The following is a 72,089-nucleotide window of genomic DNA, read 5'->3' as shown; positions in this document are numbered from 1 at the left end:
ATTATGAAAAATTCTTGTGTTGTTATCCCCTTCTGCTAACCATGTCTCTCATGATTTCTATCTCCAGAAAATCTCTTCTTTTGCCAATATTTCCTCTTGCTTTTTTAGTAGTTCTTTTTCTTTTAAATATTTTCTAGTATCCATTACTTTCTTTATAACATCATTATTTAATGTTTTTAGGTTTTCTTCATTATCTAATTTTTCTTTGAATATATTATTGAAATGTTTTTAAACCCACTTTAAGATATTTTATTTGATCATTTTCATCTTAGAGACAAAGCAATACATTTTTTATCCTTGGAAGTTTCCCTCTATCCACCATAGTTTTATGTTTTCCATGAAATTAGTATCTAAAAACCACATTTTTTCACATTTAAAGGGATTTCTAGATGGTCTAATATGCTCAAATAATTCAGTTCTTACCGGATAGTGATCTAACCCTACTATGGGCAAGATAGTTGACTAGAGTACCATATCTATGTCTCTTAATTATCCTTTGAATAAGAATCTATCTAGTATTTCTGCATTGTAGGTGAATTCTTTCCTTCTATTTCTCCAAGTAGAAGTTCCATTGCTGGTTGGAATATCTAAAAGCTTATTTTTTGCTATCCACCTTTTAAAGTCTATTGTTGTCTATGTAATGTGCTGCATTCCCCCACTTTTTTATCCAAATTTAAAATAACATTAAAATTCCTGCCTATAAATATTTTTTCCTTGTGATAGTCTCTCATGAATATACTAATTTCTTTCCATAAATGATTCTTATCTGTTTTCTGTGTTGGCCTATATGCATTGATTAGGATAATTTGGAGATCGTTCTTGATACTCTTTATTTTACAACCCATCCAATTGAGATTTGAGATTATCATATCTAAGATTATTCTCCTCAGATTCCATATCATTCCTATCCTTCCTAATGCTCCTCTTGATTCTTTTAAGACTATTTTCTAACTCGCAAGTTTCTTTCCTAATTTGATTCCTTCTTCTTTATTAAGTTTAGTTTCTTGTATTAGTATGATTTTAGATTCAAAAAGAGATATGTTTCACTTTAATAAAATTTTTTTGCTAGAGGCATTAAGGCCTCTAGAATTCCATGTTTTAATCCTTATATTGACATGGGTAGGCTCTTCCCCTTCCCAACTTTTAGAAATTGAAAATGTTTTTTCTATTCTTTAGCTTGACCATTTGCCTATCTTAGTTCTTTGAGTGATTTCCTCCATCATTTTGACTTTTTTTTTGCCACATTTGGTGTCTTGATGCCTTCTTGATTAACTACAATACCAAAATTTTGTAGATTCTTCTTAGCATTGTTGATGCTTACTGTATTACTTTCTTCTTCCACATTTTCCTTTTCTCCTTCTAGTTCCTTAATTATCTATTCTACTAAATCAATCTAATTCTCATATTTTTTTACATTTTCTTCAATCTATACTCCCCTTTCTGTGGATTCTTCTTTTTCAATGTTCTATTCTAGATCCATTAGAATTCTATATTCTTCCCAATTCTGCCAAATTCCTTTCTCACTATTCTTCTTCAACCTGACTAGTGTTTTTCTTTTAGATATAGAATTCTTCTCCTTCTGCTGGAGATGAACTTTCAAGTTCTTCATCCTTCCATGTTTCCTTGCTAGATCTTACTTCAAAAGGATCTATCCATTGGTAGGAGCTTCCCATAATTTTTAGCTTCATTTTTTGGTTATTTTTTTGATAGTAATATTACTCCATTGAGTTGTTGATGCTGGTGGAATTGTGTCTACTATTTTATTTTCTACTTTCTCTGTGCATGGAGAGTTCATTTTTGTAAAAATCCATTCATTTTAAATATCTTCAATAGCTTTTACACTTTCCTCATTCTCAAGAGGAAACTCTACATGCTTGTTCTAAAAAACTACAATATCCTTCTCCATGTCCTGATTCTTTTCCCACTATTGTTTTTCTTCTTCTTTGTTTTTCTTTTGAGGTTCTTTGATTTTTTATTTTTACTTTCCATTGATTTTATCTACCCATTCCTTTTATTTGTGAAGAATCTCTACTTAATCTATGTTGTCATTAATTTTGAGTGTGATCTCTTCATTGAATTGTTTAATAATTTGAATAGTTTCCTCAATTTCCATCATTTCTATTTCTGAGTTTACTATTTCTTCTTTTAAGCTCACTTTTATACTCAATGAATTTAGTAGATTGAATCCTTCCTCTAATTTTCTAGATTTCTTTTCTATACTTCTAAGTACACTTTAAAGGACCTTAGGTTCTATTATATCACCTTCTTCTATCTCACTATTTGTGGGTATAAGAAGACTATCTATTATTTTGTTTTTTCTGATCTCTCCTCCTTTTTGTAATTTTTCTATTTGTTTGTATCTAAATCTAGGTGTTGTTCCTCTATATTGTTATCCAAACTGATTTCCTCAAAATTTGAATTGCATGTTGCCACCCTTTTCCTATCTTTGAGATATTTCATGTGTTTGATCTTTCCTTGATAGATAAAGAAGTTAATCTTATACATTGATCTATGTGTGATAATTTTGATGAATTCTTGGTCATAGAGTTTTTGTTTTAGAGTAACTAAGAGTTTTTTTGATGTAGATTTGATATGGTGAGGTTCATACCCCTTAATCCCTCCTAATAATTCTCTAATTTGAATGAAAATCTTGATGTTGCATAATTCAACTAGGATGTTATTTAATGTTATCCAAACTGGAAGATTTAGGGAGCTTACCGAGATATCATTAAAATTGGGTTTCCATTTTAGAAATTTTAGACTATATCCACTAATGAAATTGAGAGAATTTTTAAGCAAAGATGTCTTGATACTTAAATCTATGCAATGCAAAAAGACTAAAGATTTTGAGAGAAAAGTTATACTTACCTGTTTGGGGTCTAATGAATTGAACCAATTAATCATTTTTTACCAATTTTTCATTTTTCCTTATCCATAGTACATATAGACCCCTTTTTTCATAGTCAAATCATCTATCTTCACTAATCTTATTGTCAATGATGAAGGTAGAGACTACCTTTGCATCTATTTTCTAGCATATTTGTAGGTGTATATTTACTATGCTAGGATTATGAGAGGGGAATTGACTAAATTAGAAAAGGGTTTATTAATGGAGTCTTAGAATTTATAATAGATGGATTACGGTAAATATTTCAAAGTTTCCTAGGTCTAGGGTGAACTGGAATGTTGTTTGCATTTGAAATTTTATAGGGTTTAGGAATGATCTGTGGGACTAATATTTTGAGTCAGTTAGGGCTTGCCCTTCCTTAGAACTACTATCAAAGTTTTCATTGTTTGAAATCTCCTTGGATTATTTCACATTCCTTGCCTACTTTTATTTCTCATATGAAATTTGCTTTTTTTTTGTGTCTTCCTTCATCTCTTTCATCTTGTTCTGTTCCACTTTGCTCTAGAGATCACTCAGCCTTTTGTATTTCAGATTTTGATTTTAGATCTTTTTGGAATGAATTTTTTCCCATACTTCTTCCTCATTGTGCCTTTTATTATTAGTTATTTTATGCATTTGTGGATTTGAGAACTGAGGAGGGTTCCAGAATTGCTTACATTTTTGTTTAGCAATTTCCTTGTTTCACTCCTCACGTCATTCTATGAGTGCTTTGAACTAGTTTTTGAGTGGGATTTGTTCCTTCTTGGAATTTTCTAGTGATGAGAGATTTGTCAATTTTATAGGAATACTTAGATTTCTTGAGCAATTCTTCCATTGAGAGTTAGGGTTTCCTTTTTTCAAGTTTTCTTAGTAGGTACTACTTTTCATAAATTTGTCTTTTCCTACCATTTTTTTTATTACAATTCAAAATTGATTTAGGCTTTTAATGTCATGGGCATTGTTATTATTTTAGCTTACTTAAAATAATTATACTCAACTTATGTTGAAATTTAACATAAAATACAATAATTGCTAAAGTATTCATTTCCATATACTGTGATCGATTGATCAGTAGAATCTTGTGCACTCATTTCAGCTCGTAACCTTTGAGCCATGGCTCCATAGCCATGTTTGTATGCTAATTTCTTTTCCTTTTCTAAGAGTTTTCTTTTGAAGTTCATGCCCCATATTTTTTTTTGGTATCATGTAATTTTGTTACATTGTTTCATTAAAACTAAATTGATTATAATTTATATATATTTGCATATTATTTTTTATTTACTAATACTTACTACTCATGCAACAAGTTTTGGATAACCACTAGAGCCAAGCTTTTTTTTTTCGTGATTTTTTTTTCTTGTAGCTATTGCCTTTGATGTGTTAGGCAATCTATGAAAAAATTGAAGTATGTTAGATCATATAAATATAGAGTAATTAGTATACATATTATCACATTCTTAATAACTTATCACATACCTTCTTGTATTAGCTAGTAGGTCACATCTATGGTGGTGTCTATCATATCTCTTTGCCCTATCCAACTTAAGATTCTCCCACTCTAAAACAAGAATATAGGGTGTGCACTCGTAGTTAGGGCTATTTTCTAATGAAGACCTGTAGTGGTCTCTAATATACCTCAAGTTGTGTCCTACTTTATTAAGTAGGCTAATTTTCTAAAAGACATGAGCGCAAAAATAGTTTATCATATTCTCAATGAGATCCTCCTTCAACTATGGAGTTTTGGCTTGCCACCTTTTAAGAAAAAATAATAATTAGATTCATGTCTAAATGGATAAAAAGAAAACTATTATAGTAATGATGTGAAATTAAAAAAATGGATTGAGGAATGTTAGATTAGATAGAATATTCCACCCTTTACGTATGTTGGGCCCAAATATACACAACAAAGCTTCATTAAAATTTTCATAGAAAACATTACTCCTTTTAAAATAATCATAAGATCAATAGTTACTACCATGATTTCTCAATTAGCCTGGACCAAAATAATGATTGTAAGAAAGGAACAATATTTAAACTACCGAGAAGCTAGGAAACTCTTAAGGGAAGTCCATCATCATCACTCATGAGAAAGACACAATTCTCCACCATTCTCATATATTCAATATAGGTAGCTCCAAGAAATTGATCCTCATTTTGTGTGGCATCTCTTATTGCATAAAATAAATCTAATATTAGAAAATGCCCCCAATAAAGAATAGTTCAAGTGAAATAGACACACACAAAATGTGAGAGAAAAAGAGGGATCTACGTACTCATAGGTGGTATAGTACTGTCTATGGCCAAGCTCCATGTTGCTGAAATTGTTGTCATCAATACATTTGTCATTCTATTTCTCATTACAGGTGGCATCAACATAGGATCATTAACAAGTGCTGAAAAATAAGATTTTTGTAGCATAAATAACACAGACAAGATTTTTGGAGCGTAAAAAGCATATATTTCCAGGAAAACACAAGTGAAGAATATAACATGTCATTTACTTGAACCACCTAAAGCACCTTCATTAGGGAAATGAGGTACATCACCATTTAGAAAAACTTATAAAAACAACACATCCACATTTTAGTTAATGAAATAAATATAGGACTATAATATATAAATCATTATTAATAATTTGTTATAATTAAAAATTATATTAATACTTATTTGATGACTTTTAGCTAGCTGTATCAATTTAATCCCTTTCCTCACTGATTGAGGAGTTTGAGGCTGTTAAGATTCCAATTGCTGCAATTCTGATAACATTTTATGGAGGGCTTTTCAAACTGAATTGATAGGATTAGGGTTTGACACAAAATAAATAAATAATGGGTCCTCCTCTATGAAATCCTCATGAGGGACTGCATTCTCATTTCCCTTACTCTGATCAATACTCATTTGTAAGAACAAGATTATTAGAAGTTTATTTAAAATTACTGCGAAATAGTAGTGAAGAAAAAAATAACATAATAAAAATTAACAATGAGGTTTACCTATCAAGAAGAAGTTCCATGAGTATCATCATCATCATGCCTATGTGGTAGCTGATCTATAATTTAGCCAATCTATATTTCAACAAAGATTCACTAAGACATGTTAAAGAAAACCCAATTAGTAAAAAAATAGATTTTTTATATTAATTTAATGGTTTGTTGGATTCAACAATGAATGATTTAAATGGTTCATAGTGTGTACCACCCTAGCCATGATAGTGGCTTTTTTTGTAAATGTGTGATTCAAATTATAATCAATAACTAGCTCTTTCCCTACACATATTGATCTTATTGCACACACAAACATATGATTTCTGTCATGCACCTCAAATATGCTATTGGGTTGCTTAATAGTTGAGATAAGTCATGGTTAATAAAACTTACAACATTTCTTGATAATTTTGGCCTTTCGTCAATGTATGTAGCTACTCTTTTTCTTTGTGCATTCTCTTTCTATTGTATATAATTTGCTGAGAGTGTATACCTACACATAATTCTTTTTTTATCTAACAATTAACATCCAACTACTGTAATTGTAACAAGATTTGATATACTCTACTAGTTTAACAACTTTTTTGTAAAAGATCTTGATGCCTTCCATGGAAAATAGGCCCAAAACATGTAATGACGATGGTGCTATGTGACATATCCTCTCTTCAATACAAAATTAATATTTATTGGAGGAAGTTTCTTGGGGACCCACTGTCTCTATAAATGTTGGTACCTAAATGGCTCCTTGAAGTCTCCTTTTCTTTCATCATGATAAGAACATGAGCCCCTTGAGTAAGGAAATGTTTCATGCATTTATTGAATTTATTTTTTATCTTTTGGCCTCTATTTGATCTCCTTAACTTATACATACTACATGTCTCACTTTCTTGTTCTTTTTTAGTACTTCCCTTGCTCAAGGAAGATACGTCTAACAAATATCTATTTTCTAGTACCTGTACTCAATCAAATGAGAGAGATTAGTAGTGATGAGATAAATATTTTGCAAATGATAAATGAGATTAATCTGATATATATGGTGTATTAAGTTATACTTGATGATCCACAAGACTGTGTGGGATGTTGGTGAAAGTGGTTTGGGTTCCTACACATGCAATTTAATTATGCCATGTTAGTTAAAATGTTCATGATAATGTAATATTGTACAATTTGTGCACATCATAATCATTAATTTTTTTTTTAATTCCTTACCTTTTCCTTATGTTGTCTAAGAAGAACTCTAAAGAGAAGCTAGGATAATGATTTCAGTAGTCTATTACTTGTTAATTTGACCAAGGGTGGCAGTATCACACAAGACATAAACATGAAATCAACACCAATAACAAGTCCAAATGTATCACATCCACCATAAGAATCACACATGAATCAAAAAAATTAAAATTTACATTACAAATTAATCAGATTAAGCATAGATCACATAACTATACATTTCTATCAAAATATCAAAATTAAATAGCATAAGCATTGATTGCATAATTGTACATTTCATTCATCTCATTGATCATCTTCACCTATCTCATCATCATCAAATGCAATGTAATGCTCTACTAATCAAAACCCAAGAAATATGAAAACAAAGAACAAGCACAAAGAACGTAATATTTTTTTAATATTAAATTCAACTTATTACAAGTACAAGTACAAAGATTGAACCACACTCAATCTAAAAACCTCCAAATACAAGAAGATATCATCCAAATAAATATCCATTATGACGCGAATACAAATTGATTTTAATACAATAATGTAGTACAACATGACGCGAATACAAATTGATTTTAATACAATAATGTAGTACAACATCAATCTTATTTGCTAATGTCCAACATATGGACCCTACAAGTAATTAAATACTATTTCAAGAAAAAACTTCAATAGTCATCCTTAGCTACTTGCTAATCAACCTGAAGAACCTAAAAACACATAGAAATGCAACACAACACAACACAAAAGGGCTCAGTACACACTGAGTTGAAAAGCGTAATCCACCTGCATACATGTTAAAATAAACATATACATAACTATATTACAAATATCTGATTCACTTAACAAAGTGCATTACCAAAATAAATATGCAAGAAGTAAACATTTACTTATCAATGCAAAATTAAACTTGCACTAAGAATAACCCATAAATGAATCATATATATACTCAGGTGTCATCGTTATGGCACTAAGATTATGCATCCATGTATGGTATGCTCATAGTCAACACATAACGAAATTCTCTATTATACTTGTCAATGACAGAATAGAGATTTGCCTTATTCTCCGTACTTAACCTTATAGGTTTAAGTCATAGGTAAGGCCAATTATCTTTTTATATGTAATTAACCCACCCAATTCATTTTAATGTTATCACTGTATTAATTAACTGAATAGGATAAACCAAATTCAGCCACCCCAATATATGTTCATCACAACTATTCTTAAAATACACATCAAACAGATATACTAAGAATGTACATGCAATAGATATAAAATCAGTATACAACATGATACTATATTCTTTAATCTATTTGTAACACATCTTATTCTGCCAATTTCAAAAGTAATTTGGGTTAATATAACAACAGGAACAAAACTAATATATTAAGATCACATAAATATAATTAACTGACATATCACATTAATGATATTTACCAAATCTTAATACTACACAATTTAACCCTGCTATCGTAATACACTAAGTTAATCTTTTAAAATGACTAATATAATAGATTTAAAGTAAATATGATATTCCTATTTTAAAAGACTTTCATCAAAAAAAATCATAAATCTATTTGTATTTGAAAACAATTTCCAAATTCCAAATTGTAAGTTCTACTTACATAAAAGCATAAGATAACTAAAATCTCAACAGCATACAAAACTCAAAACATAATCAAATCAAAATACCCGTTCACATAGAATCTTGGCTATTCCACTGGTACATTTAAGTTTGTCATTAACTATAATAGACTAAGTTGACAAAAAGGAAATTTAACTATGTTTTAAGGTTGTAAACAAACTGTTCAACTGAATGTCCATTTTTCCATTGAAGTAATCATCAGCTGTCTAATTTTTAAACTATCATATAGTTTTGAATGAAACCAAATCATGTGCTCAGTTCATTTAAACATTAGCTAACATAAGAGGAACCCTTTTACCAATTTCCATAAGATACAAGTAACCTATGCTGTCACAGAGCTAATTCTACTTGTTTCAAGTTTCCACATAACTATTTGACAAAATGTCATGACTGATGTTAATAACAACAATTTACTAAATTTCCAATTATCATATGCTCTCTTAATACCAATGATAAGTAATTCAAACACAATATATTTCCACGGTATTGTCTATTGGCAACATATCAAACACACAATAACACTACGTTGAGAACTGCTAATAGAACTTAATTTGAGTTTCATGCTAACCGTTTGACCAAATGTTTGTCCTTGATTTAATGTAGTTGTTTGACAGTTTATCTACATTTTAGGTTTCATATAACTCAATTGCCATAAAAACCACAAAATTTCATTCTCATTGGGTTCAGATTTTACTGAAGCTGACACCCACAATGTAATCTCATTTCCACAATACAGAATATAACCAGGCACAACACACTATACCATATATTCCAACATCCTCACACCCAGTTCTAAGTACATACTAAACTTAGCAACGAAACCTCAAGTTTTGCATACACTTAGAGTTTGATGTCGATGTTTAACCGTATATCAATTAATACATACACCAAAAGCTTAAGCACTTAGAACTCAGCTCTATGGAAGTTGAAAACTTCATAACATTATACATTTCCATAACATGAAACCAAAACTCTACTACAAGCTATGTTTTCAAGGTATTTACACCATACCCACATCCGAGTATGGGAATATGCACAACTCGACAACTTCATTGTCAAACTCTGCATACACCCACACTTGGGTGTCGATATTTGTCTTCATACAAAACCAATTTTAACATTCATAATTTAAAATTTTAAAGAGTAACATTCACAATAGAAATAGGATAGGGTTTAAGAGAGGCCCCCTACCTCAAAATCTCAGTAGATGGAAAAATGCTCAACTCGATGCTCTAAACTATAGCTCAACTCCAAAGCCCCAAATGCCAAATCAATACTACACTTCCCACTATGCCAATATCAATAAACTTGAGAGAAAGCTTGAAAAAAATAATAACAAAAGCTGTGTGCAACACAAACATACTCAACCTCATAAGATAGGGCTTCTTCCCAACCATGGTGCCTATTCTTCAGCAACACCTCATAGGTGTTTCGCTTCACAAGGTAAAGTGGCCCAATTCTCAGCCAAAACCCAACAACACTAAACCAAAATGAAATGGCCGACTAGGTGATAAATGTCATATTAATGCCTACATTAACTTGCATTCAAAACACTGTCACTCATCACCAAGCCATGTATATCGCAGTCTCAATGCCACCGCCATATTTTGTCTTTTCAAAACAATGAACAATTTACCTTATTTAAGGCATTTGACACCCACTTAGGGTTACTTGATAATAAGAGGTAATTAAAAAATTTTAAAATAAGAAAATTGAAAAATGTTTTTGCCAATCTCAATTTAGGGTATTTAAACCCTTTCAAAAAAAAGTATATCTATATGCAATGCCAATTGTAGTTAGTAATGACAAGTCAATATAAGTCAAATAATCAAAACCAAAGCGATAATTCAACTCCCTCTCAGTCACACATATGAAAATATAGTGAAAAATTCAAACACATAGAGCATATGAACACACAATTGTATTTGCAATAACAAGTTGAACATACAACTAAAACTTTCTTTCTAATATCTATTCAACTCAGAATGTAGTTTACATCAAGTTTGAAACATAATAAACATAATTGATACACAAATAGTATGCAATTATAGTTTCATATCGTAACATCCTAAGTAACCTTCAAAACTAAACAATTTAGTTCTGAACAGAAAACACATTCATCATAAGTCTCAGGTTCCAAAGGACTCAAAATATAACCAAGTTCTAAAATGAAAGATAACATATCTACAGAAAAGAACTCCAAATAGTAAAGTCTCAAAATACTGTTGAACAAAAGTAGTAGTCAAGCATGACACCCTCCTCCACTAGGATTCAACTTTCTCCTGGAAGTCAGCAAACAAGTGCGGATGAGCTGCTCTCATCATTTTAGTGTCCTCCTAGGTAGCAGATGTTTCATCATTGGGGTCCCAAAGGACCTTCACCTACTTTATTTCTCTTCCTCTTAAACTCATAGTTCTGCTTTGCATGATCTGTACTGGTTCCAGCATGATTTGACCATCCAAAATTTGCAAATTTTTCCAATCAAGTACATGAAAAATATCAAGTATATATCTTGAGTAGTAATAAGGTGCCCTCTAATCCTCTTAACATGCTACTCCAAATCTTGCAACATATGAGGTCCTAAAAGAGTCCTGTCCTCCAAATTATCCCAACTGAGAGGTGTCCTACAAGGTCTACCATACAATGCTTGAAAGGGTGCCATACCTATGGAGTTGTGATATCCATTATTATAAGAAAATTCTACCAAGTGTAGATACTCCTCCCATTTATTCTGTCTATCCATTATGTACATCCTAAGCATGTCTTCCAAAATCTGGTTGACACGTTCACTTTGTCCATCAGTCTTTGGGTGATAAGCTGAACTGAAATTTCGCTGAGTACCTAACTCACGCTGCATGGATTTCCAAAGAGAAGAAGTAAACACTGGATCCCTATCAAAAATAATATTTTTAGTAATTCCATGTAACTTAACAATCTGTTCCATGTATACTTTGGCAACTATTGCTGCATTATAGGATGATCTAACAGGAATGAAATGAGCAACCTTTTAAAATTGATCCACTACCACCATAATAGCATCATGCCTACGAGCTGTAATAGGAAATCTAGTAATAAAATCTATAGAAATGGTATCCCATTTCCATTCTGGAATACTATGTGGCTGCAATAATCCCGTAGGGTGCTGATGTTTAGCCTTTACTTGCTGACATTCCAAACAATGAGCCACAAAATTTTCTATGTCTCTCTTCATTCTAGGCCAATAGTAATGCTGCTTAAGGTTAGCATGTATTTTCTTGACACTCGGATGAGCCGAATATGGTGCTTTTTGGGCCTCAAACATAACCAAATTTCTCAAATCACCCAACACAGGAACGAACACACTCCCTCTATATAGCAGTAAACCTTCAAGATTCATTGAATACCCCTCAAAATGCCCTTCCAAGATGCTGCCACTATCCATAATAGCCTTAACATCCTGAAACCAAAGATCTACAGAAAGGTTCTGTAAAATCTTATCCTTAAGATCCACTGTTAGGATCAAAGAAGATAATTTATGTCGCCTTCTGCTAAGTGCATCAGCAACCATGTTCTCCTTCCCTTGCACATATCTAATATTGAAATTGTATTCACACAAGAACTCCATCCATCTTCGCTACCTAGCATTGAGGTCTAGTTGTGTGAAAAGATACTAAAGGCTTCGATGGTCAGAATGTAACTCAAATTGTTGACCCAGAAGAAAATGCCACCACTTGGTCAAAGCATGCATAATCCCAACAAGTTTGAGATCATGAGTAGGGTAATTCACCTCATGATTCTTAAGCTTTCTAGACTCATAAGCCATAACACATCCATCTTGCATCAACATTTCCCCTATGCCATCCAAAGATGCATCAGTGCAACCCATGAACTCCTTAGCAGAATCAAAAACTGCTAGAATTGGTGCACTGGTCAAACATTCCTTAAGTTTCTAAAATGCTACCTTGCACTCATCAGTCCACACAAATTTCTTCCCTTTTCTCTGAAAAGATGTGATAGAATGCACTATTCTGGAGAAGTTTGATACAAATCTACGGTAATAGCTTGCTAAGCCCATGAAACTTCGAACCTCAAACACATTCGTAGGTGCTAGCCAATCAACAATAGCCCAAATTTTAGATGGATCTACAAAAATTCCATCCCCTGAAATGATATGTCCTAAGTAACAAATCTTCAATTTGAAGAATTCACACTTCTCAGGATTAACATACAGTCTATTCTTATGAAGGTATTCAAAAACTTGCTCTAAATGCTACTCGTGCTCCTTAGAAGAGTTAGAATACACCAAAATATCATCCAGAAAAACCACTACAAACTTGTCTAGGTAAGTCCTAAACACATCGTTCATTAGGCTCATGAACATCAAAGGTGCATTTGTTAACCCAAAAGGTACTACTATGAATTCCTAGTGCCCATACTTGCTGCAAAAAGTTGTCTTATAAATATCAGCTTCCTAGATTCTAAGTTGATGAAACTCGAATTTTAGATCAATCTTCAAAAAGACTCGAGCACCCTTGACTTGGTCAAACAAGTCATCAATTCTAGGAAAAGGATACCTATTCTTAATAGTGACCTTGTTTAATTGTCTATAATCTATGCAAAGTCTTAAGGAGCCATCTTTCTTCTTGAAAAAGATTACAGGAGCACCCCATGGCAAAACACTAGGATGAATCAAACCTTTCTCCAAAAGCTCCTCCAACTGAAATTTAAGTTCAACTAGCTCTTGAGCTATAATTCTGTATGGAGTCTTGGAAATTGGTTCCATTCTTGGCACTAAATCAATTTGAAAATCAATTTGTCTTCTCGGAGGTATTCCAAGAATCTCCTCAAAAAAACATTTGAAAAACTCTGCAAGACTGGATGATTGAGAGAAGAACCTTTAATAATAGAATCTTCTAAGTTGCTTACCAAAATGGCAAACAAATTGCAGCCTTTTCGAACACACCTTGCCAATTGCTTGGCAAAAATTGTCTGCAAAGAGATGGGTCTCTTGATTCTAGCAATAACCCTAGCTGACCCAAAATCATCAATACAATTGATTGACTTATCCTTGTAATCCAAAATAGCTTGATGTTGTTCTAACCAATCCACTCCCAAAACTATGTCATACGATCATAAAGGTATAACCATAAGCTTTGCTGAAGTAGTAAAAGATTTCATACAAATCTTATAGTCAGGAGCAAAAATATCAGCGTTCACCCTAGAACCTATCGCTAACTCCACTTGCCATTTGTTCCTTGCCCTAACCACAGGTATTCCACTATATGCAACTAAAGCAAAAGAAATAAATGATCTTTAGCTCCAAAGTCAAATAAAATAGATACTTTCATACATTGAGTATTACCCTGAGCTTCAATAACCATATTTTGGTGTTCGTCTTGCTTCTAATCCAAAGTTACAAAAATATAGTGGTTCCTGGTAAAATCACCAACTGTCACTTCTGACCTAGCTGGCTTAGGTCCAACCTTTGGCTTATCCTAGTTAGGGCACTGAGACTAATAATGACCTAACTGTCCACAATGAAAACTCTCAATAGATTTCTTGAATCCCATGTTTTGACCAGAAGGTTAGGAGATGGATTATTACTCTACACACTCTAAGGTGGTTGAGATGGTTTAGGCCATTTTGAACCTTTGGAATCCTTATCAAATTTTTTCTTGAATTTCCCACCTGAAAATCTTGATTTTGAACTACTCTGTGGAGGCTTTTGATTCATATTGACATTCGGAGTAGGTGGATTCATGCTAGTTTTGTATGAAGCCCCATGATATCCAGACTTCATCTCAATCAGCTTTGCTCGCTCCAAAGCTTCCTGCATAGTCAAAGGTTTGAAATTTCTCACTTCCTCCCCAATCTTGGGCATAAGTCCTCTGATGAAATGCTATATCATGGCCTTATTATTTTCAGCCCACTCAAAAAAATTCTTAAGCTCATAGAACCTACTTTCATAAGCTTCCACTGTAGAGCTAGCCTGCATAATCTGAAAGAACTCCTCTACATGGGCCTGATGCCAATATTTTGACATGAACCTCTCCTTAAAACCCTCTACAAAGAGTTCCCAAGTAACTAGAGAGATATCAATGCCTAGCTTCTCCAACTCCTGTTCCCACCACAAGGAACCAAATCCCCTCAAATGCATAACCGTCCATCTTACCTTTACATTACTCAAGTAATGGTGTAAGACAAAGCATCACTCAATATTCAACAACCAAGCTTCTGATACTGTACCATGTTCTGTACCACAAAATAATGGCCCTTTCATCTTGGAAAGATCCTTGAACTAATCTCTTGCCACTGGATCTTCCTCTACAAGAAAGTTAATATCTTGCACAAGAGGTCTCCTATCATTTTCTCCCCAATCAAGAATCTGGTTGTTAGTCTCAATATTATCGAGATGTTCAAGTATCCATTGAAGAACCATAGCTTGGTCTGCCTAGTTATCCTGGTTGTTTCCAACCCCAGCATTCTGATCAAACTGACCAGCCCCAACAATATTCTAGTGCCTAGGACCTCTACCATGGCCCCTGCCCCTACCTCTGCCTCTGCTAGCAAGGTTATGCTCAGGAATTCTGTATCCTCAAGTTCCTCTAGTGACAGGAGGCATGATAGAAACCTACAAACAAATAACTATTAAAACACATCGATGATGGGTTAAACCCTATAACCCAAGAGTCTTGGTTATTCTAACCGCGCTCTGATACCAAAATGTAATGCTCTACTAAGAAAAACCTGAGAAATATGAAAATAAAGAACAAGCACAAAGAACGTAATAATTTTTTTTTATTAAATTCAACTTATTACAAGTACAAGTACAAAGATTGAACCACACTCAATCTAAAAACCTCCAAATACAAGAAGATATCATCCAAATAAATATCCATTATGACGTGAATACAAATTGAGTTTAATACAATAATTAAGTACAACATCAATCTTATTTGCCAATGTCCAACATATGGACCCTACAAGTAATTAAATACTGATTCAAGAAGAAACTTCAATAGTCATCCTTAGCTACTTGCTAATCAATCTGAAGCATGTGAAAACACACAAAAATGCAACACAACACAACACAAAGGGGCTCAGTACACACTAAGTTGAAAAGCGTAATCCACATACATACATGTTAAAATAAACATATACATAACTATAATACAGATATCTGATTCATTTAACAAAGTGCAATACCAAAATTAATATGCAAGAAGTAAACATTTACTTATCAATGCAAAATTAAACTTGCACTAAGAATAACCCGTAAATGAATCATATATATACTCAGGTGTCATCATTATGGCACTAAGATTCTGCATCCATGTATGGTATGCTCATAGTCAACACATAACAGAATTCTCTATTATACTTGTCAATGACAGAATAGAGATTTTCCTTGTTCTCCATACTTAACCTTATAGGTTTAAGTCATAGGTAAGGCCAATTATCTTTTTATATATTATTAACCCACACAATTCATTTTAATGTTATCACTGTATTAATTAACTAAATAGGATAAACCAAATTCAGCCACCTCGATATATGTTCATCACAGCTATTCTTAAAATACATATCAAACAGATATACTAAGAATGTACATGCAACAGATATAAAATTAGTATACAACATGATACTACATTATTTAATCTATTTGTAACACATCTTATTCTGCCAATTTCAAAAGTAATTTAGCTTACTATAACAACAAGAACATAACTAAAATATTAAGATCACATAAATATAATTAACTAACATATCACATTAATGATATTTACCAAATCTTAATACTACACAATTTAACCCTGCTATCGTAATACACTAGGTTAATCTTTCAAAATGAGTAAGATAATAGATTTAAAGTAAATATGATATTCCTATTTTAAAAGACTTTCATCAAACAAATATCATAAATCTATTTGTATTTGAAAAAAATTTCCAAATTCCAAATTGTAAGTTCTGCTTACATAAAAGCATAAGATAACTAAAATCTCAACAGCATATGAAACTCAAAACTTAATCAAATCAAAATACCCGTTCACACAAAATCTCAGCTATTCCACTGGTACCTTTTAGTTTTTCATTAACTATAATAGACTAAGTTGACAAAAAGGAAATTTAACTATGTTTTAAGGTTGTAATCAAACTGTTCAACTGAATGTCCATTTTTCCATTGAAGTAATCATCAGCTATCTAATTTTTAAACTATCATACAATTTTGAATGAAACTAGATCACATGCTCAGTTCATTTAAACATCAACTATTATAACAGGAACCCTTTTACCAATTTCCATAAGATACAAGTAACCTATGCTGTCACAGAGATAATTCTACTTGTTTCAATTTTCCACATAACTATTTGACAAAATGTCACGACTGATGTTAATAACAACAATTTACTAAATTTCCAATTATCATATGCTCTCTTAATACCAATGATAAGTAATTCGAATACAATATATTTCCACAGCATCGTCTATTGATAGCATATCAAACACACAATAACACTATGTTGACAACTGCTAATATAGCTTAATTTGAGTTTCATGCTAATCGTTTGACCAAATGTCTGTCCTTGATTTAATGTAGTTGTTTGATAGTTTATCTATGTTTTAGGTTTCATATAACTCAATTGCCATAAAAACCACAAAATTTTGTTCTCACTGGGTTTGGATTTTACTAAAGCCGACACCTACAATGTAATCTCATCTCCACAATACATAATATACCCAGGCACAACACACTATACCATATATTCCAACATCCTCACACCCAATTCTAAGTACATACTAAACTTAGCAATGAAACCCTGAGTTTTTCATACACTTAGAGTTTGATGTCGATGTTTAACCATATATCAATTAATACATACACCAAAAAATTAAGCACTTAGAACTCAGCTCTATGGAAGTTGAAAACTTCATAACATTATACATTTCCATAACATGAAACCAAAACTTTATTGCAAGCTATGTTTTCAAGGTATTTGCACCATACCCACATCCAAGTATGGGAATATGCACAACTCAACAACTTCATTGTCGAACTTTGCATACACCCACACTTGGGTGTCGATATGTGTCTTCATACAAAACCAATTTTAACATTCATAATTTACAATTTCAAAGAGTAACATTCACAACAGAAATAGGATAGGGTTTAAGAGAGGCCCCCTACCTCAAAATCTTAGTAGATGGAAAAATGCTCAACTCAATGCTCTGAACTACAGCTCGACTCCAGAGCCCCAAATCCTAAATCAATACCACACTTCCCACTATGCCAATATCGATAAACTTGAGAGCAACCTTGACAAAAAGAATAACAGAAGCTGTGTGCAACACAAACATACTTAGCCTCATAAGATAGGGCTTCTTCCCAACCATGGTGCCTATTCTTCAGCAACACCTCACAGGTGTTTTGCTTCACAAGGTAAAGTGGCCCAATTCCTAGCCAAAACCCAACAACACTGAACCAAAATGAAATGGTTGACTAGGTGATAAATGTCATATTAATGCCTACATTAACTTGCATTCAAAACACTGTCACTCATCACCAAGCTGTGTATATGGCAATCTCAATGCCACTTCCATATTTTGGCTTTTCAAAACAATGAACATTTTACCTTATTCAAGGCATTTGACACCCACTTAGGGTTACTTGATAATAAGAGGTAATTAAAAAAATTTAAAATAAGAAAATTGAAAAATGTTTTTGCCAATCTCAATTTAGGGTATTTAAACCTTTTCAAAAACAAGTATATCTATATGCAATGCCAACTACAGTTAGTAATGAAAAGTCAATATAAGTCAGATAATCAAAACCAAAGTGATAATTCAACTCCCTCTCAGTCACACATATGAAAATACAGTGACAAATTCAAACACATAGAGCATATGAACACACAATTGTATTTGCAATAACAAGTTGAACATACAACTAAAACTTTCTTTCTAATATCTATTCAACTCAGAATGCAGTTTACATCAAGTTTGAAACATAATAAACATAATTGATACCCAAATAGTATGCAATTATATTTTTACATCGTAACATCCTAAGTAACCTTCAAAACTAAACAATTTAGTTCTGAATGGAAAATAAGTTCATCATAAGTCTCGAGTTCCAAATGACTCAAAATATAACCAAGTTCTGAAATGAACAACAACATATCTACAGAAAAGAACTCCAAACAATAAAGTCTCAAAATACTGTTGAACAAAAGTAGTGGTCAGGCATGACATGCAACATCATCATCATCTTCTTGCTTGTGACCATCATCTACATCATCTTATCCTTCTTTCTTGATGTCTTCAACTTCCATCACATTATACTTTATTGGTCTTCCTCCTGGATCATGTTTAACAAAAAATGACCAACCCAACTTATGTGGAACCTCTGAGTAAAATACCTGCTCACATTGGCTTGGAAGAACATGTATTAATCATTGGAAATCTAGTGTCATGTTCAATGACAATTTTATTAAGATCACTTTGATTAAGTTGTAGCCTATACTATTTGAAAATGAAGAGAACTAGTTTTAAAGAATTAAAGTCACACTCAAGTATATCATCCAAGATTCCATAATATCAATTTTAAGACTCTCAAGGATGTAAGTCATTTCTAGAAGAAATATTAGTGACCTAAAATACTGCACTAATCCTAGAATCACATGTTTTCTTTGTATTATCTACACTAGTAGAATTTGGGCAAATAAATGACCGCATGACTAAAATTTTTAATCATGTGACCAAAACTTTTAGTCATGTGACTAAAAGTGATCAAATTCTTATATATTTTTGCAATTGTTTAGTATAAACAACTAAATCAATGACTAATTTGGTCATCAAGTAAAATCACAAGGTTGGATAAATTAAAATGACTAAATAATTAGTCACAAAGACAAAGATGACTAAATGAGTGATTGTTTCCATTTTACACACTATTTTTGTAATTTTAGGATAGTTTTATAAATAGTGGACTATTCAATTTCCTTTTTTGAGCCACCAAAGCTTTCAAGATTTTGCTAGCTATTTGGATTTTTTCATATTATAAACTTGATGAACACAAAAAATAAGCATGTTGTCATATTGCTTGTGCAAGCTTCATCTTCTTATGAATTATTATTTTTGTTACTTTGTTCTTCTTGAATCTTAAGATGCCAAAAATTTCTTTTATCTAATTCATTCATAACCCATTTTTTAGTTCCTCCAGCCCACAAGAACTATAGGTATTGTTTAAAATATAACTCGCTAGTAATATTATTTTTGAACTAGTTGCATGATAAATATTTTTAATATTAATAAAATATTAAAATTATATATTTTTTGAATTAAATGAATTTCAAAAACTAGATTGCTCTAGTTTGATTAGGTAAAAATATTTGAGCAATAAACATTATTTTATTTTATTTTATTATTTAACCATGTTTTTAACACTTACAAATTTTTCAAATACACATTACCAATCATTTTAATAAATTTTACACAATCTTTTAATAAAAAATTAATTTTATTAAAAATATATATTTATTTAAAGACTAATAAGAATTACTATTTTATTCAGATTGTATAATAATAATTAGTTTTAAAAAATGATGTTATTATTAAACTTTAATTATTATAATCTAATTTAAAAAAATTATTAACCATAACTTCTATTGAATGGAAGACATTGCTAATAGTATATTTAATTTAAAATTATATTAGTAAAAAAATATTATGCAATTATTATTTTGATATTTTAACAATTCATTTAAATTATTATAAACAAATATGTAGAATATATTTATTAACTTTGAACTTCAATTATAATCTAATTTTTTTATAATTAATAAACTAATATTATTAATATTGATTAAAAAATACCAATAAAAAATATTAATTAAAAGAACTATTATTTCAAGTAGAAGAGTAGTAAAGATGGAAAAGTAAATTAATATTAGAATACTCTAAAGGTGTGTAAAGTAAATAAAAAAATAATATCTGACCTTTTGCCAAAGTTTAGTTGTTTTGCCGCATTGTATTATAGGTAAATGATAAGAAGTCTCAACATTTTTATCATTGAATCTGCTAATGATATGAAAAAAATGATAGCACCACTAAAATAATCAAAAAAACCAATGAGAGATATCACAAACCTATTTAGGGGAGATTTACAAGCTATTTGTGATCCTTTAGATTAATTTGACAAGATGTTTATAGTCTGAGTGGAAAACTTGAAAACAATAAAGCGGCGTTGTAAAAAAATCATGCCTTTAGCTCCAACAATGATGATCTTCACAAATGCAGGGCCAGATCGGCTATGGTTATACATAAAAACTTCTTCTCCATGGAAGTGAAAGTATAAAAGAGGAGATTTTCTACTTTTTTTCTTTGTAAAACACAAATAAAATTAGGGATTTGAGCCAAAAGGCGAACCTAAAAACTGCTAATACAAACAATTAGTCTTGGATCTAAAGAACGCATAAACATCTACAAGAGGATTTTAATGAAAAAAGTGATGAGGTGACATCCTAAATAGCTGTGAGTGGGAGACAAATGACTATAACTTCTTTATGATATGGTATGAACATCCATTCAACCATAAGGAAGAAAGGATTTAAATCATATGCTGTAGTTGCAATTGCATTGGTAGACATGTATGCAAAATTTCAAAGTTTAGACAAGTCAACTGATCTGTTTGATAAAATACCCAAAAATAAACGTTCTCATATGTAAAAAAATCAATTTAGGAAGCACATGAAATGGATTTGTTTTTTTTGAGAAAAGCTTTACAAACTCTCAAGCAAATGCAATAGAATGGTGTAAAGGTAGACTCTTGACCTATGCCAGTGTTTCCCCTGCCTGTGCTAGAATGGGCTTTTAGACTAGGGAGTAGACATTTGTTAGAGTATAAGGGTAATGGGAATTTTATTAGATGTTATAATTGTAATTACAATGGTATACATGTATTAACATGTGGCATCATAGACAAGGCACACAACATGTTTGACGAAATGTCTGAAAGAAGCATGGTGTCATGGACTGCAATGATTGCATGATATACACAAAAATGATGATTTGATTTAAAAGGATTTAAAATTCATTCAAGAAAATGCAATCTGTAGTAGAAAAGCTAGATTCTATAGACATTGCCATCATCCTCCCCACCTATGCAAAAATGGGAGCTTTTGAACAAGGTATGCAATTTTTAATTGATTAGTTCCACAAATAGTTTATTTGTAAATGATACAATCAATACAAGAAAAAAAAAGGAATGACACTCACTAAAACTATAAATCCACTTATTAAAATGCAGTAAAATTTGGCATTAAAAAATCATAGAGATATAAAAATATAGAATGTCCAACGGAAAAATTCTTTGATTAAAATAAAACAAATCAAGTATTCTTCCAATTCATTTTAAATTTTAAAATTTAATGTTATTTTCTTATCCTAGAAAAGTATGAATAAGAACATATTATTTTTGTAGTGTTGCACTTGTATAATAATTTTTTAGAATAAACTGCTAAACTTAGCAAAGTTTCAGGTCACATTAGGTCTCGGTATCCAGGTAATGAATCCTTTTGAGAAGTTTAATAAGAGCTTTATGCAACTCATTCATGCCAATTTTTTACCATAAATAATTATTAGATTAAGCTTTATATAATATTTCTTAATCAAGAACTCTAAAAAATGAGACCGTTAGGACTATACAAGAGTAAATCTAAAAATAGTAAATAGGAAGACTATCAAGTTGATATTAAAACTTCAATTAGACTAATTTCATCCACCTTTGTTTGTATCAAAGATTCAAATATGTATTAGATTATTTTGGTAGGAACCAATTTCATATCAAAGCATATTTGATTAATGCCAAGCAATTCTTACATGTGAAACTTATGATTAAAAATTCCTAAGTGTGATGGTTTCACCATATCTAGAGAAATGTGAATTACTAATTCATATGTCACATGATTACTTAAAAATAGACCACGAAAGGGCATTACTGGTCTAACCAAAATATGACATATGTACAAGCTTATGAGAACTAGAAAAGCTATGAATATTTGTGACAACTCTCAATAGAGGAAGGAGTGATATTTTTGAAAACTTAGAGCAAATCATAGAAGGTAATGATGTTGGCTTCTCAAGATCTATTCAGTTTTCCATACATTGGAAAAGTAGTTGTGTAGATATTTCCAAAATTGATGCTAAAATTCTCATTTATTCTGTTACATTAGCATTGTAGCTATGTACAATAGAAAGCTTAGTTATGTTGTTTTTCTCTTTTGGGAGATATATAGGGATTGACAGTCAACCTATTATTGTTCCTAAGAATAAGGGACAAAATTTGGGGCTTGACAATGATGAGCATGTATGTTATCACTGCCCTTGTAAATCAGTGATGAATGATGGAATGTTTAGGTTATGTGCAGAGTCATTTTCAAGCATACCTACATCAACAGTGGAGGAAACTACTTTGTTTTTGGATTCAACATTCATATCTAATTGGATGCATCGAACAGATCTAGAAGAAAGGTATATTTTAAGCTCTATTATCATGCTTAATCTTTTGGTACATTTTATGTATAGTTTATGTTAATGGATCAAAGACTATGTTGTATTTACCTTTCCTATTTGTCATTTGGGAAAATATAGTAGAATTCTAAATGTTAGGATTATAGCTAGAATTACAACATTAATGAATTATTTGAGTGTTTTGTTGGTCATGTATGGAGCTTTCAAGTTGGACTAGCTTGTAGTAGCTTATTGGGTTTGACTTATTCAAATTTAGTGCTGTAACAACTGCTTCTATCCTTTGTAGTGGAGTGGTGCTATTAAATTCTTGTAAATCTGTGACATTTTTGCAACATTATTATATTTTTTGTATGTCATGTGACTTTAATAAATACATTATCTTGTTAGAATTTTTAGAAGAAGGGCATCCGAAGCTGATCAAATAGAGACTGATGTGTAGAAATGCTTACTAGACATTGTATATGAGCAGTTTGATTTTCATTTGAAACTAAAAATTCCTTCTTTTTTGTTACTTCTTGCTAAAAATATTGTGTAAGTAATCCTAGATTTGAGAACTTTTTTCATTTATGGTATGTAACAAACACATGGCATGGAAGATACAAATAAACACAATGTTGTACATATTCTGCAAATGTCCTATTAGATATGGGCTACTACTCTGAAGTATGAGAATTGGTTCACAATGTTTTCTAAGTATAGTTTAAATGAAATAGTGTCGAAGTTTATCAATATAGAAAAATATATACAAACACTATGCTATTTTTATTCATATATGCATAATGAAGCTAGTCTTTTACAACAAATGTTTTTTTGTGGATGTACAGTTAGAAATATATTATGAAGTTTGTTAAGAAGTACGTCATACATGATAATGATATTATACACATATTCCTTCCTATAATCTTCTAAATAAGTGTATTTCCTCTCAGGTGGGCCATGTCTAAAGTGTGCCTCTTTTAATCTCTTGTAAGACAAAGAAATCCTCATATTTCACTAGTTTTATTAAGCACCCCAGTAACATATACATATGCCTTGGGAGGTGTTGTCAGTCATTCCTATCTGCAATTTGACATTGTGTTAGGCCTCTTGGTCTTACAAAATTTTGATCAACATTGATCCTTAGTACATTAGAGGCATCAATTTAAGCTTTAACAACATTATAAAAGGTATTATTTCTCACTTATGCTCAATTTTGTTTCATTTTTTTGGGGGTATTTAAATGAAGATGTTTCTTATTCAATTATACTCATTTTCATAAAACAATATAGAATGTCTAGAATAGAAGTCTGGGTCTTGGGCCACATAAAATTTGTTTTTGGAAGCCAATTTCTAAAATTTCAAAGTTATTATTCGAGTAAGAAGTGTTTAATCAAAGTTTGGCCTACTACTAACATATTATGCTATTATTCTTACTTGGATAACTAATTCTTCATGATTGGTGTTTTTATGTCACAAATGAGGCTCAAATAAGGCATATGAAGCATTTTGAAATATTTGAATACCCTCCTGAAGATGGTGATGAAATAATGAATTACAACTTCTTAAATTATGAAGAGCACATCAAAGCCATTATGTTATCTATCAATAGCTTACAATTTAAAGCTAAATATGTACTACCCTCCTTCCCTATCTCTCTATAGACTTATAATGCAGCAAATAAAATGGCTAACATGTTAAGGTGAAATAGTTAACTTCTGAGTGTGATTCTGTTAATCATATTTCTTTGATTTATTGATTTTCTAATTCTAATAATAGAAACTAAAAAATTAGTTGCATAAAATTTGATGTACAAATTTATTTGTTTGTTTTATGGTTTGATTTTTACATGGAAAATTGATTGTGGAATTTGATTCAAGAAATTAAGAATGTATATGGAAAATTCAAAAAAGTTTCAGATGAACCATTAAATGACCATTCCTCTATAGGAGAAAATGATCTCTCACAACTTACAAGTAAACATTGGTTATTGTTCTTGTATCATCTTTTAGGCTTATTCCATGTTTTCAAAATGAAAGTAGCTAGCATATATACCCCTAACAAGCATACTTTGTCTTGATTGTGTTTGGAGGAGATAAAACATTTTGGTTCAATCAAAGAGATTATAGAGTGCTCTATCAAGGGTTTATACTCCAAAGTGATGGTTTATCCTTTGCACAATTGGAAGAGCATCATTTTCATATGATCCATCAATGAACAAATGGTACACCATCATAGGGTCAACCAACAATAGTACAAAGCTACAAAATGGGTCGATAAGAGTATCACCATGTACATCCATATTAGCAATATTAGGCAGCCTCCTCTGCCTAGAAAATCAAGTTGCAGAATGTAGAGTCCTTTCAATATGCAATCCCATCACCAAAACTCAAAGGCATCTATTGAGAATGCTAAAAGTTAGCCTTATCCACAAGCTCACCATGACCATGGATTCCTTAAATCATTCTTACAAGATCATGGTCTCTAGAGAAAATGGTTTACCATCCATGATTCCTCACACATAGGAGCTCTTCAAGGAGGTTTATGATTCTTCAAATAATTCATGGAAGATGTGTGGGAAGCTATTGGAAGAAGCCAAGTTTTCCTCTGATCTAGGCATATGGTGTAATAATCTCTTCTATTGCATTACTGAGCTCCCCTATGACATTGTGGTTTTTGACCTAGTTACTAAAAGTTTGTCTAAGCTGATAGTGCAGATGTCTTCTTAATTAGCATCACCCTCACTGGTTGAATCTCATGGTAGGATTCTTATGGTTGGAAGAGTTATGGGTGAAGCTGAAACAAAAGACTCCACAAGAAGGACTTTTATATGGGAGCTTGATCTTTTTAGAATGAAACAAATGGAAATAAGGACAACACTCAATGAAATTTGCAAGGTTTTCTGAAGACCACTAGAATTTTATGCCCCATTTATTTTCTAAAGCCTAGGAAATTCTATCCTTACTATTCTATGGGGATAGTTGGCCCCTACAATTTGATAGGAATGTGCACATTGTGCATGCAAAGGACTGACTTTGTAGGGCAATGACCCCTAAGGCCCTATTAGTCTATTATGAATGTTACATAGAGAAGACTTAAAATCCATAAACACCTTTATCTCCCTCAGTCTAGTTGAAGAGAAGAGGGGGTGAAGGCCTACCATAGAATTGTAGACCGGGTGGGGGTGAAAGTTGCCTTGATAGTATGGCAAGGGTTTTATCGAGCAGCAAGGTAAGCAAGGGCATAAGCAGTGGTTTAAGTAGCACCAATTCCAGTAGCAGTCAAGCAAAGGTTAAATGGGGGTAGGGGGGGGGGGGTGTAAAATGGCACCTATAGAGAATAATTGCAATTGAATCACATGGTAAGCATAGGGGTATGGGTCTCGATCACTATATATCACTATACACAAAAACACTAATGTGCTTGTTCATGATCTCTACAAGAATACATGGCAATGGCTTCCCTCTGATCCATTTTTTCCAAGGAAGATAAATTTCCATTTAGTGGGATTTCCCTTTCATCCTAGGCTTGATGCATGCCCATAATGTTATGTAATAAGAATCCAGGTGAATTATATATATATATATATATATATGAACATCAAGGATTGATGTACAATTTTTTGTAATATAAGGAAAGGTTTGAAACTGCCAAGTATGGTAATGATGGAAGAAAAACTATTTCTTTTCTAAATGTCTACCAATCAACTGGTGTCTATTCATTTGATATATGTTTGAAAATTATTGTGTGGTCCTCTCAGCTAGGACTGCAAAAGTTCTTTGCTTTTCTCTATTCAAGATGCTACATAAATATGTATTCATGTGCCATTTTGACTTTAACACTTTCATTACAAGGAGGATAACTACACCTAGATAAATTCTTCTTTTTTCCTATCATTGTAATCTATGGATCAATTGAATATAATTTACATTGTTTAAAAAGTTACCAAGTTGGGTATTTTGTAATTGTTGGACAATTTTTAAAGTCTAATTTTCCAAAGAAGCTTAAAAGACTATTGTGGTCAATGGATAAGATCCAAGACATTTCAGAATTAAGATGATGATTTGATTGATGTAATTAAGATGAATAAAAAATAAAATAAATCATTTAAACTATGAAATAAACTTAAACAAACTTTATTTCAACCATAGTTGAATCTCCACCTCAATTAAAGATTTATCTCAACTTAAATTGTTAAGTCTTAGACACTACATGAATATGGACATGGGTGTAGCTAATCTATTTGTACAAAGAAAATAAAGAATATTCTAGTGGCATGAGAGAAAATAAGGCTAGGTAAAACTATTAGACAATACAAAAAGCAACGAAAGAACCAAAATTGGCAACATAGGTAACAAGAGCTTTAGAGAGCTTAAGTCCCTGCCTTATGCAAGGGGTGACTTTATTGAGATTACTTTGTTGATATTATTGAGCAAAAAAATTAGATTTCAAATTCTAAGTAAGCACATCAAATAGAAACATACGCTTACTAATAAGTTTTCAATTTTAAGAAGGTAAATTGTTTTTTCAAAAAAAACCTTAAAGATTTGTTTCTTTATATTTTTCTTATTTTAATATTTTTAAAAATCTACTAAAAAAATAATATTAAAATAAAATAATTTTGTTGAACTAAATAGATATAATTTAAAATAAAAGCATCTTTTTAAACTTCAAACAAATTTATGATAAGTTTTAATTCTTGTTTATGAAATATTTAAAAGTTTATAATTTTTTTTTTAATTTAGTAATTCCAATGTTAAAAATGACAAATTACATATAATATGAACACCTAAAAATTTGTATTTAAAACATTTTACATTCACAAATGTTAAAAATGAGTATATTTATAAATATTTTAAATTGTGTGTGTGTGTGTGTGTGTGTGCGTGTGTGTGGTAAAAGTATTAGTTAATGTGATAATTGATTGGAAAAATGGTTTTTTGTTTAAGTTTTATTTGAAAAAAAAATTGTTTTTCTTTTTCACTTGAAAAATATTGTATCAAATAAAATATGACGAAAACAATCAAATGCTTATATTTTTTTCGAGTGTGGAATGTGACTTTGCATCTACCACTAACATGTGTATAAACATTTCTTTAAAACCTTTAAAAAAATTTAAAACTAAAAATTGATATAGTGAAAAGATGCTACCAAGTTGCATTGCATTTCGTTGTTCCATGTACAACAGTCTTTCTTCTTATTAATTTTGTTGATATCAACACTGACAATTTAATCAATGAATGGTTATCTATTTACTTTATTTTTTTCTTATTTATGGTGTTCAAAAATTCAATTTTACCCTAGGAAAATTCACATTGGCCATTAGGATTTTAAAAATTGTTGTACAAAAAATGATTTTAAAAATAATCTAATTTAATACTTTGGATGTTAGATTCAAATATTCAAAAAAAAAAAAGGTGAGGTTTAATAAAAACATTAGAGGAGAAATTAATAATGCTCCGTAGTATCCATCTTGTGCATTTTCCCCATTTGTGTCAATTTCTTTCCTTACTTCAAGTAATAATTTCTTCTCCCACATGGCTATATTTATTATTAATTAAGCTACCAAATAAACTACCAAACATACTACCAAATATACTACCCAAAAAACTACCAAATATACTACCAAATAAACTACCAAAATTACCATATAAACTACCATATAAACTACCAAGTAAAAAAACTAAATGACTAAATCAATGACCTAATTAATGATTAAAATAGTTTAGTCATAAATTTGGTTGGGAGATAAATGTCAGACAATAAACTACCATTGGTCACATGATCAAAATTAGTCACATATCTACAATTTTTAGAAGCTTATTTAGTAATATATTGTTGTTTTTATACTAGTGCTAACTTCTTGATGCAAAATTTATAACCATTGCATAACATATCCTTGTGGTTCTTCACCTATAATAATATGTCAAGCATATTCTAATTATTGTATCATGGGTTGATAAACATGTGGGTGATTAACAAATTTCAACATACCTAGAAATATCTTAAACCATTTGCTAAATCTATTTCCATTTGTGTAATATGAGAATCTCTATTATAGTGAGATTCTTTAAGAAATAAAGACACATTCCCATGTTGAAGTGTGACAAGATTGTGGACATTATTCAATCCATACTATAATCCAATCTTGAGTATTTGAAATATACAAATATAGTGCATCCCAATCTCAAGTAGTTGTAGAAAAAAAATAATTACATGACTAATGAATAATTTATTTAGAAGATTAAAAAATAGTTAACAATAATAACATCTTGTAATTTATTACCTCTCACTTTCCTCAATCTACCTTTCCCCACAAAGTACTCTCCTTGAAATTTTTTGGTGGGGTCCAAATCCCAAATGTAATCTATATGGGTCTTTGTTGCAAGATGAGGACAATGTTGAGTAATGTACACCATAGCCCGGTATACCATACATCCCTCCACCATAGAACCTTTAGGGTACACTCTTTGTCTAACCATAGCTTTCAAAAATTTCCAGTTTCATTCCACCATCCACATTGACCTAGTTTATATAGGGTCACACAATTCAATCTCCTCAACTTGGTGTATGAGGTAGCATTATTGTAAATTAAAAGAAAGTTGGAGGTAGACAATTTTACATTTCACACATCAGTTGAGGAATTCTTGTCTTCCAATATTTATCTTTTTTAAAGATTTCTTTGGATGACAACCACCTACAAGAGATTGAAAACATATATATATATATATATGAGACATATATCACTACTTACCTCATGTATTTTCCAAGATCATATATCACTTATTTATGTTATTTTCATAGTTCACAAGGAGAGATAGGGGTAGCATGCATTTCAACAATTATAAACTAATGATTTCATTCTTTTCTAGAAGAATAAAATGAAAACAAGTTGTGGTTTTACAAATATATTGTAATTAGAGAAGAGCATGACTTACCTTGATGAAAGTATACCAATCATGTGTTTTCAACCCTAACCCAAAATCACCTTTCTTTGATATGAGACTACTTATATTTACAACAAATTCTATGGAAAATCTATTTTTTCATATTACTTCTTTTATGACATCACTTTATTGCTCCATTAATAACCAAGGAAGGGCACTAATATTATCCAGTCTTCATTTCTATTTACTTGAATGAAAAAATTTAGGGATAACATTTTAGCCTCTTCAAAAGGTGCTTAGCAATGCCTTGATGAGCTTCATGAGTATCAATTACATCATTAGTAAATAAAATACAATATCAAAATATAAATTACAAACAAAAACCATCAGATGGAATGACATTACCTTGATCATTTATTCTATTGTGTTCAAACTTCCATAGGTGAGGTTTCATTCTTCATGGATTTGATGTTGTCTCTTCTTTCCTATTGAAAATGCATTTTTGGTAGCTCAATATTTATGAATTTTGTGGAGGAAGTGCCTATACTCATCAAACACCAATTTTTTTTTGAACTTTTTAAATAACAAGATTTCATCTTTGGACCACAAAATGGACATGAAAATTTTCCCTTTATTTGAAGACCTACAAGATAATGATACACTTGGATTAAATATGTTAATTTTATTATTTAGAATTATCATGTGCAACTTGAATTGACCATAACATACCACAAAAATGATTCAACCTTGGAGCACCATGTATTGTCCATACAAGAATTGCATGGAATTGAAATTGTCTTTGTCCAATTGGTCCCAAGATGTCATACATAGTGACACCATTCTATAACTCCACAAAATCATCATTAAGAGGTTTAATATATACATTCATATTCTTAACTTGGTACTTAGCTAGTTAAATGAATAACAACAATGTTATATAATTAGTGATTGTTTCATAGTGAGACTTATAATTACATGTAGATAACTATAAATTGATAAAATAATTGAAACAACAATTGCCAAAATAATTTGATCCCTCTTCATTGACATCCATGAAGCAAGGTTATTGTTGATAACAAAAATAGGCCATGCTGACTAAATAGATTGCATCTCTCCAAATGGATTGACACCATCCACTACGAATGAAAGCTTGAGATTTTAAGGTTCTTCTTTAAACCATGGCCAATTTTTCTCTATTTACATAGATATAAAACCTTCTATAGGCATTTGAATAATGCCATATTGAATTCTATTTCTTGCATGATAATCCATAAATTCTACCAAACTACTATACTTGAATAATCATTACAAATGTGGAATAATTGGGATGTAATGAAGAACCTTATGAGGCACATTTTTTGTTACTTGATTTTGGTCGATATCTACTCCTATGAAATTTAGGGTATTATATTAATTCATGTTCTTTATATAAATAATATGGTCATTATGAAAAGCATCTATTGCTTTATACTTCACTTCAATATCTTTCATAGTGTCATGTAACTCTTAGTATGAGCAAGGGAGAATATTTGATGGTGGTAATAGAAACTCGCTAATGAATCTACAAAAAAAAGTATAAGTTGTTAATAGAAACAATATTAATGGAGCACACTTCAAAAATTATTGACAATAATGACATATATATATATATATTTAAAAAAACTTAGTATGTGAGACATTGTTATGCTAGATAAACTATTGATAACCATCAAATTTACTAACAACAATACAACAGAGAGAAGAGTTGTTTGGGAGCATTCATAAAGGGTCTTGTTTCTCATCTCAAGTAGATGTATATCATAGATGACATCAATGTCATCATGATCATCAACATCATCATCATTATTTATGTTAGTACCAAATGTATCATGGATCAATGTATTTGTATCATCATCTTCAAATATGTTTTTTGGTGCTTATTCATCAACTTCTATGGAATCATGGTCTTGAGCTTCAATATATGCACCTCCATGTTCATCCACTTCCAAAACCATATTCCCTAGGATATAGTTGCCTATATCATGCATTTCCCTGGGGAGATTAACCTATATAAAAATAATGAACATAAAGAAACCAAGATCATCATTTTATCATGAAGTGATTTCATATGTATATTAATTTTTAAAACAATATAATAAATAACTTACCAATATATGATATGCAAACCCCCCTTCAATGTGACCATTGTCCCTGTTAGTGTTTTAAAACTACTAAGAAACAAAATACTTAGTACCAAGATGATGAAGATCACAATACCCTAAGGATTAAATACTTCCTATAAACAACTATATGTTCTTCAGATCTCCACCCAACTTCAACAAAATCTGGATAGATTTTCTACTCTTTTGGCTCTACAAAACCAAGGTGGGTGCACCTGAGGGATAAAAGATTCACAACCTGATATTACATTCATATATGTTTCATTCCATAACATTTTATAACAATATTCATCCCTTATAGCAGATTGGTCAAATTCTTCTTAGATCTACATATAATTTTGGGCAATAGTAGCTAACTAAGATTCGAAAGTTTAGTGTAAACAAGTGCTAACTAGCTTTGACATTCTTCAAACATTAGAGTAAAATTGATTTGATTTTAAGCCTAATGCTTATTCATGGTTTCTTGATATGTAGAATGAACTAGTTGATCAATGCCTCATCCATTGGGATTTAGAGTCTATCCAATTTCTTGACCTAATTGATTGCATTATAATAAATATTATTAGCAATTCTCACTGAAACTCATTATTAGACATATCCTCCCTACTACTTGGAGATCTTATCATATTCATTGAATAATTTACCTAATTCATTGAATTAAAAGAAATAATAAGATGATATACAATTTATCCTAATTGCATTCAATTGAACAAGCTTTGCTCATGCAATCTCAAGATAACCAAGTAATAAAAATGGAGACAAGATTTAGAAAGAAAAGATATGGGGATAGTTCATCTTTGTATTAATTCTCTTTGAAAATTATGTAACATTGGACTCTACTCAAAACAACTCTAGATAAGACACTATGACCTTGTAACATTAATGTATCCTTAGAGTTTTGCAGAGAAAATACATCATAAAGTTTGCATCATGGATTGGATCAAACAAAGCTTAGTAAAACTAAAAATGTACAATGACTCAGACCCATCCTCTAGCCCTGAAATCTCACATATTTAATGTCAGATGCAACAAGCTTTAGGCATAGAAGATACTAATAGTTTTCCTTAAGATAGAAAAATATTTACATTGTTATTGCCACAAAAAACAAAATTTGGTGCAACAAAATGAGTTCATCATAAATATTCTTTGGTGGGACCACTTTTTGCTACATCTTTCTTTCCCAAGAGGAGTTTATGATTGGCCTTGATATTGTTGTTCTTCCTCAGAATATGTGATCATTGGTTCTACATATGGTGGGCCTCATTTTGGTAATTATAGGTTGAGCTAGACTTGAGGTATTCCATCCATGTCATCTTGTACTGATAGATTAACAGTCAACATCGGTTGTCCTATTGTAAACTCATCATTTTGGGGCCTTTTTCTAGTAAATTAAATTGGTTTCTTACCCTTGTCCTCTTTTTCTTTTACTAATGTATCAATTATTTGAACGTCATCTTGATCATCATCAGTTTCATCTAGTTCTAACTATTTTTCTTTGACAAAGTCTCCCATCCATTTATCAAATAACTAGTCATTTGGCCAATTAAAAATTAGAATATCATGTTGTTTTTTTATTACATATTCTCCAATTTTGTCAATTTTATCAAAATCTTGTTTCAAAGAATCATAGAATAATTGAACTTTTACAACTTCTTAAATTGTAGCTGCCCACCATGCATTTCCTTTCTCATTTATGACCTTCTTCATTTGAAGGAAAAATAGGTCATTCAATTCTTGGGCTCATTCCTTTTTATTCTTCAACTTATCCCTTTTATCTATGGCATGTGGGAAAAGTTCAAAATTAATACTCTTATATTTGTCAAGATAATTAATGATCCTCTTTTGTAATCCAACTATTTTATCATCAAATTCTGAGAGATCATTGGTCATATCATAAGTTTTTTCTATATATTTGTGGGATAAATTGATGATAGAAAAATAGAGAAGAGTAACACCTTTACTTCTTTTACTCCATTTGATGATGATTGGCTTCAAGGATTCCTCATTTTCCTTTATCTCATCCCATATAATTATTTCCTTTGTTAGTTTCTCATAAAATGATGTTCAATTAATTTTATTAACTAAATACATGAGAGCTTTCCTTAGCTTATCCTCACATTGGATCTCCAACTCTACATGCAATGCACATAGTTTACTCTTTTCTTCTTCAAAATCCTCTGTAGTGTAATACTGAGGTCTCTATGGTGTATCTGGAATCTCAATATAAGGAGTGGATTTAAAAGGCTCCACTAGTGGATAAGGATAAGTGATTCTAGGCCTACTAGATTTCCCTTAGTGTCCCATCATTTTATTTTCAAATTCAATTCTCTTTTGAACTTCTTTATTATAGGTAGCCAAAAATTTCTCATACTTATCCTACAACTCTAACCTTTCTCTTTTATCCCTTAGAGTTGTGGCTAAGGTGAAGTAGGCTGATCCAACACCTAACTATACAACCTCTTCACTAGCAGTTTCTTCAAATCTCTTCACAATTAAGTTTCCAATCAAACCAGTCTCATTAGGCTGGGAAGAGCTAGTCCTAGATCCTTTTCTCATTGACCATATTACCAATGCAACATGATCCTCACTGAACTTAGAACCTCTCATTTCTTTCTTCCCTTTCTCATCTTTATTCAATTTCTTTGTAACATAATTAAAAATCATTGCATTTGTAATATCCCAATTGGGCACCAAAAAAACCCTGGATGATTTTATCATTTTCCTTCCTTCTTCTAAAGTCAAATTCTTAAATTCTTGCATCATTTCTTCCTTTATTTTGTTCTTTAGATCTACCTCCTCCAATTCAAGATGCTCTGCTTTCATTTGACTACACCTTTCTTCAAACAATCCAATGTTTGTTCTCCAAGAAAATTGATAGAAGGCCCTAGACTTAACAAAATTATCATCAGAAATGAATTCTTGGATGGCCTATTCCATTATAGGGTCCAACTCCCTTCCTCTGTAATTAGAAATATTTAAATCAAGGCTTGACATAGGAGGTTCCTAAGGATTTCCCTCTTCCAATTTTGATGTAGTAATGAAAATTCCCCCTTGGGATCCCAATCGTTCCACCTACTCCTTAGTGAGTTGTTCATCTCCTATATGTAATGGGGATTGAGCGGGTGAATACTCCTCTATTTGAGGCACTTGTTCTTTTCTATCCTTTGCTACTTGGGCATAGGCTCATTAGGTCTCTCCTCTAGAATAGCACTAGTTGACCCTATTATTTGTTTTCCTTTATCTACTGTGGCCTTTTTATTCTAAATTATATTATAACCAAATCTTTTTTGAAAAATTAATTACCCTAATCCTATTGTAGGGGTGAAAGACAACCTTCTGATGACCTCTCGAGCCTTTTCTAGAAAAGAATTAATAAAGAATATTTTTTCTCATTCATGACTTCCATAATCTCAAGAAAATTAGTCATTAGTTTATTCAATTTATTTACCTTTGGTTTTGCATCATCTAGAGGCTTATACTTATTATCAAAACAATTAATGAGTTCCAAAACCTTAGAGTAAACTCTCCACTTCTCCTTTTTGATCTCTTGCTCTTGCAAAGAGAACTCATTCCTTATTATGTCTTTAGGGAAGTAGGGTTGATGCTCTTTTGAACCAATTTTAGCCCTTCACTTGAATATATCAAAAAATCCCTTAGTATCAAAAAAATGGGCATGGGATACAACCATTTTATACTGGTCCAAAAACTTATAGAGGAACACCCAACAACCTATAGTGATTATGAATTAGTGGAAATAATACAAGAGGCGAGAATTGAACCTCTAGACCTAATAGTCAGTCGTGCTTCCTTCAATCCACCTATCTGCCATAGCATTTTAGCTATCCCTACCTTCAAAGGCACTTGGTAGGGTAGTACATGGGGAGTACCTTGGGAACCATATACTCTATCTACTGTAGAAATAAGGAATGCTATAATATCAGCCCAATTGTGGGATACCTTCAAACTAGAAGGATTGTCCATAGGCCTAATAAAATCCAATAGTGCCTTCAAAATTTTGGGATTGTCCCTTAATATGAGGCTTCTCTACTTGGATGCAAAATACCTATCAAATCTAACAAAGCTAGCTTCCTCTACATCTCAGGGCATAGCTGCACTCCATAACTAGACTAGTAGAGCTTCTCCTTCATGCTCTCTATTCAAAACCATCTCCTTTTCAAAATAGGTAACCCCTTTAAATAAGAGCATGTGCATCAAAAATGAATAATGGCCAAATGTCTTTTCCACCTTGCTCTTTACAATCCCATTTAATCGTATATGAATCTCTTCTACTATATAAGATGTAAAATTAAAAATGATCTCCACACCAAAAGAAGAGATGCGTGTCATCATATACATGAACTTTATTGGCATAACATTTTGTTCATCCTCACCAAAAACCTTACACAAAGTCATGTAAATATCTATGGCTCAACTAGTGATAAATTTCTTATTAAAGGGTTCTTTAATTGATGTTGTAACAAAATTCAAGTTCCCAATTGTGGCAAGGTGTTCTCTCAATGTATCTTGCCTAATCTGATCTTTCTTAGACAAGTATTCTTTCCCTAGGCCTTGAAAATCAATGGGTTCATGATAATCTATGATTGGCTCTAGACCAAAAACCTTTCAAATTTCTTTAGCATTAGTCCTTATTAGAGGTTCCCCATCTACTCTCCTTACTATCCTAGCTATGGGGTTGTAACTCTTGGCTATGGTTGTAAGAAGGTCTGAATCCATAAAAACCTCAGGGACCACTAGTTTACCCAAATCAAAATTCCAAATATTTCCATAGAAGGCAAAAAAAGTTCTTTCTGAAAACCATTTCTTAAAGAGATGGAACCCTTTTTTGGAAGTGATAGCATCCCTAACCCAATTCCCTTTATCATATAAACATCTACAATTCTAACCCTAGGGTTCATAGGAATTAGCTTTTTTATCTGGGTTAACTCATTCGTGGACTTAGTTAATTGTTCCAGAAAGTCATCATGTATGTTTTTACTAGCATATTCTACCTTCCCCAAAAAACCCTTCTTTGGAGGCATATTTAATAAAAAAATGCAGAATACCAAAATGATTTGAACTATATGATGAATTAAGAAATTTACTTGGCTCTTTATTATCCTTTTTGAAGTTCTACAACAAATAGTGGATATAGAAAACTCTTATGCAATTCAACCAGACAAGAACAATTTTTTGATAGGTTCTTGGTTGTCTGAAAATTTGAAATTTGCTTGCGTAGAGAAGAATTTGTGAAATCCTGCAATATATCTTCTAGTTTTACTTCACACGGCAAGTCTTATTCTTCATAAATGGATGATAAGGAAGATAGGGTGGCACCACCTTCTAACCTTAAAAAAAAGTCATCAATTTTTAAAAATTTGATGATTGAGGAATAAAATCATTAATGACCCAGTTTCAATCCTCTATGTTTGTGGTTAACCCTATTAAAAATTTCCACATAAGCCTTTCCTTTCATTTTTGGTGGGTTACACTAGACCCACTTGTGCTTTTGGACACATGTCATGCTCTCACTATGTCACTAAGCATAAACATTGAGCGACTTCTCATAGCAACATGGCGACCATCATTGATACTACCTTGATCAAACAATGAACATTCCATTATCACTTCATAGAAAATGTGGTCAGTCCACCTAGCTTTCCTTTGGTTGCCATTTCACTAGCAATAAATATTGATCAGATTTCCATAATGACATAGTGACCACTGTTGATTTTAGAGAGATCTAATAGCACAAATCAATAAGTACATTTCCTTCAGTGTGGATCCATAGTGGCATATGACATCATACCACCTTGACATGGTAACATGGTCATTTATTATAGGTAATCTTTACAACACCACTTTTTAAATTAGGTCCTACCATATTTTCTTTTCATGAGAGGTCACTATGTCGTGATTAGTAAAATTCCTACAAGTTTCGATAGCGACAACATGACCACCATTGATTTAAAGGAGATTTGATTGCATAAATCAACAGTACTTTCTTGTTAGAGTATATCTTCCAATGAGGCTTATTAATGTTAATTAAAATCTTTAGGTTTGGTTCCATCGCGTTTCTTGTTTGTGGTGGTCGCTATGTCACTAAGGGTAAAATACTTGTGACTTTCAATAGCAACAACGCGACCTCTATCGATCTTAAAAAGATCTAATGGTGCAAGAAATTCAATTTGAAACCATGCTTATTCACTAACTTTGTCCCACATGTTATAGTTTCTTGGTCACCATATCATGATTGATAAAATGCATGTAAGTTCTTATAATGACAATGTGACCACCATATATTTTGAAGAGATCTAATAGTAAATGTTATTTAAAGAACTTTATGGAACAAAATGAATAGTCTTTTAAAAGGTTCTTGGAAAAGGGTATTTTAAAATGATTTTCCCACTTGATTATAAGGAAGAGGCATATAACCTAAAAAGCTTTCTTAGGGCAACAATTTGTAGAAAACTAATTATGGTTTTCTTAGGGTTAACAAAATTTAAAATAGATCAAACCCTAATTTTCACAAAAGGAACCAGGAACATTCACTACAAAGAACATTCAAAAAAACATGAAATGAAAACATGACCAATAGTCCCTATAATGTATCATAGTTATTTTTATTAGGAGTCTTCTATTGTTTAAGCTCTTACACCTTTTACAGGGACAATAACATTTCCCATCGCCTTCTTGACTTTGAAATTTAGCCACCAATGTAGTGATAGTCTTTATATTTTGATCTAATTCACTTCTATTATTTGACTTGATGCTTCTTCACATGAATAGCTTATGCTTGTACCCTTATTCAACTAGGCGGACTTGCCAGATCTATCATTGATAACCATTTCACCATACACATTGACATTAGAGAGAAAACCTTGAAAATAAACAACAAATACAACAAATTTTGTCATTGTCAATTGAAATCACTCTCATGTAAGGATTTGAGACATGTGGCCTAATCCTAACATGAACAAGACAAAAAAGATTTGAAAAAGTGACTAATATGATGGATATGAAATGTTATTAGTAATGGAGTGGTGGGACATAGATGCAAAAGAAAGACATGCCATTTTGAGTTTTTTTTCGAAAGGTGTGTTTGTGGAGATAATATGTTATAAGTCCTTTAAATGCTAATGTTATGGCATAGTAAGAATATTAACAACATAAACACTGGTGTATTGAGATTGACCAAGGGAACTTATAGTTATTTCTTTGGTTAGTTAAGTGTTGGTATCAGTCCAAAATGTTGGACAAGTCTATAAAATACTTGTAGTGACCATATTCAAGAGAGATTGGTTGATGTAATAAGGAACCCAAACAATAAAGTTAAATTTTCATATACATTCCACATTTTGACATGATATCAGTCTAATTTCAAGATTAGTTTCAAGGGATTTGTTCAAGTTTTTGGTAGAGTAAATGATGTAGAGGCATCCAATAATTTTCCCAAATTTGTAAATAGTCCACAAATATGCATTTTTACACTTAATCTTATTGTCATAATAATGAAAGAACCAAATTAAATTACTCTTATCATTCCCAAATTTATAAATGAAATCTTGAACTTCAAAGACATAACCTAATTCCATGCCAATTGAAGTCACTGACAAGGAATGAAAAACCCATAAAAGATACCATCCAACTTTTTTTCCATGATAATTATGTGAATTGACTATTAAGGTAAAATATTGAATTTTGAATAATAAAATAGAATCCGCACTCATAATTAACAAACCAATTCTTTAGCTTCACCATGTATCATCATTCTAATATGGAATTGATATTAATCACTAACATAATCACTAGCTTGGAAATCCATTCTAGCCATTCAAAAATTCATATTTTCCATATTCATAATATTTGAATTAGTAACAAAGGCTGATTTTTTGCATTTCAAATCTAAATGAAGCTATTAACTTTTTACTCATGATATCCCAATAACATTAAATCAACACATTTTTTTTTCAATAATGAGCACTTGAATTGGCTATTCAAACCCAATCAAAATATACAATACTAATAGCATGAAATTGTTGAAGAAAATTGTATGGGAATACTAGTTCATGAAATTGTTGAAGAAAATCACATGGGAATACTAGTTCATGAAATTGTTTGTCCAAAATCAAAGTATACCCCAAACTTAGCAAATTGAAACATAAAACTAAACTTTCATAGACTCTGTAATTTCAAAATACATATTACTTTTGGCATGCCCAATCTTTCCCAATGATAGCTAGAGGTTTATTTATTTATCACATTTCTACTTCCCTTTTCTCTATAGTTTGATCAATTCTTTCCCTTTACTAACTCTTCCTTTGGGTAGTTAAAAAGTGTTTTAACTATTGTGTCTATAATTTTGCAATGTTGTATATTTAAATAGCTATAATATATCAACAAGTTTACCAATTTCAACTTTTGAACCATAATATTGAAACATTTAGTTTTAATAAATAACCAAATTGACATATTTTTGATGATGCCATGGTGCTCCTATTCCAGTAAACTAATCCTAGGAGTCAAGGATTAGGATTGTGACTAATAATGAGGTAGTTTGGATGTATTAATCCTACTTAATCACCAAAATGACATTAGATTGCATGGCAAGGATTCATATGCAAGGAAGTTGTTGGGACTTAATATTGAAGCCCTATTTTGAGTACCATTCTAAATTTTGAGCCAAATTGAGCCCATATAAGAGCTTTTTGTACATGTGTACCCAGTTGTTTTTTTAGGCCTATGAAGTTTTTCATGTTTCTAACACTTTGTATTTAGTATATGCATCCATCCCATGATGATAAATTTCCATTCTAAATCATTTCATGAAACATTATTTTGAGCATTGTTCAAATCTACATTTTTGCCTTAGTGTCAAACAATGACAAGAAACTTAGTTTGCAAATGAATATCTTGTACCCAGTAAGGTTTCATGAATTCCTACTTTGGGAGTGTTTTTTATGCATATCAAATAATCTACACTTTAGTTTTCAAGTCATTTCAATAATTTTTGACTAGGTTTTGAATCCCTTAAATTTGGTTGTTTATTGTTGTCATGCTGATACATATTTCTCAGAATCCTAGGAAGTCCTATATGACCAGTTATAACTTTGAACCAGTTGACCTAAATAAGAAGATTCATTTTGCTCTACATTCTATGGGTTAGAGACTTGCTATGTTTCATATTTGAGCATATGAAAAAATTGTTTGACTAGTTTTCAAATGCGATTCCAAATGCAATTTTGACGTTTTACTAATGTCTAAAAGTGCAAATTGATTGGTAGCCTTGTTCTGGATGTCATAGCTCTAAATCCAGGGTAGATGACACCAAATAAATTGTACCACTATGTTCTTCTCTAAAAATAATTCAATTGTGTTAGTTTTCAAGTCTTGACGAATCCTTGTGCACACTTTCCTAAGTCTATTCCATTTGTGAAAATCACAATTCTACTAGTATTCCCAATTTTGCAACTTTGATGACCCAACTTGGCACGCTTTCCAATTTTTCCCAGTTATTTTTCATGATCCCAAATCATAGATTCATACTCTTCTCATGATATTAAACTAATGTCCCATTTTTCATGCCCCCAAGTGTCCATTTGACATATTTTCGAAGCCAAAACCAAACACACTTTAAAGTTTCCTACCATATTTGTTTGTAGGCAATTGAGAAAAGGAAACTTTGATAGTCAATATCTTTTGACCCAGATGTCCTCATGACATGAAATATGACAAGGTAAAAAAGTGTGGAATAAAGAATAGGTATGTCAAATCTTAGGGCTCAACCAGGTGTTTTAGTCAGTTTTTAAAGTCGACTCATAAGCCTTCTTCATAGAAAGTTACATTTTGAAAAAAGTGGTAAAGTGAGTTTTGAAATGAACAATTAATGGTTGATTTTTATCTAGATTGAATCTAGTTAGTTCAAGGAGTCAAATCAATGGATTCCAAGAGTTAGGTGTTTTAGTTTGATTTTTGTTTTTAGTCAGACCCACTTTAGGGCCCGACTGATTCCATCATATCAATATAAATACCATGGATAATATGGATGCCTTAAAGTTCCTAATGATTTTGATAATTGAAGGTTTTAGTATTCTTATACTTCCAATTGGAGTCCAATGAGCATGAAGGAATATACATATAGTAAAAAAGGGGATGGGAATGTTAGTAAGTATGATAGTTTGAATGGCTACGAGAAGAAAAAGACTTTGGGGACTAGATGTCTGAAAGTTTTGAATTTGAAGAGTAGAGGGTGAACCTATTGAAGGTAATTTGATTAGAGCCTTTGCTAAAGTGGCATGGTGTAGTGGAACTCCGGGTAAAGGTGTAGCCAGTTGTCTTAGATGTAGATGGAACAATAGTCCTATTGTTATCATTGGTGTTAATGAAGAAAAGTATCGATTGAATTTGGGTGATGTTGTTTCCAATCTTGTGTTTATGTATACATATATTACTAAAGAAGGTGCAAAAGGAGAGCCACAATATGCCATCATGGATTATGTTAGAGTAGAATTTCCTTCTATCACTAATCTGCAAGTTGTTGAGGATCTTGTTGATGGTAATACAATTAAAGGTATTGGGACATACTTTGGAGGGAATGAAGGACCAAGCAAGTTTGAATGGAATATAGAAAAGGGGATTGATAGAGAAAAGACTGAGAAAACATTGTCATCATAAGGAGTTGTTCCACCAAAAGACCACACTCCATTTTGATTCGCAAGGGGTATTCTTTCGAAAACTTGGTTGCACTTATCAATATATTATTGAACACCTTACATATGCTTCTTTTGCTTCCACTAATTTTCATTTGGATCAAGTGGAGATGAGCATCATGCCATATCTCAACTATCTAGTATTTAGGTTATAGAACTGTAACCTAGTGCTTTGTTAACTATTATCCTTTACATCCCACCATAAGGATTATAAATAGAGGAAACCTAATTGTGGGAAGGAAATGACAAAAGAAAGTCTAATTTGGAAAGAGGGAAAATAGAAATAAAAGGTAATGAATGATAAAGCATTAATGAAGCAATCAAGGAATCAAAGGGAATAAGAAATTATATGCAAGTCATCAAATGGGAAGAAAACAAATCATCAACTTTGAACATTGATAAAGGATCGATCAAGAAAGTTGTCTATTGAATTAACAAAGTCTAAAAAGTAACCAATGCTCACACATGGATTTGAAATAGTATGCACCATGCCTTCTCCAAGATGTGATGTGTGAATATTGGGGACATATTTTATCAGTTTTAAATAGTGAATTTGAAGTGCATGGAGGAAGAGAGTACACAGAAAGGAGGAAGTTGGATTTATGCTTGAAGTATAAATCCCACATTGGTGGGATAGTAAAATTTCTTTATGTTTTTATAATGAACATCTCCTATAATAATTGTCTTAAAGATATCTAGTCTTTGGAAAGAGAACCTTACGCATGGGCCCTAGCTGACTAGAGGAAATATTTGACCAAGCACGCCAAGCAAAGAGATGACATCAACAATGACAACGATCAGAGGAACAACTAGATGATGACATATGGCAACACGAGAGTAAATCATAGTGTGACACATGGTAAACATTTTTAACCCTTCTACAAAAAATGGGGAGATGAGTTGGAAAAATAGGACACATGTCCTAATGTTTCTATCTTGCTAATGATGTGGTGATTAATGATGAGGATAGTGACATAGTGACAGGTTGACATATGACAAGTGTACTGAGGTGTCAGGTTTCAAGATCAAATGCACAAGATTATGACATGTGGCAAAATTGATGATTGTTGCTATATCACAAAATGAAGATGCAAGAAAGTTAATGAAACCAACATAGAAATGTACTAATGGTGTGATAGTTCTAACCAATCAGGTGATGACACATGGTGATGACATGGTAAGATGACTATGCATAGGAGGCCCAATGGGAGGCTAGCATGTGGTGATACATCAAATGATAGGTGGAATTTTTTAGACCATCCAAAGGGTGCCATGTGGCACCTAGGGGGAAATGATAGTGTAGAGATGTATGAATCACCTCATGACATGTGTCAAGCCTGGTCGAACAAGTTTGACCTAGATGCAAGACTAGAGGAAAAATTCAAAATGCATAAAACTTAATTTTTGATTATTATTTCCTTGAATCAATGTGCAAAAGGTCATTTAAGTTCAAAAGGGTTATATCATAAAGTTTTGACTATAGGGAAAGGTTAAATATTTGCAAAGAAAAAATATACCTAAGAAACATGTTTAAACTTGAATTTCAAATGGACACTCTGGGTGTTTCTATTAAGCTAGTATATGACTATCATATACTGACAGAAAACTCTTAGAATGAACCTTCCAGATTTTCCATTAATTTTTGTATAGGAAGCAGTATGTGTGAGATATTTAGGGTTTTATCCAAGGTTCTTATTTTTCATCTGTATTCTGGTATAGTGATTCACACTAGGTTGTTGGTGAATTAGTGAAGTGGGTGTGTGTCAAAGTTAGTGGAGATGTAGTCAATAATTTCCTTTTACCCCAAAATTAGTTTAGTGAAGGATTTATCAAAATTTCAGATGTATATCTAATGTTTTTATCAAAATGAGGGTGTCTCATCACTTGGAGGAGATATTTTGAGTTTGTTGAAGCTTAATGATGAGATTCCATTCAGTTTTCAATTATAGAGAGAAGAGAAACGTTTTGCAGCAATAGGGGATGGAGATTTAAGTAGACATGTGTCACTTGTAGATTAGATCCGAGATTTCTTTCCTCTTCTATATATTTATTCTTTCTTTCTTTCTCTAGGGGTTATGGTTGGTTGTTTTTCCAAACTATTGAGCAGAGCTTTAGTTGTGATCCCACCATTCATGCTTAGCATTTTCTCTCTATATATGAACAACATATAATGAAGTTATATAGATAATTCTAATCTATTCAGTTGTTTTCATAATTTATTTACTTGCATCTTGAATGTATTATTTCAAAGAACTAAATACAAGGAACATCAAACTTCTTAGTTTCATTCTATTTCTCATCTCCTATCTCTATTTTCTACAATGTTTTGTGGTTTAGGAAAAAAGGACTTAAAGCCATTTACAACACCTTAAAGATGTATTTCTTGTTAGGTTTTCTATTGGAACAAAGAGCCAAGTAATTGCTTGCTTATCTTGATAGGGTTGTAGGTTACATGAGAAGGATATTTAATGAGTATGAGGGTTTTTATGAATGTTGATGTCTGATTCACAAAGTGATATGATAGATCTGATATCTCGATGCATGGGATATGTCACCAATATCATGGATGAATGTTTGTAAATTATGGAATTTCCCAATAGATAAGGCATTGATAAGTTACAAGATCAACATGTTCTTGTTGTTGCATAGTTGGATTTTGCTGATAACAAACTTTAATCAGTTATCCATTTAACCTTTATGTTGAAGAGCTAAAAGGATGCCCTCACTCAACTTGTGGATTTCATAGGTTTTTCAATTTTCTACTACATACCTTTGTCATTGTATAAGTATAGGAGAAATAAGGGTTTTATCTACTTTGTATAGATTCAAATTGTATGCTTTGGAAATGGTACCATATAAAAAAATCTAAGGTCTAACTGCTTAGGTCTTGTAGATTATAAAGTAGAAGGAGTATAGAAATATAGTTGGCCCTGATGTCTAAATAGGTATGTTGAACATAGGAATTGGCTATCCCTAGATGTATTTGTTCCTATCATTGGGTTATTCAAAAGTTGTTAATTTAGGAGCCAACATAAGTGATTGGCACAAGGGATAGAATAGTCACTATTGAAGAGATTGGTCATGAAATCGTTCATAGGTTGATGCTAAGATGTGTGTTTAGGAAGATAAGAGGTACGAAGACAATATTGAGGATGTAGAGCCTCATGGTCAAAATATGATTAGTTTGGAGTGCAATAAGATATTTCATTAAGTAAGGGAATAGGGACTTGTGAGTGAAGGCCTAATGCTCAAGGCATAACTAATAAAGGTCATTTGGAAGATGAAATAAAAGTTATGAGAACATATACTCTTTTAAAGATGATGAGAACAGAGGATGTGATCATCAAATGAATGGTTGATTATAATTTAGCATTTGGTGTTTGAGGAGTGAAGTGGTTGTTTAGTGTTTTGCATTTGAAAGGTCATTAGAAGACCCTAGTTTTCATAAAACATACATTGAAGTGCGTTAATCAATTTTCATTCTAATTTCATAGAGATATATTTATTTTCTTTATTGACTACTAAAACCCTCGATATGAATTCTTGTTTGTTTGTGTGGATATAAACACCATAATGACCTAATATTTTTATTGGTATGGTAATGTAATACAAAAACCTATCATATTTGTTCCATGACTAAGTTTTGATTGTAATTTTTGTTGATAGCACAAATTTATTTATGCTTATTCACATCTTTCATTCAAATTAAAATGTATACATTTACAAATTGAATTTTTTAAACTAGGGCATAGCTTAGATTGACACAATTTCAGAAATGGGCATGTTAGTAGAAAGAAACTATAAAGACATGTGTACAGATGAAGGTATGAAATAGATGATTTTTGAGTACTCTGTATAGACACTCGCTATCACTATTAAAGATCACAACCAACAAAACCCTTCCTTTTCATTTTCCCTTTCTTTCTTCTTGTCACTATTAAAGATCATTGTGGAGACCTAAATTACAAGGGAATAAGAACATGTTGGAAACTACAATTATAACAATTTTTATGTTGTCATTGATGTCTAACCTATGTTAGAATATATAGTCCACCAAAATAGGAGGGGTGGTTGAATCAATTATCAAACTAATATCACAATTATCAACCTTATTAAACTTTTACCATAGGAGCAATATAATTAGAAACTACAACAAGATACTCATGCACAATAATATCAGATATGTTAACTAGGGAAGCCCTTGATAAGAGGGAAAACCATGGTGGGGATGATACCCACAAGATGATATACTAATATAAATATTCCTTGTTAGAGGATGGACCTTATTAGGAGTATATAACAATATTCAGTACATATTAGTCCCTGTTAGGAGATTCCAACCCTATTAGGAGTTGTAGAAAATAGATGGACCCTCTATCCAAATAGCTTCAAGGCAAGACCAATGAACCCACTTTCTAAATGATCTTTGTATTATTCCCTTTAGAATAATAGAAATGAATAGTACTTCCTTCCTCTTTATGTGTCCTATCAACCAAACATATTCTCCTTCTGATCTTGTAACCAGATTACAAATCTCACATCCAATAATGCTTACTTGAATTCATAAAAAACTTTGTTCTTTTTTACACTTTGCATAGAACAAACACTCAATTTCTTTTCCAAACAAGGAAAATGTCTTTTCTTTATACTGTATCTTCAAAATAATTCCTTGAGTTAGACTTGCGGCTTTCCCAATTAATAATAATAAGATAATTAATTAATTCATAATTACAATAGCACCAGTGGCTCACATTTTATGCAACTTCTCACACATGTGATACTAGGGCTTGTGCATTCACCAATGTCATCATCAAACTATCTTATGTCACTAGTTGATCATGCATCTCCATATTATAGCTCTGTTAGATGATAGAATACAAACATCAAAAACCACTTCTTAGGTACTCTGTCTCTATACTGCTCTTTGTAAATTAGACATATCTTCCATACATCTTTGACTTAGGTACTATGCACTGAACCTTAACATCAGCACACTATATCAAACATGTCCATGAATGCACATCACTAGACAATCAAAACAGTGTCTGCACAACTCAGATCTTTGATTGTTTCTCTATCAATCTTAATAGACTTACTACTATGTTGTCATCAGTGATAAACATAGTCATGAATGTAACATATCAATACTTTCCAGTACTTAGGATACTCCCCCAAAAGGAATACCATTAACATTCATGCTACCAATCTCCCCCTTTGGCATTGATGTCAACATAGATGAAAAACATCAAAGTGCCAATAATACCAAACAATACTCTAATGCTGTTGTTGTTCTCATCTTTTCAAATCCTCTTCATCAATCAAATCTAAAATCCTCTAGAACACTCTTCTGTTCTACATCTTTTTTAGGATCAACAACAATTTTTCACATTAAGCAACTCACCATTCATCAGAATTCTTCATTCTACATATCTCCGCCATAGAGATATTCCTCTTTCTTCCTTACATGAATCTTTCTAAATCTCCCTAATAAAGTAGAGGTTTTCATGCACTCTTCTACCTCATACATACTTAGGAGATATTATGTTTTTCATGCACTCTTCTCCCCCATTGACATCAATGATAAAGGCCTCATTATGTCAATTTACTACTCCAAATCTTCAACCAGCTCAAGTGTCCAAAGCCATGGTTTAAGACCAAATACCAAGGGTCCTCAATGACTTAGGTCATAATAGATACTCCCCCATACATGAAGCATCAACATTTAGTCCAGTCTAACAATAGTGCTCTATGCCACTAGACTAATGCAATCTCTGCATCATCAACTTTGAAGTAGGGAGGGGAATAAACCCAAGCATACATCTCAAGTACTCAAATGTATCTTTAGGTAAGGGATTCATAAAGATATCTACAATCTGATCTTTAGTACTCACATTTTCCAATATAATCTCTTTATCTACCACCTTCTCTCTCAAGACAGAATAATTAATAGATATATTATTAGTCTTAGAATGCAACACAAGATTCTTAGACATACTTGCTATTCTTGTTTTATCATAGTATATAATAACATGTTCTATAAACTCAATTCCAATATCCTTAAGCATCTATTTCATCCATATAACTTGATTATAATTATTTTCTATTGCTACATACTCTACCTCAACTATACTCTATGAAATACAATGTTCTTTCTTACTCAACCAAGAAACCAATCTTCCTCTAAGAAAAAATGCTCCACCACTTGTGGTCTTTCTATCATCCATCCTTCATGCCCAATCTACATCAGTATATGCACATAGAGTGAAATCACTTGATTTTTCATACCATAGTCCATAATTAGATGTGTTGGGACACAAAATCAAAGCCTTGATATTGAGTACCTTTGAGAATTTCAAGCCCTTTAAATGCTTTTTGATGCATGTGTACCCAGCTGTACCTTTGAGCCCCATGAGGTGTTTACTATTTCTAACACCTTCCATTTAGTCTATCCACTCCTTTCATGAAGTTAAATTGACATTCTGAGCTATCCTATGAAGTCTTGTTTTGAGCATTTGTCAATTCTACATTTTCACTGAAGTGTAAAATAGTGACAGGAGGCTATGTTTGCAACTAGATATCTCGCACCCAGTAATGTTTCGTGACTTTCCACTTTGGGAGTGTTTAGAATCCATACCAGAGAGCCTATATTTTAGATTTTTATGTGTTTCAAATCTATTTGACTAATTTTTAAATCCCTCAAAGTTGGTCATTTATTGATGTCATGCTGATGCACATTGTTTAGAATTCTAGAAGGCCCTATTTGACCTATTGTAACTTTGACCGAGTTGAGCAAAATGCTAAAATTCATTTTGCATTACATTTTAGAGGTCAAAGACTTTCTATATTTCAATTTTTAAGTCTTGATGAATCCATTTAATTAGTTTTCAAATGTGATTCCATTTGCAATTTATAAAGTTTCACTAGTGTTAGCATTTGTAGATTTGTTAGTACCTCTGTTCGTGATGTTATATCTTGAGACCTGTGATAGATGAGATCAAATAGATTGTACCAATGTGTTGTATTCCAAAAATGATTTAAGTATGCCAAGTTTCAAATCTTGATGAATCCGTCTGCACACTTTCCTAGGTCCATTCCATTTGCAAAGAATGCTTTTTTGCCATTGTTTCCAGTCATCAAATTTGAGTAGCCCACTTTGAGTTCTTGCCATTTGTGTCCAGTTCTTTATAATGAGCCCAAATTATAGAATTATACTCTCCTCATGAAAATGAACCAACACCCTAGTTTTCATCCCCCTAAGTGTCCATTTACCCAGTTTTCAAAGCTAAATCTGAATTAGTTTTATTAATTTCTAACATATTTTATTGTAGGTAGTTCTGAGAGGTCAGCTTTGATAGTCATTATATTTTGAATAAGAATTCATCATGAGATGAGATTTGGTAGGATGTAACTATTTGGAAAAAAGAATCAGTGGGTCAAATTTCAGAGCCCAGTCAGGTGTTTGGGTCAGTTTTTAAAGCCAGTTAAAGGACCCGCTAGCATAAAAGTGATAGTTTGTAGATAAATTGTAAAAAGAGTTTCAATTGATTGATAAGAGGTCGAACTTAGTTCCAATCAGTATGATGGGTTCAATAGGCCAATTTGAGAAGTTAGGTGTTCAAAAAAAAAACAAAATTAGCCAAAGCCACTTGGGGCCAGACTAATTTCACCAAGCTGTTATGGCATCCAGATTATTTCAAATATGGAATAGTTTTAAATGGTATTTGCAAGGTTGTTGAGATGTGTGATTGTTTCCTTATAGAGACATATGAGGATGGAAATGTTGCAGCTTCATCACATCATAAGGTTATGGATCATATAGTAATCCTCAAATAAACATTAACAACAAGTATTTGGAAATTTTAAGGAGGACCTTGTATATGTTGTTATTCAATCTCTTCTGGAAGTTATCACAACCACCAAGATGAAAGCTATTTTCAATTTAGCTATGTGGTGCATCTCTATTCAACAATTCAAAAGTTGCTTCATAGTCTCACACATTCATTCCATAATAAGATCAACCATCCATGCACTTGATAATCCAATGGGTTCTGTATCCACAAACTGTTGAAGCATTTCAGGCTATGATCAAACTTGTTGCCCAAGAAAGTAGCATGATGAAGGATTTGGCTCATATATGGGCTCCTCCAATTTATCAAAGACTTGTCAGTGCTGATAAAAGAGGACGAGACATGGAAAACTAGGCTTCACTAGGAAAAACCTTATCACCATTAAAAGTTGAACTAATAGCATTAGAAACAACCAATTAGTGCCAAGTTCTCCCACCTCTTAAAAACTTAAAATTTCTCATGAAGCCCATAGTTGGAGTAATGAGTAGTAAATGTGATGTTTCTATGCAACTTTCATGTTGGAAAACATGGAACTATGTTTTACATAAGCTTGATGGCTCATTGAATGACCATGCTATTCTATCAGTTGTTTTAGATCCAATTTTGAAAATAGTATTTTAAACTAGGCTAGACAACAATAATATATCGATATGGAATCTATATGAATCTCCTAGAGTAGTTTGTATCTTCAAAGGTTAAGGATAAGGATAATGAATTAAACACTTATGTAATTGGAGAGGCTTCATCTCCTAGGAATCCACATCATGGGGTATCTCTAAAATTCAACAAAGACAATTTTCTAGCTTCTCCTATCAAATGGACACCCTAGAATATTAATCAAATTGAGTTTTTATTGAGTAATGTAGAAATTTTAAGGAAATGTGAACATGGGAGTCCTCATGTCCAAGGAAGTCTCCACTAACACATTGAGAGTGAGAACAACAAGTAATAATGAGAATCGCATAAAAAAAATAAAGAAGCACTCCATGACATATGGAGGAAATGGCCCACATAAATAATAGGGCAAACCCATGGAAAAGGGAGAGTATGGTTTGAAACCTACAAGCACTAAAGGAAGAATATTAAGGTGCCATGCAGGGAAGAGTTTTATATAGGATGCTAAAGCTGACATTTGGCATCTCAGTTATGCAGCTAAATAGAGGGAAAATGTAGGTAAAAGGGCACCATTTGCAGCAAGGAGGTATGTTTCAAGAAGAGGAAGCTCATTAGGAATAGCCCATAGCTTTTTCAAGGAGGAAGGAGCCTCATGGAAGTAGAGGAAGTGAGCTAGATGGATTCCTATTAAACAAGCTGCCCATGCATTTAAAAAACAAGCTATAGCAAGGGAAATGAGAAATCCATGCCAAGTGGAAGGAGCAACCAACATAAAGTAACTTGCTTTTTCTTTCCCACTACAAGATTTTTCTGAAGTCCTTGGAAGATTTGGATTTCTCTTTTTCCACATGCTTCACCTAATTATGGTGAAATACCCAACAAGCATACATGACCTACACATGCTTACACCCCTAATCTTGTAGAGGCCCTTGTGTTTGTAGCATTTGGGAATTCACCATCAAAGAGTGGAAATCAACATAAAAAAGAGGGAGTTAGGCCCATGGCATGGGCAAGAAGATGGCCATCTATCAAAGGAGCTCACACAAGCAAGAAAGGGGGATGTCTAGTGAGCAGCAAAGGAAAGCGTAGGGGAACTTCTTTAGTCGACATTTAGTATTGGTCTTAAAAATGTTGCTGAAGATCATATATAACAAGTAGAAGAGCTTATTGTCTCAATGCTCAAGAAGCTGGCTAATGAAGTTTCTACATCCAAGGTTGTTGAACATGAGAAGTTAAAGAAAATAAAATCATGTATGAGTGAAGAGGAGTAGACCAAGTTTGAAGATGCAATTGATATTTTGGCAAAGGCATAGAACAAAAAAGAGATTCGACTCAAGTTCATATATCCCACATTGCTCATGGGAGGGCATTTTTTATAATTTAAATACAAATCATCTCAACATGCATTGTGTCTTAAGAAAAGAGGCTTTTAGAATACAAACTTGCATAGGGGCCCCACCCGTGGTTGACAGCTGGATCTGACATAAACAAATTTTGAACGAAAATGCAAGCATGATGATGTGGCGATGGAGTCTACGATGATGACACATGTCGAGATCAAAGGGCTAGTGCATACCCACAAGATGAAAATGTGAGGAAGTTAGATAATGTTGGTAGGTAGATATGCACCATGTGGTAGCAGGTCATGAATGGTGGTGATGTGGCAATCGATGGCAGGTTCATATGCAAAGCACAAGATCATGACACGTGTCTAGATCCTACGCTCAGTGCAATCTCACATTACGAAGATGCTCACCAACTAAGAAATGTAGGATTGTGGGAGAGTGCCACATGGAAGTAGGCTTGGGGAGGATGGTGACATGGTAGGTGCAATAGATTGGCCAATTAGAGATTGCCACATGGCACCCAGTCAAACCTAATTTGACCCCAAATTTCATGGATTGGAAAAAATAATATATTTTTTGAAAATGTCTTTTTAAAATATTTTTTCAAAAATTATGCATGTTTAGGTATTTTAAATTCAAAAGGATAATATTCTAAAGTTCAAACATTAGAATATTTTAAATTTTTGAAAGAATTTCAGTTGTAGATCTGAGTCTTTTAGTATGGGGTATTTTTCAAAATGGCTTTTTGGAGGTTCCTGGTAAGAAAATATAGCAATGTTATATATCGCTAGAACCAGGGGAAACTAAATTTTTTGAATATGAAGTTGGTTTTTGCACAGAATTCCACTGGTACATGCTACAGGAGGTTTTGTCCCAGATTCCTAACTTACAAACACATTCAGATATCAAAGTTCAATTGTGATTTTTAGTGAAGTAATGACTCGAATATGGGTAAAACATGATAAGAATGTAGTTGGGGTCAATTTTGATCACCATTATTCAGTTTAAACCCAAGTCTTTACCATCATTTCATGATGCAGTTCATATTTTTGGTGACACAAAAGTTTTCATCATTTCAGTAGAGATATTTTCAAATCAGTTACAAGATGATGACGAAAATCATATTAGATCAGATGGGTAGAAAGAAGAGAGAGGTTATTTAGTTGCAAGGGATTGAATTCCAAGTGGACACATGTCATTTTGAGATTAGATCTAGGAATTCATCTTGGTCTATTTCTTTCTTTCTTTCATCCATTGAAGTTGTTGGCAGTTTTCTCTTGGGAGACCAATAGGGTTCTAGTGTTCTACTATGAAACCAAGATTGTTGATGGTTTTGCTTCCTATCTATTGAGTAGAGCTCTATCAATGAAGGCCATGCATCTGCTCTTGTGCAATTTTCTTTACATTTCATGTATTATTATTATGAGTATTGGTAATTTATGCTACATCATGTGAGGTATTTAGAATTTCATTTAGTGTTACCAGTTTGTGTAGTCGATCTTTGCAAGTATAAATACAAAACGGGATTTACATGAATTATCTAGATTTTCTTATTTTGTCTCCTAATTCTTCATGTGCTATTAACTTTGAGATTAAATGGATAAGGTTCATTTGATTTAAGGAAGTTTGGATGAGTTGTATGTTAGATCTATTGTTGCTTTTGACTCAAGGATTTGAGTAAATGCTTTAGTGTTCTGATAAGATTTCTAGGTGTCTTAAGGGGATATTTCATAAGAATGGGATATGGGGATTTCAGTTGAAAAACTTAATTATAAGGCAATCAAGTTAGGTCATCATACTGGTAATGACTTTATGTTTCAATGGATAAGGCACTGATCACTAAATCAAATGCAAGTTGATATGGAGTTCATTTGCACAAATCTTTTAATCAAAATCAATTCAATTTGTCATGTTTTGTAGTGGGCTAAAAGGAATTAACCCTCACTTAACTTATGGATTCATAGGATATGATTTGTATCTATCTCATTTCTATGTCATTGCATAAGTATTCGAAGATAAAAAGGGTTGCATCTACTATTAATAGGTTTAGATTTATGTTTTAATTGCACTGGTACCATATATCAAAACCTCAAGGTTAGCCTGCCTATGTCTTGCAAAGCCTAAAGTAAAGAAGGAGTTATGCCTTATAGTTGGCCCAAGACTATAGTCAAGTGTATCCATCATAGGAATTTGCTAGCCTTAGATGCATTGGTTTGGTTTCTTGGTTATTTTCAAAACTGTTAAATCAGGAGCCAACAAAATGGCAACTTTACTGGGGAGTTGTGTTGAAATTCATGATAGAAAAACCTTGAGAATTTAAAGGAATTCAACACAAGAGAAGGAATGACATGGAGAGAGTTTTATTACAGTAGTAAGTTGATGTGTTCAGTCCATTTCCTTACTATATTTTCATGTTCCCCAGTAAGCTTTGTTCTCTTATAGTAGTAGTTCTTAAATTGGATGTAAATTTTGTTGAGAAATGAGTAAATCCCCAATTAGTTTCATTTGGTGTGAATTGCTGTTATAAAGTTTCAGAGTCAAAGGATTGATTAGTATCTTGTTCTCTTTTCAAAGTGTTTGAGGATCTACAAGTTTATTTCATGCTGAAAGTCTGGTTAAGAATTAGATCAATAATAATTTGTGTTTCAAAATCTTTTCTCATAATTGTGAGTGGCAACTCTATCTCTACAACTAGTAGCATTTAATTGTATGTGTATTTTTTTGAGGGCTTTTATCACATTGTTGGGCAGATCTGAATTTGTTATTGAAATTTTTGCTTGAAAAGAGAAGTATAGTTTGGATCTGATGGTGTTGAAGAGTTATGTTTTAGCTTTGTATGGAGGTTTCAAATTCAAGATAAATATGAAGAGGGTTTCTTCTATCTGTTGTTTTTTCAAATCAATTTGTAGTTCTATTCAAATCTAATTCAATTCATGTCTCACTTAATGTGAGTGGAAACTCAAAATTAATCTCTATACTAGTGCAGTTATATATAGGAATTGTGATTAGTTGTTGTAGGAGAAGAACAAATCTAAAGAGGTTGAAAATTTTGAATGGTTGCAAGATTTGTGGTGTGTTGATTCAAAAGTTTTAGTAAGGATTTGATAAGGCTTTGGGTTTGTAGTCATAGATAGTAGGCAGAGAACTTTTAGCCATCCAGATCTTGAGGTATTCCCATTTTCATGTATTCTCTTTTTATGAAAATTGATTCTGAAAAGTGTATTCTCCGTCAGGTGAGTTTCAGTACTAAGGGGAGGAGAATAGTTTTAAAAAGTTTCATACACTTGATTGGATTGAGTTTCAGCTTGTTGTATTTAATTTTGTGAAGAGTATTTTAAGAGATTTATTTGGTAGGAGGTCATATAGATCTACTACAAATTGCAAATCATAGAATTATTTTTGATGAATGAGTTTCAAATCTTTGAAGAATGTCAAGTTTCCTTTCATCAAATATGCATCCGATTAGCAAAGTTTCTAGATCTATTTCTACTAAGAGACATATGCCATTATTTCAATGGTATTCATGGTTCCCTGAATGTCATTTCTAATGATATTAGATATAAATTGCCTAAGTTTGGTGGGCACCATCTTGTTTTAGCTAGTCATCATATTGAGTTATTTAGTGACTTGATGGGTGACTATGAGATTGCTCATGAGGATGTACACATGATGTTATTCATTCAAACCTTAGAAGGTGATGATAGAGACTAGTTTTCTTTTTTACTAGCATTTTCTATTTCATTATGAGGTGAGTTGCATTCTGCCTTGATGGAGAAATTTGGAGAAAGGGTAAGCATATCTAATTCTTATGATAAATTCTTGAAGATTCACATTGAGAATGATTAAATTGTTCCTCAATTTAATATAAGATTTGCAAAAGTTCTAAGTAAGATCCTTGAGAGTTATAGACCTAATGATCAAATGTGTTTACCTATTTACTTTGATGCATTTGACAAGAAAATGAATTATCTACTAAGGGATAGAGAACCATAGACATTGTATCAGGCTTTTATGACCGCTAGGGATATTGAAAATAATTTGAATTATGGATTGATTAGAGGTCATTTTGTTGCGAATGATTGCTGGTATAATGTGTTTGAAAGAAAGGATGAATGTGGTGTAGATTCATTAGTTTCAAATTAGAATATCAACAACCCTATTGTAAGTTTTAATCAAGTGAAAATTTCAAATCATAATGTGTGTGTTGAGAAGAATAAGTCTATTTAAAATAGAGACACATATGTTCATGATGTTATAGTAGTAAGAAATATTTTAGACTTTGATAAAGTTCAGCACTATGCTGATTTTATGAATCAAGGTTTAGTTACAGTAGTAAGTTCTTCTCATGATAATTATATGTATGATGATGTAACTAATGCTTCAAAATTTGATGTTGTTGAACCTAGGTCTCAGTCTTGTGCAAGTAAGGAGGTTGAGAGTTATCTCTTAGATTATGAGTTTGATGTTGCTGATCCAACATGCCATAGAGAGATAACACAAGATGAAGAATGTGAGTCACATTTATCTTAGTCACAATCAAAAGAACAAAGCACATATGTTTCTAATGTTTCAGTAGTAGATGATAAAGTGGATTCACTTGATCAGTCAAATATGCAAGAAATGATTTATCTTATTCATAGATTGCATCATGTTGAGAATGTTATTAAATATGAAGTTGAGAGATATTCATCTCAGTATGAGAATGAACAAGCTGAAAGCCATGTTTCAAGTGATGACAATAAAGTTGCTGATCTGATATATAATCAAGAGGAATTATATGAGGGAGATGATGAGAGTGGTTGCTCAAGTCAAGAAGAGGATAGTGCTAGTACATGTTTGTCTTCGTGTGAATCAAATACAAATTGGGAAGAAGAAAGAAATGATGAAAGTAAGTACTCTTGTGCTAGTAGAGGTATGAGTTCTTTTCTTAAATCTTCAAGTGAGTTTCTTGTTCAAAGTTATACAAATCAGCTTGAGTTTGAAAGTTGTAAGGAAGAGTTGTGTACACTATATGAGGATAAAATGATTGCATATAAAGATGAATTGATTAGTTGTGTAGATGAATGTCTTGAGGATACATGTAGTGATAATCAACATACAAATGATTCTAAGGCTAATGTATCAGCACCTATTAGTAAGATAAATAATGATAGGTCTACAAGACATTTGAATTTCCTTCATGAAGACAATGAAAGTAACTTTGATTTATATTCTGCATGCTTTATTGATGGAGTGGATGTTGAGTCTTCATATGGTTCTGATTTTTCTTCACATGCTGAAAGTCCCCATGAAGATGAAATGGGTAATGGTTTTAAAATGTATACTAATGCTTTATATGATGAAAATATTGAGGATGATCAGCCCATTTTTTGTCAAAATGTTCAAAGACAATCACTACATGGAGTTATCAACCTGTTGTTTGAAGAAGACATGGAAGTTTCAGATTTAGTTGAGAATGAGTTTAATGATGATACCTTGTCTTACTGTTGTAAGAGGTCAGATTGTTCTTCTTTTGAATATGATGGTGAAGATGATAATGTTGTATTTAATGAGATAGATGACAAGGTGTTTGATGAAGTTATTATTGAAGATCAGCATGCGCCTTGTACCAAGTTTTATGATGAATATTTTAATGTGACAATTAATCCATTTGCTGATTGTGAAGAATCATTGAAGGACTCTGGATTATTTTTAGATTCTGACATTGATGATATGTGTAAGTACAAATCTAATTTCTCATGTGAATATTATTCAATTATACACAAGGATACACAATTTCAAGGTATGTGTAATCCCTTTCCTCAAGTTGAATATGAAGCTTTCATATTCAAGAATGATAGCATGCATGACTCATTAAATGAAGAGGATTTTTAGTTTTAGTCTGATGTGTTTGAGCATGCTGATAAGAACTTTCATAATGAGAAAGTTGTAGAAAATGAAGCTAGTTGTTATATGCATTATGAAAGTTTAGTTCTAGATTCAATTTCGCTAAGTGAGTTGATTCAAGAGGTTAATCTAATTGGTGAAACTGATAGAAGTAATTCTTTTAGTTTATCTCATGAGAATGTAGAAGAAAATTAGATTTATGATAGAGGTAAAGGTCTTTGTTGAAGTTCGATGGCCTAGGGTCATCATGTGTATATAGTAGAGGTAATTTTATTTTGCTTTCAATAAATTTGTTCAAGAGAAGTTCTATCGTTGAGTGTGTGGTATGCTTCTCCTAGAAATCTGAATCCTTGCCATACCTACAAGGGAGATGCATCCCTAGATAGAGCTTGTTGGGACTCAAAATTGAAGCTCTAATTTTGAGTACCCATGAGAATTTCAAGCCCTTTAAACATTTTTTGATGCATGTGTACCCTACTATACCTTTGAGCCCCATGAGGTGTTTAATGTTTCTAACACCTTCCATTTAGCCTATCCACTCATTTCATGAAGTTAAGTTGACATTCCAAGCCATCCCACAAAGTCTTGTTTTGAGCATTTGTCAATTTTGCATTTTCACCTAATTGTCAAATAGCGACATGAAGCTATGTTTACAATTGAATATCTCACACCCAGTAATGTTTAATGACTTTTTGCTTTGGGAGTATTTAGCATCCATACCAGAGAGCCTATGTTTTAGATTTTGACTCATTTTGAATCTATGATGCAGGAGCATCCAGAGGTATAAGGGCAATCCTGTGTCACCCAAAAAAATATACTTAGACTTAGTTTCTGTTTCATGTGTTTTCATTTTTGGATACCCATTTGGGTCAAATAAAGGTTCCAACTCTCACAGTTCCACTATCAGTGAGCTAGTAAATCTCAAAAAAATAGGAGTATGTAATTGGGCCATCATTTTGGTAAACTAGAAGGTGTGAATTGGCTAGATGAATGTAATTGTGATTTAGAGAATTCCAAAAAAAGAATCAGGTCAAAAGGCCCCAAAGTTTGAAAGTTATTGCAGTTTTTTGAATTTTGGAGACCTCCTAAGAATGCTTCAAAGTCAGGTTAGGGGCATTAAATGACCTCAAAAAGGGTCAAAAATTGGCGGACAAGCATAGCTTATCCATAGGGCTATAGATCACTTTGAGAGCTTTTCGAAAATGTAAACAGTTCGTCAATCGAGCTACGGTTCAAAAGTTATGCCTCTCGAAAGTTCGGTTACCATTTCTGGATTCTTCTAGATTTGCGCTGACTTCTAACGTAGCTTTTGGAACCTTCTATTTGGTCAGTGGATGCCTACTAGCACTTTCTAGAATGTACTCCTAGACCTTAACCCTCCAAGGTCTATTTAAGGAGATTTCTAGCATTGTAAAAGGAGTTCGGAGTGGAGTTTGAGAGGAGGTACTGAAAGGAGAAATTATCTCCACATTTATGCTATTGTAAGCCCTTAGGGCATGTTTTGAAGTTTATTTTCTCTGTACTAAATGTACTAGCTTATTTTTTAGTTAATACAATTTCCCTTTTCTATTGTGTCCATTCTGTTCTTGGGTTGTGTCCCCATCAATCTGTTTGACTAGGTTTGAAATCCCTCAAAGTTGGTCATTTATTGATGTCATGCTAATGCACATTGTTTAGAATTCTAAAAGGCCCTGTTTGACCTGTTATAACTTTGACCTAATTGACTAAAATGATGAAATTCCCTTTACATTGCATTTTAGAAGTCAAAGACTTCCTATGTTTCAATTTTTAAGTCTTGAAAAATCCATTTAATCAGTTTTAAAATGCGATTCTATTTGCAATTTATAAAGTTTCACTAGTGTCAGCATTTGTAGATTTGTTAGTATCCCTATTCATGATGTTATATCTTGAGATCTGTGATAGATGAGATTGAATGGATTTTACTCTAAAAATACTCTAAGTGTGCTAAATTTCAAATCTTGACAAATCCATCTACGCACTTTCCTAGGTCCATTCCATTTGCCAAAAATGTTTTCCTGCCATTATTTCTAGTCATCAAATTTGAGTGGCCCACTTTGATTGCTCACCATTTGCGCCCAATTATTTTTCATGAGCCCAAATCATGGACTTATACTCTCCTTGTGATAGTGAACTAACACTCCAATTTTTGTCCCCCCAAGGGTCTATTTACCCAATTTTTAAAGCCAAATCTTAATGGGTTTTATTACTTTCTGACGTGTTTTATTGTAGGTAGTTTTGAGAGGTCAACTTTGACAATAAATATCTTTTGATTGAGAGTTTTTTATGAGACAAGATTTGGAAGGATACAAGAATGTAGAAAAAAGAATTAGTGGGTTGGATTTTAGAGCCCAATCAGGTGTTTGGGATAGTTTTTAAAGCCAGTTAAAGGACCATTTGGCACAAAAGTGATAGTTTGTAGATCAATTTTAAAAAGAGTTTCAATTGATTGATAAGAGGTCAAACTTAGTTCCAATCAGTATGATGGGTTCAATAGGCTAGTTTGAGAAGTTAGGTGTTCGAAAATGAATTTTTTTTAGCCAGAGCCACTTGGGGCCCAACTAATTTCACCAAGTTTTTATGGCATCTAGATGATTGCAAATGTGGAATAGTTTTAAGTGGTATTTGCAAGTTTGTTGAGATGTGTAATTTTTTCCTTATAGAGACATATGAGGATGGAAATTTTGTAGCTTCATCACATAATAAGATTATGGATCATATAGTAATGCTCAAATTAATTTAGTAACAACAAGTATTCAGAAAATTTAAGGAGGACCTTGTATTTGCTATTCTTCAATCTCTTTTGGAAGTTATCACAACCACCAAGATGAAAGCTATTTGCAATTTAGCTATGTGGCGCATCTCTATTCAAAAATTCAAAAGTTGGTTCATAGTCTCACACATTCATTCCATAATAAGAGCAACCATCCATGCACTTGATAATCCAATGGGTTATGTATCCACAAATTACTGAAGCATTTCAGGCTGTGATCAAACTTGTTGCCCAAGCAAGTAGCATGATGAAGGATTTGGCTCATATATGGGCTCCTCCAATTTATTGAAGACTTGTCAGTGTTGATAAAAGAGAACGAGACATGGAGGACTAGGCTTCACTAGGAAAGACTTTATCACCATTAAAAGATGAACTAATAGCATTAGAAACAACCAATCAGTCCCAAGTTTTCCCACCTTTTAAAAACTTAGAATTGATCATGAAGCCCATAGTTGGAGTAACGAGTAGTAAATGTGATCTATCCATGTGACTTTCATGTTGGAAAACATGGAACTATGTTTTACATAAGCTTGATGGCTCATTGAATGACTATGCTATTCTATTAGTTGTTTTAGATCCAATTTTGAAAATAATCTTTGAAACTAGGCTAGACAACAAGAATATATGGATATAGAATCTGTACCAATCACCTAGAGGAGTTTGTATCTTCAAAGGTTAAGGATGAGGATGATGAATTAGACATTTATGTAACTGGAGAGGCTTCATCTCCTAGGAATCCACATCATGGGGTATTTCTAAAATTTAACAAAGACAATTTTCCAGCTTCTCTTATCAAATGTATGCCCTAGAATATTAATCAGATTGAGTTTTTATTGAGTAATGTAGCAATTTTAAGGAAATGTGAATAGGGGAGTCCTCACATCCAGGGAAGTCTCCATTGGCACATTGAGAGTGAGAATGGAAAGTAATAATGAGAATCACATAAAAAAGTAGAGAAGCACTCCACGATATATGGAGGAAATGGCCCACGCAAATAGCATGGCAAACTCATGGCAAAGGGAGAGTATGATTTGAAACCTACAAGCACCAAAGGAAGAAGATTAAGGCACCATGTAAGAAATAGTTTTATACAGGATGCTAAAGCTAAGGTCTAGCATCTAATTTATGTAGCTAAATGGAAAAAAAATATAGTTAAAAGGGCACCATTCATAGCAAAGAGGAATGTGTGAAGAAGAGGCAGCTCATTAGGAATAGCCCACAACTTTGTCAAGGAGGAAGGAGCCTCACGCAGGTAGAGGAAGTAGGCTAGATGGATTCCTATTAAATAAGCTACCCATGCATTTAAAAAACAAGCCGCAGTAGGGGAAATGAGAAATCGACATCAAGTGGAAGGAGTAACCGACATAGAGTAACTTGCTTTTTCTTCCCCACTGCAAGATTTTGTTTGAAGTCCTTGGAAGATTTGGATTTCTCTTTTTCCACATGCTTCACCTAATTAGGGCCAAATACCTAATAAGAATATGTGACTTACACATGCTTACACCCCTAATCCTGTAGAGGCCCTTATGTTTGTAGCATTTAGGAAATAACCATCAGAGAGTGGAAATTGGCATAAAAAAGAGGGAATCGGGCCCATGACATGGGAAAGAAGATGGACATCTATTAAAGGAGCTCACTCAAGCAAGAAAGGGAGATGTCTAGTGAGAAGCAAAGGAAAGTGCAAGGGAACTTCTTTAGTTGGCATTTAGTATTGGTCTTAAAAATGTTGCTCAAGATGATATAGAATGGGTAGAAGAGCTTATTGTCTCAATGCTCAAGAAGCTCACTAATGAAGGTTTTACATCCGAGGCTATTGAACATATGAAGTTAAAGAAAATAAAATCATGTATGAGTGAAGAGGAGTAGACCAAGTTTGGAGATGCAATCGATATTTTGGTAGAGGCGTAGAAAAAAAGAGAGATTTGACTTAGGTTCATATATCCCACATTGCTCATGGGAGGGAATTTTTTATAATTTAAATACAAATCATCTCAACATGCATTGTGTCTTAAGACAAGAGGCTTTTGGAAGCCAAGCTTGCACAGGGGTCCCACCCGTGGTTGATTGCTGGATCTAATGTAACCAAATTTTGAATGAAAATGCAAGTGTGATGATGTGGCAATGGAGTCTAAGATGATGACATGTGTCAAGATCAGAGGGCTATCACATACCCACAAGATGAAGATGTGAGGAAGTTAGATAATGCTGGTATGTAGGCATGCACCATGTGGTAGCTAGTCCCAACTAGTAGTGATGTGGAAATCGATGGCAAGTTCATATGTGAAGCATAGGATCACAAAATGTGTCTAGATCCTATAGGTAGCACAATGTCACATTACTGAGATGCTCACTAGATAAGGAATGTAGGATCGTGAGAGAGTTCCATGTGGTAGTGGGCCTGAGATGGATGGTGACATGGTAGGTGCAATAGATCGACCAATCAGAGATTTCCATGTGGCACCCAGTCATGCCTAGTTTGACCTCAGATTTCATGAATGGGAAAAAATAAGATATTTTTTTAAAATGTCTTTTTAAAATATTTTTTCAAAAAAGTATGCACGTTTAGGTATTTTAAATTCAAAAGGATAATATTCTAAAGTTCAAACAATAGAATATTTTAAAATTTTGAAAGAATTTCAGTTGTAGACTTGAGTCTTTTAGCAAGGGGTATTTTTCAAAATGGCTTTCTAGAGGTTCTTGGTAAGAAAATATAGAAATTTTATATATCATTGAAACCAAGAGAAACTAAATTTTTTGAATATGAACTTGGTTTTTGCACAAAACACCACTTGTACATGCTATAGGAGGTTTTGTCCTAGATTCCTAATTTACAACCACATTCAAGTATCAAAGTTTAGTTGTGGTTTCTAGTAAGGTAATGATCTAAATATGGGTAAAACATGATAAGAATGTAGTTGGAGTCAATTTTGATTACCATTATTTAGTTTAAACCCAAGTTTTTACCATCATTTCCTGATATAGTTCAAATTTTTGGTGACACAAAAGTTTTCATCATTTCAGCAGAGATATTTTCAAAATAGTTATAGGATGATGATCAAAATCATATCAGATTAGATGGGTAGAAAGAAGAGAGAGATTATTCAGTTGTAAGGGATTGAATTCCAAGTGGACACATGTCATTCTAAGATCAAATCTGGGAATTCATCTTGGTCTATTTCTTTCTTTCTTTCATCCATTGAAGTTGTTGGTAATTTTCTCTAGGGAAACCAGCAGGGTTCCAGTGTTGTATTGTGAAACTAGGATTGTTGATGGTTTTGCTTCCTATCTATTGAGTAGAGCTCTAGCAGTGAAGGCCATGCATCAACTCTTTTGTTGTTTTCTTTTCATTTCATGTATTGTTATTTAGGGATATTGGTAATTGATGCTAGATCATGTGATGTATTTAGAGTTTCATTTAGTATTACCAGTTTGTGTATTTGATCTTTGCAAGGATAAATACAAAAGGGGATTTACACAAATGATCTAGATTTTCTTATTTTGTCTCCTAATTCTTCATGTGCTATTAACTTTGAGATTAAATGGATAAGGTCCATTTGATTTGAGGAAGCTTGGATGAGTTGTATGTTAGATCTATTGTTGCCTTTGACTCAAGGAGTTAAGTAAATGCTTCAATGTTCTGATAAGGTTTTTGGGTGTGTGAAGGGGATATTTCATAAGAATGGGATTTGGGGATTTTAGTTAACAAACTTAATTTTAAGGCAATCAAGTTAGGTCATCCTACTGGTAATGACTCTATGTTTCAATGGATAAGGAACTGATCACTAAATCATATGCAAGCTAATATGAAATTCATTTGCACAAATATTTTAATCAAAGTCAATTCAATTTTTCATGTTTTGTAGTGGGCTGAAAGCAATTAACCCTCACTTAGCTTATGGATTCATAGGATATGATTTGTAGCTATCTCATTTCTATGTTATTGCATATGTATTAGAAGATAAAAAGGGTTGCATATGCTATTAATAGGTTCAGATTTATATTTTAATTGCACTGGTACCATATATCAGAACCTCAAGGTTAAACTACCTAGGTCTTGCAGAGCCTGAAGTGAAGGAGTTATACCTTATAGTTGGCCTAAGACTACAGTCAAGTATGTTTGTCATAGGAATTTTCTACCCTTAGATGCATTGGTCTAGTTTCTTGGTTATTTTCAAAGTTTCTAAATCAAGAGCCAACAAGATGTTCCTTTCAAATATTAGAATATCCTCTTTTCCATTTCATAGTGATACTCCATAGGATCAGCTTGAAATCTAGCTACAATCCTAACTACATTTGCTATATCTAGTCTGGTGTGAGTCAAATATTTTAAACCTCAATCATGGATCTATACATCTTCTGCTCAACTATAGGTGTCTCATCTTTGCTAGATAACTTGTGACCAATTATCATAGGTATACCAATAGGCTTACAACTTTCCAATCTAAATATCTTCAAAAAATATTTCAAGTACTTAGCTTGTTAGATGAAAATGTCATCAATATTCTACACCATCTGCAACCCTAGGAAAAAATTCATTTCTCCTATCATGCTCATCTCGTACTCATTCTTCATTCCATTAGAAAACTTATCACTTGCTTCATAATAACCTTGAAATATTATATCATCAACAAATATTACTATTATCAACAAACCATTCACATTTTCTTTCAAATACAAGTTATTATCTATCATCCCTTTAGTAAATCCAAGCATTGCCAAATAGTTGTCCAACCTTGCATACTAGGTTCTAGGTGCTTGCTTAATTCCACATATATATTTCTTTAGTCTGCATACCATATCTTTGTCTTCTATCAGAGGGAAACTATCAAGCTACACAATGTATATCTCTTCTTTAAGTTCTCTATTTAGGAAAGTTAATTTAACATCCATCTGATATGCTTTGAACTTCTTATTCGCTGCACAAGCCAAAAACATTCTTATTGCTTCCATTCTGGCTATAGGGGTATATGTCTCCTAATAGTCTATTCCTTTTTGATGTGAATATCCTTTGCACACAAGCCTGGTCTTGTTTCTTACAACTTCTCCTTGATCATTCATCTTGTTTATGAATAATCATTTAGTTGTAATAAAATTCTTGTCTTTAGGTCTAGGAACTAATTCCCATGTTTCATTCTTCAATGATCATATTTAAATGCTTCAACTACACTCTTAGGTTCTCCTTGAGAAATTAGACATAATTCCTCATTAACTCTATTTCTTGTCATCAGACTTTTATCTTTGCTTCTAATTATCTACTCTAGAGGGTGATTCTTTGTAATGCCCTACCAAGGGATCCAAAGAATTAAACTAAAATTTCACTAAGTTTGGTAGCATTTTTTTTTTTACATGAAAGTAATATCATTTACAACTAATTCAATTACAACTAATACATAAATATGAAAGCAATAGCAATAACCATCTAAAAGTAAACATAACAGGTTACATTCTTTAAGGATCCCTTAATGTTGAATTACATCTCAATCAACTAACATTATCGAATCCATCTAATACAAAAATCCACATGAGATGATAAGTCCAATGTTTATACATTACATTTCTAAATGCTCAATCATCCACTGTACATGTCACAGGGTATGAAAGGCTTTAAAGAATATACATATGTGAAATAAGGTTCATCATCCTATTCTAATCCATGATACAACAAGTAAATACAATCACATGTCACCCATGATACATCAACATAAAAGATCAACATAATAAACTAAGTGCACGGTTCCTCCCAATCGTTAATAGCATCATTAGACCATCGTGGGTCCTAGCCATCCCTCCGTGCATAACATTCCAAATAATCGAAGAGATCATATGTACTAACATAGTAGGAATGTCACTCCTAAATCATACTACATCATATGTAGAAAGTAATCTAACATGAAAATATAAGCATAAGATAACATCATCTAACATATATTAATCATCAATGAAAGGATACATATCCACCATCATAAAGGACGCATCAGCCACGATGACTCAAATGGATCTCAAATGATAAGAGTGGAAAAGCACTACCACTCGATTGTGTGAAACCTAAGTGGTCCACTCCCACCATGCTGAGGAGATAATCTCAAGTTCCAGATAGGTTATCAAAATCACATAACATAAATACTCTCTAAGTCCAAGAATCCTAAAAGTATACTAACTCAAGGTTCCAATCACAAAATCGACAACTAATTCCCAGAGGCACACAAAGACATGTAGGAAACCTACTATGCAAGTGGGAAAGTGTCATTGTATATATCATGTAGAAGTTACCTTATAGCAGTTAGCTATACTCCATGGGTCCCTACTGATCCTAATGCAACCACTAGTATCCTCTCATACTGACAAGGCATACTATGGAATGCAAGGTTGCAACCAAGCATTCTCTCTACTCCCATCTTAGTCTATACAAGCACTCGAGGCATGGGCAAGAACAAAACAATTATCTTTTTAGGTTCATTTATTTAGTATTAGGTGTGAATGTTTTCACTTATTAAAACAACTTACAATGAGTTACCCTAGCAACCTCTTAGGGCCCCGACCCCCATTGCAAGCCACTTCCCAACACTACAAGAAAATTACCTACCTTAAGCTCATGGAATCATAAATCACCCCAGTCCTATACAAGCGACTGGAAAGAAATATCAAAAGATAAGAACATCAAATATCCATAATAAAAGCATCAAATCTCCATAAGCAATTGAAAAGCATCCATAGAAAATCATGACCTCAATAGTTCTCTATTGGCAACTGAAGCATCACTGATAATCAAAAGTATCCATTGGTTCTCAATAACCAAAATATATCTCAAATCATACTGATCGAAGACTCCAAAATGGTTGAGTCAAAACATGTCACAACATGACATCATAAATGAATATTTCAGTCCCATCATGGTGACTAGAAAATATCCCAAGGATAACTAATTGATGACTCAAAAATGGTTAAGTCAAGTGTCCCATACATAAGAATCTCAACTATAACAATTAGTAATTACAAACATTACATAGAGCATTCCATCACATAACCGTGGTTGGGTTTATAAAGATCAAAATTAAGACATCATCATGACATCACAATCATAACCCTCAAGCCTCTGCTAGACATCCTATAATTGGTCAACACTAGTCAACCCAAAATGCAAAACAAATAGCATAGAGAAAAAACAATGCAAGCACATGTTTTAGTTTGTTTTAAAATTACATAGCTAAATAGAGTGTGGAGGTCTCGGTTTTCATTTTCAAGTTTAGATATGGAATGGAGGAGCATTTTGTACATTTTTCCTAACCCATGTATATGTTTGATAAATAAAGGTTTCTCCCTAAAACCCTTAGAATCAATTTTCCAATTATTCTAATGATATATTGTTTATATAAACATTAGTTGAAAAAGACCCCCATCAAATTTAAATAGTGATTGAGAATTTACCAATTCTTTTCATTAACTTCTCTTCTTCATAATACAAGTCAATTAAATAATTTAATTAAACCTAAATTATCAAACTTTAATATTACAACCTAATTTTTTATTAAAAGAAATGATCTATTAATACAAATCATTTTTAAATATAATAATTATTTATTATTATCAACATATATACATATATATATTTATATACACACATATATTTATATATATATATATATATACATACATAAATACATATATATTATAATAATAATATTTTATATAAATGAAATCTAAAAAAATCAAATTAACAAAGCATATCATGATAACTACACAATATAAACAAAGGCGAGTTATTTAATAACCGCCAGTCACAATGTGTGCGACCTGTGGATCGCAAGTACACTGCAGTTGCAGATACACTATAGACTGTAGGTACTTTGCGATACCACAGTCTGCATTATATTGCTGTCGAGGGGGTGGGGAAATAAGTCCCTCCCGCCCCTCTTTAAACTTCTAAAAAAATTTTTTATAACATTTTTAATAAACGTTTGGTCATGTGTGAAATTCATTTTTTTATAAAAACATTTTTTTCATAAATGTTTAATCATATGCGATTCAAAATTATCTATAATGAATTTCCACCATGATTTATCAGTGATTATATATATACATATATATGTATATATATATAGATATATATGTATATATGTGTGTATATATATATATGTATGAATATATATATATACTTATTGATAATCTATATTTAATTATATATATATATATATATATATATATGTATATATATATATATAATTAAATATAGATTATCAATAAGTATATATATATATATATATGTATGTATGCAGATTTGCTTAATTTTAAAAAGAGAACAAATACATTATAAAAAGGGCTTCGAAATCTAAGAATTTTTTCCTATAACACATTTGTTCTCTAAATTTACCCATTAATCCTCTAATAGATTTGACTATAAATTTTAATCCCTAGTTCCATAATTTCATTGGATCTACGCATGACGGGTTTTCTCATATACAAAATTTAAATATCCATGACAAGAATAAAACAATTGGAATATTCACACATAGAATCCTCAGAAAGTATTCAGAAGACACGAAGAAGACAGGAAGTACGAGATGTGGAAATAACATAAGCAAAATCACAAGAGTCTACCCAAATTCTGATGCTAATTCGCTTCTCCTCAGAAAATGTAGAGCAAGCTCCTTCCTTCTCCCACGTTCTCAAGTCCTCCAATGCTCCAAAAATGCTCTCCCTAAGCCTCTAGGAGTGCCCGAATATAAAGGACTCTCAAGAAGCACGTAGAATGTCTCTAGAAACAACTAGAAGGTGTAGACAACTAAGCACAAGCTTTTTTTCCAACCTTTTAGACGAGTCATAAGGTTGTAGACACCATGTGCTTAGTTGGTGCACTAACCCCCGTGTTGTTGTCATATGAGAAATAAAAAGGTGTGTTTACTCCTAGGCAAGCTTATAACTCTTATTTAATTTTTTATAACTTTCATTTTAATTTTTATAACTTTTATTATTATTATTTATTTATTAATTTATTATTATTTTATAATTATTATTAATTTTAATTTCTAATTTTCTTTTATTTAATTATTCTCTCAATTAATTCTCATTTAATTAATTATAGTCAAAATATCAAAGATCATGATATTATATTAATTTTCTCCAAATAATTAATTTATTAATTAAATCTATTTATTAAGACTTAATTAATAGAAAATTCACCATAGACCTCCAAGATAAAATATAAAAACCCATCATAGAACGATTCATACAAAATTAGTCTAAAGGGTTAAAAATCATGAATTATGTCATTCAACACATTCGATGGATAAAATATCTAGATACTTATCTTATCTTTCTAGGACAATGGTTTTAAGGGTTTGGGATTTGGACTTGAGAATTTATCTCCCTTCTCTTATCATTGAGATAGTGTAATAGGGTACGCTCATCTTGGCAATTCAGGGAAGTTGATACCCAGTACCTACAACCTGCATAAAAACCATGCATGTACATACAATATATATAATGCTAAGCTAAAATAGGCAATGGAAGGAAGTGGTACATCATGTAGATCTTGACTTGTAGGTGACTATGACTCCCTTCCTTAACCACATCAAAAATTCCATACAATAAGAGCAAACACGTACACCATACACATGCAAGTATGGGGTAAGTATCCATAATAAAACACATGAGATAATGAGCCATTTAACTAATCATCATCAATAACTAAAAGCAATATAATGATCATCATGCATACATGAAATGTAAAGTCTAAATGATCTCATCATATATCAACTTAATCCATAACATAATGTCTGATAGTCTCAAAATAATAACACTAATCCATCAACATAAAACTAGTCTAACATAGTCTAATATTAATAGCAACAATGTGTCCAAAAAAATGTGAACGAGGGCAAGCACTACATTCTTTGTCATATTTTTGTTAGAGGTAGGAGTTGATATCTCAACTCTTATCTCATCTCTTGGTTTAGATCTTTTTTCTCCTCTTTGCTCAATAGTATGTACATCATTCTATAGATCATTGTTAGTCTCAAAGAAAACTTCTAGATTCAATCCAACAAATCTAGTATTATAATCTTCTTCATCTAAATTGTAGCTTAACATCTTTTCCTTAGTTCCAAATTTTTCATCAATATTTACATTTTCCCATTCAATTACTATCTTAGTTATATGATTAAAATTTTAGTATGCCTTGATTGTAAATGAATAGCCAAGAAACATACCTTCATCACTTCTTAGATCAAACTTACTGATATCATCATCTCTCTTAATGTAACACTTTCTCCCAAATATTCTAAAATACTGTACTGATGGTGAATGACCAAACCATGATTCATAAGGTATCTCAAGTTCATACCTTTTATGATTTTTAATTTGTTCATAGTGTATACTATTGTATTGACCTACTTCTCTCCAAAATGTCTTAGAAACATTATTCTCAAACAACATTGCTCTTTCTACCTCTACTACTAATCAATTTCTTCATTTTATAATCTCATTCTATTCAATCATCCTAAGTGAAGATAATTGTCTCTTGATTATGTTCTCTTCACAAAACATGTTAATCTCTCTAGAGGTGAATTCTCCTCCTCTATCTAATCTCAAACATTTTATCTTAATGCTAGATTCATTCTCAAGTCTATTCT

Source organism: Cupressus sempervirens, chromosome 1, assembly GCF_028749045.1.
Source record: "Cupressus sempervirens isolate cs-2001-9-10 chromosome 1, ASM2874904v1, whole genome shotgun sequence".
Taxonomy (NCBI): domain Eukaryota; kingdom Viridiplantae; phylum Streptophyta; class Pinopsida; order Cupressales; family Cupressaceae; genus Cupressus; species Cupressus sempervirens.
Note: the sequence above shows the minus strand (reverse complement) of the source record.